The sequence below is a fragment of the Triticum aestivum genome, chromosome 3A (assembly GCF_018294505.1).
Source record: "Triticum aestivum cultivar Chinese Spring chromosome 3A, IWGSC CS RefSeq v2.1, whole genome shotgun sequence".
In the NCBI taxonomy this organism is placed as follows: domain Eukaryota; kingdom Viridiplantae; phylum Streptophyta; class Magnoliopsida; order Poales; family Poaceae; genus Triticum; species Triticum aestivum.
In genome coordinates, this window is record NC_057800.1 from 373,499,992 (window position 1) to 373,572,080 (window position 72,089).

The window sequence follows — 72,089 nt, forward strand, 5'->3', positions numbered from 1 at the left end:
CTATTTTCTGTCGTGGTCGGGTTTTGAGTCTTTACTCAACTTCACACCTTGCAACACAGGCAAGAACTCCTTCTTTGACTGTTCCATTTTGAACTACTTCAAAAACTTTTCAAGGTATGTACTCATTGAAAATTTTTATCAAGCATCTTGTTCTATCTCTATAGATCTTGATGCTCAATATGTAAGCAACTTCACCAAGGTCTTTCTTTGAAAAACTCCTTTCAAACACTCCTTTATGCTTTCTAGAAAATTCTACATTATTTTCGATCAGCAATATGTCATTCACATATACTTATCAGAAATGTTGTAGTGCTCCCACTCACTTCCTTATAAATACAGGCTTCACTCCAAGTCTGTATAGAACTATATGATTTGATCAACTCATCAAAGCGTATATTCCAACCCCGAGATGTTTGCACCAGTCCATAGATGGATCGCTGGAGCTTGCACACTTTGTTAGCACCTTTAGGATTGACAAAACTTTCTTGTTGTATCATATACAACACTTCTTTAAGAAATCCATTAAGCAATGTAAGTTTGACATCCATTTTCCATATTTCATAAAATGTGGCAATTGCTAACATGATTCGGACAGACTTAAGCATCACTACGAGTGAGAAAATCTCGTCGTGGTCAACACCTTGAACTTGTCGAAAACTTTTTGTGGCAATTCGAGCTTTGTAGATAGTAACACTACTATCAGTGTCCGTCTTCCTCTTGAAGATCCATTTATTCTCAATGGCTTGTCGACCAACGGGCAAGTCCACCAAAGTCCACACTTTGTTCTCATACATGGATTCTATCTCAGATTTCATGGCCTCAAGCCATTTTGCGGAATCTGGGATCATCATCGCTTCCTCATAGTCCGTAGGTTCGTCATGGTCAAGTAACATGACCTCAAGAATAGGATTACCATACCACTCTGGTGCGGATCTTACTCTGGTTGACCTATGAGGTTCGGTAGTAACTTGATCAGAAGTTTTCATGATCATCATCATTAGCTTCCTCACTAATTGGTGTAGGAATCACTCAAACTGATTTCTGTGATGAACTACTTTCCAATAAGGGAGCAGGTACAATTACCTCATCAAGTTCTACTTTCCTCCCACTCACTTCTTTCGAGAGAAACTCCTTCTCTAGAAAGGATCCACTCTTAGCAACAAAGATCTTGCCTTCGGATCTGTGATAGAAGGTGTAGCCAACAGTTTCTTTTGGGTATCCTATGAAGACGCACTTCTCCGATTTGGATTTGAGCTTATCAGGTTGAAACTTTTTCACATAATCATCGCAACCCAAAACTTTAAGAAACGACAGCTTAGGTTTCTTGCGAAACCACAGTTCATACGGTGTTGTCTCAACGGATTTTTAGACGGTGCCCTATTTAACGTGAATGCAGTTGTCTCTAATGCATAACCCCAAAACGATAGAGGTAATTTGGTAAGAAACATCATAGATTGCACCATATCTAATAAAGTATGGTTATGATGTTCGGACACACCATTACATTGTGGTGTTCCAGGTGGCGTGAGTTGCGAAACTATTCCACATTGTTTCAAATGAAGACCAAACTCGTAACTCAAATATTTGTTTCCGCGATTAGATCGTAGAAACTTTATTTTCTTGTTACGATGATTTTCCACTTCACTCTGAAATTCTCTAAACTTTTCAAATGTTTCAGACTTATGTTTCATCAAGTAGATATATCCATATCTGCTCAAATCATCTGTGAAGGTCGAAAATAACGATACCCGCCGCGAGCCTCAACACTCATTGGACTGCACACATCAGTATGTATTATTTCCAACAAGTTTGTTGCTCGCTCCATTGTTTCGAAGAACGGAGTCTTAGTCATCTTGCCCATGAGGCATGGTTCGCGAGCATCAAGTGATTCCAAAAGTTCATCAGCATGGAGTTTCTTCATGCGCTTTACACCAATATGACCTAAATGGCAGTGCCACATATAAGTTGCTCTATCATTATTAACTTTGCATCTTTTGGCTTCAATATTATGAATATGTGTATCACTATGATCAAGATTTAATAAACCATTTATATTGAGTGTATAACCATAGAAGGTTTTATTCATGTAAATGGAACAACAATTATTCTTTGACTTAAATGAATAACCGTATTGCAACAAACATGATCCAATCATATTTATGCTCAATGCAAACACCAAATAACATTTATTTTAGGTTCAACACTAATCCCAAAGGTAAAGGGAGTGTGCGATGGTGATCTTATCAACCTTGGAATCACTTCCAACTCACATCATCACCTCGCCCTTAACTAGTCTCTGTTTATTTTGCAACTCTCGTTTTGAGTTACTACTCTTAGCAACTGAACCAGTATCAAATACTGAGGGGTTGCTATAAACACTAGTAAAGTACACATCAATAACATGTATATCAAATATACCTTCGTTCACTTTGCCATCCTTCTTATCCGCCAAGTATCTAGGGTAGTTCCACTTCTAGTGACCATTTCCTTTGCAGTAGAAGCACTCAGTTTCAGATTTGGGTCTAGCTTTGGGCTTCTTCATAGGAGTGGCAACTTGCTTTCAATTCTTTTGAAGTTCCCTTTCTATCCCTTTGCCCTTTTTGAAACTAGTGGTCTTGTCTACCATCAACACTTGATATTTTTTTTCGATTTCTACCTTCATCAATTTCAGCATTACGAAGAGCTTGGGAATCGTTTCCGTTATCCCTTGCATATCATAGTTCATCACGAAGTTCTACTAACTTGGTGATGGTGACTAGAGAATTCTGTCAATCACTATTTTATCTGGAAGATTAACTCCCACTTGATTCAAGCGATTATAGTACCCAGACAATCTGAGCATATGCTCACTAGTTGAGTGATTCTCCTCCATCTTTTAGCTATAGAACTTGTTGGAGACTTCATACCTCTCAACTCGGGTATTTGCTTGAAATATTAACTTCAACTCTTGGAACATCTCATATGGTCCATGACGTTCAAAACGTCTTTGAAGTCCCGATTCTAAGCCGTTAAGCATGGTGCACTAAACTATCAAGTAGTCATCATATTGAGCTAGCCAAACGTTCATAATGTCTGCATCTGCTCCTGCAATAGGCCTGTCACCTAGCGGTGCATCAAGGACATAATTCTTCTGTGCAGCAATGAGGATAAACCTCATATCACGGATCCAATCCGCACCTTTGCTACTAACATTTTTCAACTTAGTTATCTCTAGGAACATATATAAAACATAGGGAAGCAACAACGCGAGCTATTGATCTACAACATAGATATGCTAATACTACCAGGACTAAGTTCATGATAAATTAAAGTTCAACTAATCATATTACTTAAGAACTCCCACTTATATAGACAACCCTCTAATCCTCTAAGTGATCACGTGATCCATATCAACTAAACCATGTCCGATCATCACGTGAGATGGAGTAGTTTCATTGGTGAACATCACTATGTTGATCATATCTACTATATGATTCACGCTCGACCTTTCGGTCTCTGTGTTCCGAGGCCATATCTGTATATGCTTGGCTCGTCAAGTATAACCTGAGTATTCCGCGTGTGCAACTGTTTTGCACCCGTTGTATTTGAACATAGAGCCTATCACACCCGATCATCACGTGGTGTCTCAGCACGAAGAACTTTCGCAACGGTGCATACTCAGGGAGAACACTTCTTGATAATTAGTGAGAGATCATCTTAAAATGCTACCATTAAACTAAGCAAAATAAGATGTATAAAAGATAAACATCATATGCAATCAAAATATGTGACATAATATGGCCATCATCATCTTGCGCCTTTGATTTCCATCTCCAAAGTACTGTCATGATCTCTATCGTCACCGGCATGACACCATGATCTATATCAATGTGTCGTCACGTGGTCGTCTCGCCAACAATTGCTCTTGCAACTATTGCTATCGCATAGTGATAAAGTAAAGCAATTATTGGGCGCTTGCATCTTATGCAATAGAGAGACAACCATAAGGATTTTGCCAGTTGCCGATAACTTCAACAAAACATGATCATCTCATACAACAACTTATATCTCATCACGTCTTGACCATATCACATCACAACAGGCCCTGCAAAAACAAGTTAGACGTCCTCTACTTTGTTTGTTGCAAGTTTTACGTGGCTGCTACGGGCTTAAGCAAGAACCAATCTTACCTACGCATCAAAAACCACAACGATAGTTTGTCAAGTTGGTGCTGTTTTAATCTTCGCAAGGACCGGGCGTAGCCACACTTGGTTCAACTAAAGTTGGAGAAACTGACACCCGCCAGCCACCTGTGTGCAAAGCACGTCGGTAGAACCTGTCTCGTGTAAGCGTACGCGTAATGTCGGTCCGGGCCGCTTCATCCAAGAATACCGCCGAACCAAAGTATGACATGCTGGTAAGCAGTATGACTTATATCACCCACAACTCACTTGTGTTCTACTCGTGCACAACATCAACGCATAAAACCTAGGCTCGGATGCCACTGTTGGGGAACGTAGTAATTTCAAAAAAATTCCTACGCACACGCAAGACCATGGTGATGCATAGCAACGAGAGGGGAGAGTGTGATCTACGTACCCTTGTAGACCGATAGCGGAAGCGTTAGCACAACGCGGTTGATGTAGTCGTACGTCTTCACGGCCCGACCGATCAAGCACCGAAACTACGGCACCTCCGAGTTTTAGCACACGTTCAGCTCGATGACGATCCCCGGACTCCGATCCAGCAAAGTGTCGGGGAAGAGTTCCATCAGCACAACGGCGTGGTGACGATCTTGATGTTCTACCGTCGCAGGGCTTCGCCTAAGCACCGCTACAATATTATCGAGGATTATGGTGGAAGGGGGCACCGCACACGGCTAAGAAAACGATCACGTGGATCAACTTGTGTGTCTAGGGGTGCCCCCTGCCCCCGTATATAAAGGAGCAAGAGGAGAAGGCCGGCCGGCCCTATAGGCGCGCCAAGGAGGAGTCCTCCTCCTAGTAGGAGTAGGACTCCTACTAGGAGGGGGAAGGAAGTGGGGAGGGAGAAGGAAAGGGGGGCGCCCCCCCCCCTCTCCTAGTCCAATTCGGACCAGGGGGGAGGAGGCGCGCGGCCCACCCTGGCCGCCCTTCTCTCTCTCCACTAAGGCCCATATGGCCCATTACTTCTCTCGGGGGGGGGGGGGTCCGGTAACCCTCCGGTACTCCGGTTTTCTCCGAAATCACCCGGAACACTTCCGATGTCCGAATATAGCCGTCCAATATATCAATATTTATGTCTCGACCATTTTGAGACTCCTCGTTACGTCCGTGATCACATCCGGGACTCCGAACTAACTTCGGTACATCAAAACTCATAAACTCATAATATAACTGTCATCCAAACCTTAAGCGTGCGGACCCTACGGGTTCGAGAACAATGTAGACATGACCGAGACATGTCTCCGGTCAATACCCAATAGCGGAACCTAGATGCTCATATTGGCTCCCACATATTCTACGAAGATCTTTATCGGTCAGACCGCATAACAACATACGTTGTTCCCTTTGTCATCGGTATGTTACTTGCCCGAGATTCGATCGTCGGTATCTCAATACCTAGTTCAATCTCGTTACTGGCAAGTCTCTTTACTCGTTCCGTAATACATCATCTCGCAACTAACTCATTAGTTGCAATGCTTGCAAGGTTATGTGATGTGCATTACCGAGAGGGCCCAGAGATACCTCTCCGACAATCGGAGTGACAAATCCTAATCTCGAAATACGCCAACCCAACATGTACCTTTGGAGACACCTGTAGAGCTCCTTTATAATCACTCAGTTACGTTGTGACGTTTGGTAGCACATAAAGTGTTCCTCCGGCAAACGGGAGTTGCATAATCTCATAGTCATAGGGACATGTATAAGTCATGAAGAAAGCAATAGCAACATACTAAACGATCAGGTGCTAAGCTAATGGAATGGGTCATGTCAATCATATCATTCTCCTAATGATGTGATCCCGTTAATCAAATGACAACAAATGTCTATGGTTAGGAAACATAACCATCTTCGATCAACGAGCTAGTCAAGTAGAGGCATACTAGTGATGTTTAGTTTGTCTATGTATTCACACAAGTATTATGTTTCCGGTTAATACAATTCTAGCATGAATAATAAACATTTATCATGAAATAAGGAAATAAATAATAACTTTATTATTGCCTCTAGGGCATATTTCCTTCAAAATCATCATGTGCAATGGTGAAATGCAACCCATCAACATAATCCTTAATGAGAGCAAACTTCTTTGATATAGTGTAGTTTGGAGAATTCAAAACCATAATAGGACTATTATGTGTGGGTGCAATAGCAACAATTTCATGTTTAACATAAGGAACTATAGCAAGTTCATCTCCATAAGCATCATTCATATTGGCATCTTGGCCACAAGCATAGCAAGCATCATCAAAAAGGGATATTTCAAAAGAATCAATGGGATCATAACAATCATCATAGCAATCATCCTTCGGTAAGCACGAAGGGAAATTAAACAATGTATGAGTTGAAAAGTTACTCTCATTAGAAGGTGGGAACGGGTAGCTAATCCGCTCTTCCTCCTTTTGTTCTTCGCTCTTCTTCTCGTCTTTTTCATCCAATGAGGTCACAATTTCATCAATTTCTTCTTCCATAGGCTCCTGTGAAATATAAGTCTCTTCTTGGACAGCGGAGACTCTCTCAATAAAATCATCAATATCGGAATTGAATTCTTAATTATCATAGAAATATTTAAGTATAGAAAAATTTTCAGGTTTGTAAACAACATCATCAAGATTTTCACACTCTTTAAACAAAGATTCAATTTCATAAGCACCCATAAAAGCAACAAATTCTTCTATTTGTTCCACATCATAGTAATCATATATACCATTAGCATAAGAAGCCAAGGTTTTACCATCATTAATTTGCATGAAAAGGGAAGGTGTGGAGCCTTCATCCTAGAGCAACAAGTATAATCATATCTCAAGCATAGTTCCCAAGCATACCAATGCAACATATGAATTTGATCACATAATAGTTTCCCTTCTTGAGTCAAGCGATAATCCCTAAAGTATTCACGTTGATCCAACGTGTCTCCCATTACATAATTGAATGGGGTTTTCTCAGAATTATCAAAGTAGTACATAATTTTTTTCACATAACCAGCATCGAGGGTTTTAGGAGGTTCCCTGTCTCCATGAGTAGCAAGTGCACCAATTGTTTTGGTATTTTGTATTCCATATCCATAACTAAAGATAGAGAACAACTAAGAACAGCAAATAAAAATTACTTAAAGATAAAGCAAACAAGCACACACGAGAATATTCACCCCACGCTATAACTCCCTGGCAACGACGCCAGAAAAAGGTCTTGATAACCCACAAGTATAGGGGGTCAATTGTAGCCTCTTTAGACAAGTAAGAGTGTCGAACCCAACGAGGAGCTAAAGGTAGAACAAACATTCCCTCAAGTTCTATCGACCACCGATACAACTCTACGCACGCTTAACGTTCGCTTTACCTAGAACAAGTATGAAACTATAAGTACTTTGTAGGTGTTGTTGGATAGGTTTGCAAGATAATAAATAGCGCGTAAATAAAAAGTAGGGTCTGTTTAGATAAACACACAACTAAGTTAGTTTTAGTAGAGAGCTTGTTGTCACACAAGAAAGTTATTTGTCCCTAGGCAATCGATAACTAGACCGATAATCGTTATTGCAATTTTATTTTAGGGAGAGGCATAAGATAACATACTTTCTCTACTTGAATCATATGCACTTATGATTGGAACTCTAGCAAGCATCCGCAACTGCTAAAGATCATTAAGGTAAAACCCAACCATAGCCTTATAAGGCATCAAGTCCTCTTTACTCCCATACGCAAACAACCTACTTACTCGGGTCTGTGCTTCTGTCACTCACGTCACCCACCATAAGCAAATCATGAACATATTGCAAACCCTACAACGGGGATCCCTCATGCTTGCGCGACACGGAGAGCACCATAGGACAGCACCAATAATAAAACATGCAACTCAAACCAATAACGATCATCAATTAACCCATAGGACAAAACGGATCTACTCAAACATCATAGGATAGCCATACATCATTGGGAAATAATATATAGCGTTGAGCACCATGTTTAAGTAGATATTACAGTGGGTAAAAGAGGGGTTACACCACTGCATAGAGGGGGGAAGAGTTGGTGATGATGGTGGGAAGTTGTTGGTGTAGATAGCGGTGATGATGATGGCCCCGGCGGCGTTCCGGTGCCATCGGGAGAGAGGGGGAGAGAGCCCCCCTCCTTGTTATTCTTCCTTGACCTTCTTCCTGGATGGGAGAAGGGTTTCCCCTCTAGTCCATGGTCTCCATGGCGTGGGAGGGGCGAGAGCCCCTCCGAGATTGGATCTGTCTCTCTGTCTCTCTCTGTTTCTGTGTTTCCCGATTCTTCCCTTTCACTGTTTCTTAAATTCCCGGAGATCCGTAACTCCGATTGGTCTGAATTTTGGACATGATTTTTATCCAGATATTAGATTTCTTGCGTCGAAAGAAGGGCACCAACCGCCTTACAGGGTGGCCACGAGGTCCCAAGGCGCGCCTGACCCCTTGGCGCGCGCCCCCTGCCTCGTGCCCCCCTCGGGCATCGTCTCGCGTTGATTATTCTTCCCAAAAATCACATATATTCCAAAAAAATCTCCGTCAGTTTTTATCCCATTTTGAATCCGTTTGATATGGATTTTCTATGAAACAAAAACATGCAACATACAGGAACTAACATTGGGCACTGGATAAATATGTTAGTCCCAAAAATAGTATAAAAAGTTGCCAAAAGTATATGAAAGTTGTATAATATTGGCATGGAACAGTAAAAAAGTATAGATACGACGGAGACGTATCACGTCGCGCCTTAGCAATCGCTAAACCAATTCCGAGAGGTTATTGACCACGCTGGAGCACGATCAATCTGACCACGAAGGTCTGTTTCCTGCAGGCAAACGAAGAACAAGCAAGAAACTAAGATTGCAATCTGTATATTGCGATTATAAGAGGAAAACTTTATTGATCAAGGTGGGGTTCGGTGACGTCTTGGTCTGGTCGTTGAACACAAACGAAGTACGTGAAGTTGCAGCTATGTCGAACTTTTAATCTAAACAAAACCCAAAGTCGAAACGACGCCCTAAGGGCGGAAGAGGGGGGAATTTCGTGCCCCTTGGAGGAGGGGTCTGAAACCAACCCTAACTCTTGTTTCCCCACACATACGGACTCTAAAAATAGCCTATACTTGAGTATTTCAAAATTACATGGGCCTCGCCCAATAATAAGGTGACGCAGCACCTAGAATAGCCTCTGGACGAAATTTATGAAGTGGCCTCTTGTATATTTCATCCAAGGCTTCATGCACTCCTTATGGTGTAGCGACCCGACCTCAAACGGTCAAGCCTCTGTGTATCCGTGCCATCCCTGGATCGGTATGCTGGCACACACAGTACATGAATGTATATATCAAAGTGCAATCACATGTATAAATAACGTAAAACTGATATATATACCTCATAAGTCTCAGCGGAAACAAACATAAGGGTGTGGAGTCCATCAACGCCAACGGCAAGTTGAGTGCAGACTGCAACCCTGCAACGTAACTCTTACTCGTCGTAGAAAATTCCTGCAACATAAGACGTTGCAGCCCTGTAGGTCAGTACATTGAATGTACTGGCAAGTCACATCATAAGAATAATGAACCTATTTGTACATGCAATTTGGCTGTTGGAAAGCTCTAAGTTTAGTTTTTGCATAAAGCTAGTTTTTCCCTAGAATAAAAGATGTTATTCTACCACTACTGTATAGCATAGAATGAGTTGGTAAACCCAACTCAATCCATTCCCAAAGTTTCATTTACAACCCAACTGTTTAATTAAGAGTGATGAGATCTCCCAGTATTTCCACTACTAGATGCTCAAGTTGTCCGTAACCGGGGACATGGCTAATCGATTAGGTTTTAATACTCTGCAGAGGTTTGCGCACTTTTCCCCACAAGACCTGATCGCCTCCCTTGAAATTCTCGCACTGTCTGGCATTTGAGAACAGGATGACCGAGACATAGTCTTTCGAAAATGTCCCCCCTTAACCCACGGATAGGCCGGTACACCTACATCATTCTACATCTGCTAGCCCATCCCGGAAGGGGTCACACTAACTACTCAACTAAGCCAGAGCCCATATTGGCTTGTGGCTGCACACGTAAGCTTCTAGACATGAGAATATGATTGATCTCTTTGAGCCTGGGCGGACGGACCACTAGTGGTGCACCACCATGGATTTCCCATGCATGCTCCCACTGTACTTCGCCACCATTCAAACCAAACCTCCGCCCAGGTAGTTCATTAAGTTATCTTGGTTCTACTTACTACTTTGTCACTCATCTCTCACAATGAACACTTCCCAATCCACGTCTACATTGGCGAGGCAAAATTAAACTTACGCGGTGGTGACAAAGGTATATGGTTCAAACCTACCTCAATGAACTACTAGGTAACGGCATAGCCATATAGCAACAATAAATCCTACCATGCAATCCTACCACAAAAGGACTAAGTGCATAACATAAACATATGTAATTTGAAGACTGGTCAAATGTGAACTTGCCTGGTAATAGTTGATGAAGATTATATCGCTCTCAGAATTTTACTTAATAGAGCTATTCGTCACTCTCCGATGAAAATCTATAAGGTCAAACATTGCATTCACATAAGCAATCATTTCGGAGAACCAAATAACATGCAACATGAGAAGACTCGGAAAATCCAAATGAACACACAACACACTTAACTATCAAAAGAAAATACTAAGTGCAAAACAACATAGGGCATGGGTGCCAAAAATTGTGACGTGGACCACAGTGCATACTAGGCATACGAGTAAAACTACTATAGACAGATCCTAATGTGTGAAAAATATCGTGAGATAGGTCCAAGTGATAGGGTTTGGCTACGGTGACACGGTGCGAAAAGAATCATGTCAATCGGAGCTACGGTTTAGGAGATATGGCCAATTGAAGTTTGAATTCAAATCTAAATAAAGTTCAAATTTGAATTTGGAAAAAAGTTTTCAAAGTTGGCTTTCTGGATAAAGCTATTCGAGACGAACATTTTGGCGCTGGTTTCATCGAATTTGGATCAACGGTTAAAAAGATACGGCTATCCGAAGTTCAGGGACTAATCTGTAAAACTCAGGGACTAAACAGAAAAAGAAATAACTACAAACAGGTCCCTAACACGTGGCAAATTCCTAGTGGCCTAAAGGTGTTCGCCGCGTAGCTTATACAGCGGACGCTCGGACTTTAAGCAAAACAGCAGCGGCGACTAACTAAAAAAAACGACATCGGTTTAAAATAAAACCGCACAGTTAAACTAAAACCGCACGGTTAAATAAAAACCACAGTTAACTGAAAAAAACTAAACAGAAACGGGGTTAGCTCACGGTGGCAACGACGACGAACAAGAGATGGTGGCGCAGGCGTCGGGCGGTGGATGGGGCGGCGGCTGCGGTGCTCCTCGGCGACGGGGAAAAGGACGGACGGGACGGGCGCCAGGTGGGCGGTCCGGTGGTGGTGACGGCGCGCGTCGGGGTGTCCGGGACAGCGAGGTAGAGGGCGGCGGCTCCGGCGCTCCGGCGAGGGCACAGGTCATGGGAACCGCGTCTCCTGCGAACCTAGGGGCAAAATAAGATGTCAATTAGGTGCAAAAGAACATGGGGAGTAGTTTGACGGAGTTTGAGGCCTCGGGGTGGCTTACGGTCGTCGAGCTCCTCCGGCGAACGGAGCTCCGACCGGCGAGATCCAAGCGGCAACTGCGGCGGCTGCGGGTGGTTTGAGGGCGAACGAACTGGCAGAATGGAGAGAGGGGGTCGAGGGCTTCTTATAGGCGCGGAGAGAGGGCTCGGGATCGAGGGATAAGCTTATCTGCGAGGGCTTCGCCCGGCGGTTTCGGCGTGCGGGCGCGCTCGCGGCTTGTCCCGTGCGGCGCGGCAGGAGGTTGGGGATGACCTGGGGCTGGGCCCCACTGGTCAGCGAGTGCGGGCGAGAGGCGAGGGCGAGCGTCGCGGCTGCGTACCGCTTGGGCGTGGGGCAGGCCGTGGGCCGAAAGGCGGAGTGGGCCGGCTCGTTTGCCTGTGGGCCGAACAGGGTTTCGGTCCAGGTGGTGCGCCTGTGTTTTTTTCTTTTTTTTACAGAATGAAACAAATTACAACAGACGAAAATAAATAAAATTTACATAGGCATATTATATATCAAAATGCTCAGAAAAATACCAAGAATAAGATGAACTATTTTCCAAGTTCAAATAAATTCCAAAAAAAATCATAAAAGTCAAACAGTGCTACTGTTGCATTTAAAATCAACAAAAATCATTTTTTAAATAGCAAAATGATCTCAAATTTATTTTATCCTAATTTTCCATTGAAGGGAATCATTTTACCCTTATTTCCATTTATTTATTTTTAGGAGAAAAATATTTTGAAAAGAAACTCAAATAACTCCCAATTGAATTTGAATTTGGAATTTCAAACAACTTCAAATGGAAAAATGAGTTTCAAATAACTTCAAAGTGACTTCCAATTTATTTCTTTGAAACTTCCAACTCTCTTTCTTCAAAAATGAAGAAGTCATTTTATCTTCCCTCATGAACTCATTGAGTTGCTTAAAGTTTCTAAATTTAAAATATTTCAAATGAAATTCAAATCATTTTCAAACCCCTTTTCATTTCTTTAAATGGAAGAAGTCATATTATCTTCACTCTAGGGTTTTGTGATGAAATGAATTTGAATTCAGGAGATCAAAATGCAAGATGAAAGTTTTGGGAAAGTCCTTTTATTCCCTCTCATTCAACTTTCAAAAAGTTTCAATTTCCACTCAGTTTCACACAATCAATCACAAAAAAATCAAACAAACAATCACAATTATTTATTTAATATAACATTCCAAAATTTAGAATTTTGGGATGTTACAAACTACCACCCTTAAAATGAATCTCATCCTCGAGATTCGGAGAGGCTAGAAAAGAGGTTAGGTTTGGAGGGTCTCCTTGAAAATCCATTCATCCACACAAGGTATGGGGTGCTACCACCCTTAGAAGCATGGTTACGCTTCCAACAAAACTCATGTACCCATCCATTGGGTTGACGGTGTCAGTCTTCTCATATTCTCTGGGTTAACTCTTTCACTAGTGCTCTTCTGGTAAGGGCATGACCTTTTCCTCAAAGTCTGGAGTCCTTGCATCAAATAAGGTCCTTCTGAATCTGGGTCTTCTTAGCTGTCAGGTTGTCGCCAATGCTAAACAACTATCGAAAATCTCATGGTGGTCAACAATTACTGGTTCCTCCTGCAGGAAACGGGTCTGGGTTGAATCTCACTGCATATCCTACGATTGGCAACAGGTGCCTGTACAGGGTTTCCATCATCCTGCCATTCTAAGGCTTTTGGATTGTCGTGTCGACACTCTTCTAGGGTTTCAAGTCTCTCTGATTTTCCCATCAACATATGATAGCTCATGATAGAGAGTCTTCGGTATGGGGGCCAATCCATCCCGTACTTGAATCATTACCACATACGCAGATAGTGAATCACGTATTCTAACACTTGGGCATCCCCACAAGCATTGCAGAACTTATCTTCTCCACGAACTGGGTTCGGGTAAATCCATTTGTTCTGCAAGCCAAACAAAATCTCTATCGCTTCTTCACAACTCTCGGGTTTACGTAACCTCCTATGGAACGTCTACTGATGAAATCACAGCTTCCTTCAGAATTCTTTTCTTCAACAAGATTGTGCTTATTTCCTTATCAAATCCTGGGTCATGTGGTTTATGGCTCACTTCAACACTTGTATAACTTTAACTCATCCTTGGAGCTACTATTGTTCCATATTCCAACATTACATCTCCTTCAAATCCAATATCACTTCATTCTTGTCTACTCTTGGGGTAAACATCATAACTAAAACAAAACTCCAACTCATTTGTCCAAACTCCAACTTTATATGGAACAACATTTTCCTTTCCATCGGTTAATTGTTCACACAGACAAGTATAACCAAAAATGCACTCGTTCATACATAATTCATATTCTCTTCGTATCAAATCCTTTATTACATCCTTAAACACTACTCAGAACTCAAATTTCAAAAGTACTTTATTACAAAAGCTTCCATCCACATAGTTTGGTATGGTCAAGCATTACTTCCATCTTTATTCATTTACCCTTCTTGAAGATACTTCAGTCCCACTAGAATTGTGCGATGTGATCCTTCAAATCATCGATGTTTTGCTTCATCGTGGTGGCCATGAGCTTCGTCTCCATCATCTTCGCATGGACCTCTCTCAGGTATTCCCGAGTGTGACGAAGTCTTGCTTCAAGTATTTCGCCAATCTGACGTATGGCTTCCATAGCAGCTTCACGAACAGAATCGAAGAATGTTGCTCGTGGTACTCAAGAAATGAAAAAGTATTGCCCCATAGTTTTTGGGAAAACTCCCTTCACATGGTGGAGGTGTACCTCCACATACCAAAGTTCAACTCCATTCTCCATGAAAGGATAACCCTTGTAGACTGCATCTCCTTCAAGATGAATATGCTTCATCATGTCCTTCAGGATTTTTGGGTAATCCTGACCACTAGTCAGGGTCATGATCGTTTCCGGACCCTTGAGAAAAGACTCGTAAAGGGTTGTCATCTGCAGGCATAAGATAGAAGGGGTACTCAGTATAATGTATGTATTTCCTCGGGTGAAATGTGGTTGTTTTTCTGGGAAAAGTTTGGGGTCAGCTTGTCCATGGGTTCAAGGTTTTAGTCTGGGTGAGATAATGAGAGAGGTACTCACAATCAACAAACAACTCATGACACCTCATATGAGATTCCAACCACATCAACTTTTATTGCTTCATGAGCTATTACAATTTCCATTTCATAACTCAACTCAACATCCCCAATGAAAATAAAAGTGTGTTCCAACTTTATTACATGCTTTATCCATATCAAGATCTCAACTACTCTGCTCAAGCTCTCCTCGGGTCTGAACATTCTCCGGCAAAATGTCCTACTCCTTTGCAGCATAAACAAATGACTTCAGACAAATCTAGGGGCTTCCTGGTGGTTATCTTGGCTCCTTGGGTTCTTGGCTTCCTTGTTGGGCATTTGCTAGCGTAATGACCTAAATCCTTGCACCTGTAACAAGTGATTTGACTCGGGTCCTTTTCTGCAGAAATTGGGTTGTTCTGGGGATACATGCTCTTTCTCTTCCTCGACTTCTTCGTTCCGATCAATTCTTCTATCTCATGTGGATCAAACTCCACTTCTTCTATCGGGAAGTCTCCTAGATACTCTTGGTTTTCCTTCATGCAATATTGTGAAAAATGTCCTTCTTCTCCACATGAATAGCAAGCATTGGAGTAAAATCGGTTTAGGCTTTCTCCATCAGGGTCGTCAACATCTTCTTTCATCACCGGTTTTCTTAAACTTTCCCTGAGGGCTTCTTTCCCTGCTTCCATCTACTGCTTGGTAATTTCGTGTACCTTGGGATAAATATGACACTGGGCAGGGGAGTGCGTAGTTCCTTCACACAAGAAACAAGTAACCTGCCTAGTTGGGCATTCTTCAGCTCGGTGATTTGCTTCACAATGAGGGCATCCATCCATGTGTTCTTCATGGGTATGTCCTATATCTCCACATATCTTGCAGGCACAAGGTTCCTTCATCGGTTTATTACCGTGCTTCCGGATAAGATGGGATCCCAACAAAGTCTTCTTCAATTCCTCCTAGGTTTTTGCTCCATTACATCCTTGTATGGCTTGATGCATTTTCCACTAGGTTGCAGCACTTTTTGTGAAGTACTGAAGAGCGTATTGAACCTCATTCTTCCTTGCAACCAAATTGCTCCTGAAGTGATTCTCCATGTTTTGAATCCATAGCTCCGCCTCTAACTGAGTGATCAGTCCAGAGAATACAAGTCCATCTTCACTCATCATCTATTGGGTCTAAGGGTTTTGGGATGAGATACGAGAGAGGGATAGAGAGATACACACGATATAGTTTTGAAAATAAGTTTAATTTATGGCTATCAGGAAAAACATCAAACAATGACAGCTCACAAACATCGCATCTAACGTGAGTATACAACAGGGGTTTGGTCCTCTAAAGTTCATATAAACCTTGGATTATGTCAGTGTCTTCAAATTCTTCAATTCTTTAGAGGATTCGACAGTTGTAGCTTCAGTTCTTCTAGTGTATGGTGAAGTCTGATATCTTGTCGTTCTCGGAGTGGCTTCAGTTCATCCTCCGTGTGGTCCAAAGGGAACGGGGTTTTGTCTAACTAAAAAGGGAATATTTGATAAAACTCAGAAAAGAAGAGAGATAAAGGATCTTTTTGAAAATTAAGTTTTAGAGAAATCATTTCCTGTGGGCTCTCCAGTTTCCAGGGTCACGTCCTATAGTCAACATGTGCTCTGATACCATATCTGTAGCGACCCGACCTCAAATGGTCAAGCATCTGTGTATCCGTGCCATCCCTGGATCGGTATGCTGGCACACACAGTACATCAATGTATATATCAAAGTGCAATCACATGTATAAATAACATAAAACTGATATATATACCTCATAAGTCTCAGCGGAAACAAACATAAGGGTGTGGAGTCCATCAACGCCAACGGCAAGTTGAGTGCAGACTGTAACCCTGCAACGTAACTCTTACTCGTCGTAGAAAATTCCTGCAACATAAGACGTTGCAGCCCTGTAGGTCAGTACATTGAATGTACTGGCAAGTCACATCATAAGAATAATGAACCTATTTGTACATGCAATTTGGTTGGTGGAAATCTCTAAGTTTAGTTTTTGCATAAATCTAGTTTTTCCCTAGAATAAAAGATATTATTCTACCACTACTGTATAGCATAGGATGAGTTGGTAAACCCAACTCAATCCATTCCCAAAGTTTCATTTAAAACCCAACTGTTTAATTAAGAGTGATGAGATCTCCCAGCATTTCCACTACTAGATGCTCAAGTTGTCCGTAACCGGGGACACGGCTAATCGATTAGGTTTTAACACTCTGCAGAGGTTTGCGCACTTTTCCCCACAAGACTCGATCGCCTCCCTTGAAGTTCTCGCACTGCCTGGCGTTTGAGAACAGGATGACCGAGACATAGTCTTTCGAAAATGTTCCCCCTTAACCCACGGATAGGCCGGTACACCTACATCATTCTACATCTGCTAGCCCATCCCGGAAGGGGTCACACTAACTACTCAACTAAGCCAGAGCCCATATTGGCTTGTGGCTGCACACGTAAGCTTCTAGACATGAGAATACGATTGATCTCTTTGAGCCTGGGCGGACGGACCACTAGTGGTGCACCACCATGGATTTCCCATGCATGCTCCCACTGTACTTCGCCACCATTCAAACCAAACCTCCGCCCAGGTAGTTCATTAAGTTATCTTGGTTCTACTTACTACTTTGTCACTCATCTCTCACAATGAACACTTCCCAATCCACGTCTACATTGGCGAGGCAAAATTAAACTTACGCGGTGGTGACAAAGGTATATGGTTCAAACCTACCTCAATGAACTACTAGGTAACGGCATAGCCATCTGGCAACAATAAATCCTACCATGCAATCCTACCACAAAAGGACTAAGTGCATAATATAAAACATAGGTAATTGGAAGAATGGTCAAATGTGAACTTGCCTGGTAATAGTTGATGAAGATTATATCACTCTCAGAAATTTACTTAATAGAACTATTCGTCACTCTCCGATGAAAATCTATAAAGTCAAACATTGCATTCACATAAGCAATCATTTCAGAGAACCAAATAACATGCAACATGAAAAGACTCGGAAAATCCAAATGAACACACAACACACTTAACTATCAAAAGAAAATACTAAGTGCAAAACAACATAGGGCATGGGTGCCAAAAATTGTGACGTGGACCATAGTGCATACTAGGCATACGAGTAAAACTACTATAGATAGATCCTAATGTGTGAAAAATATCGTGAGATAGGTCCAAGTGATAGGGTTTGGCTACGGTGACACGGTGCAAAAAGAATCACGTCAATCGGAGCTACGGTTTAGGAGATATGGCCAATTGAAGTTTGAATTCAAATCTGAATAAAGTTCAAATTTGATTTAGCCAAAAGTTTTCAAAGTTGGATTTCTGGATAAAGCTATTCGAGACGAACATTTTGGCGCTGGTTTCATCGAATTTGGATCAACGGTTAAAAAGATACGGCTATCCAAAGTTCAGGGACTAATCTGTAAAACTCAGGGACTAAACAGAAAAAGAAATAACTACAAACAGGTCCCTAACACGTGGCAAATTCCTAGTGGCCAAAAGGTGTTCGCCGCGTAGCTTGTACAGCGGACGCTCGGACTTGAAGCAAAACAACAGCGGTGGCTAACTAAAAAAACGACATCGGTTTAAAATAAAACCGCACGGTTAAACTAAAACCGCATGGTTAAATAAAAACCGCGATTAACCAAAAAAACTAAACAGAAACGGGGTTAGCTCACGATGGCAACAACGACGAACAGGAGACGGTGGCGCAGGCGTCGGGCGGTGGACGGGGCGGCGGCTGCGGTGCTCCTCGGCGGCGGGGAAAAGGACGGGCGGGACGGGCGCGAGGTGGGCAGTCCGGTGGTGGTGACCGGCGCGCGTCGGGGTGTCCGGGACAACGAGGTAGAGGGCGGTGGCTCCGGCGCTCCGGCGAGGGCACAGGTCGTGGGAACAGCATCTCCGGCGAACCTAGGGGCAAAATAAGATGTCAATTAGGTGCGGAAGAACATGGGGAGTAGTTTGACGGAGTTTGAGGCCTCGGGGTGGCTTACGGTCGTCGAGCTCCTCCGGCGAACGGAGCTCCGGCTGGCGTGATCCAAGCGGCAACTGCGGCGGCTGCGGGTGGTTTGAGGGTGAACGAACTGGCAGAACGGAGAGAGAGGGTCGAGGGCTTCTTATAGGCGCGGAGAGAGGGCTCGGGATCGAGGGATAAGCTTATCCGCGAGGGCTTCGCCCGGCGGTTTCGGCGTGCGGGCGCGCTCGCGGCTTGTCCCGTGCGGCGCGGCGGGAGGTTGGGGACGACCTGGGGGCTGGGCCCACTGGTCAGCGAGTGGCGGGCGACGAGCGAGGGCGAGCGGTCGCGGCCGTGAGGCGCTTGGGCGCGGGGCAAGCCATGGGCCGAAAGGCAGAGCGGGCCAGCTCGTTTGCCTCTGGGCCGAATAGGGTTTCGGTCCAGGTGGTGCGCCTGTGTTTTTTTCTTTTTTTACAGAATGAAAACAAATTACAACAGACGAAAATAAATAAAATTTACATAGGCATATTATATATCAAAATGCTCAGAAAATACCAAGAATAAGATGAACTATTTTCCAAGTTCAAATAAATTCCAAAAAAATTCATAAAAGTCAAACAGTGCTACTGTTGCATTTAAAATCAACAAAAATCATTTTTTAAATAGCAAAATGATTTCAAATTTATTTTATCCTAATTTTCCATTGAAGGGAATCATTTTACCCTTATTTCCATTTATTTATTTTTAGGAGAAAAATATTTTGAAAAGAAACTCAAATAACTCCCAATTGAATTTGAATTTGGAATTTCAAACAACTTCAAATGGAAAAATGAGTTTCAAATAACTTCAAAGTGACTTCCAATTTATTTCTTTGAAACTTCCAACTCTCTTTCTTCAAATATGAAGAAGTCATTTTATCTTCCCTCATGAACTCATTGAGTTGCTTAAAGTTTCTAAATTTAAAATATTTCAAATGAAATTCAAATCATTTTCAAACCGCTTTTCATTTCCACTAATGGAAGAAGTCATATTATCTTCACTCTAGGGTTTTGTAATGAAATGAGTTTTGAACTCACGGAGATCAAAATGCAAGATGAAAGTTTTGGGAAAGTCCTTTTATTCCCTCTCATTCAACGTTCAAAAAGTTTTCAATTTCCACTCAGTTTCACACAATCAATCACACAAAAATCAAACAAACAATCACAATTATTTATTTAATATAACATTCCAAAATTTAGAATTTTGGGATGTTACATATGGTGGCTTCAAAGTCCTGAAATCATCACTTGCAACTCCGTTCTTGTTCCCCTTGCGCATGCCATCATCTCCATGAAGGAAATATGCCCTAGAGGCAATAATAAAGTTATTATTTATTTCCTTATATCATGATAAATGTTTATTATTCATGCTAGAATTGTATTAACCGGAAACATAATACATGTGTGAATACATAGACAAACAGAGTGTCACTAGTATGCCTCTACTTGACTAGCTCGTTGATCAAAGATGGTTATGTTTCCTAACCATAGACATGAGTTGTCATTTGATTAACGGGATCACATCATTAGGAGAATGATGTGATTGACTTGACCCATTCCGTTAGCTTAGCACTTGATCGTTTAGTTTGTTGCTATTGCTTTCTTCATAACTTATACATGTTCCTATGATTATGAGATTATGCAACTCCCGTTTACCGGAGGAACACTTTGTGTGCTACCAAACGTCACAACGTAACTGGGTGATTATAAAGGTGCTCTATAGGTGTCTCCGAAGGTACTTGTTGGGTTGGCGTATTTCGAGATTAGGATTTGTCACTCCGATTGTCGGAGAGGTATCTCTGGGCCCTCTCGGTAATGCACATCACTCAAGCCTTGCAAGCATTGCAACTAATAAGTTAGTTGCGGGATGATGTATTATGTAACGAGTAAAGAGACTTGCCGGTAATGAGATTGAACTAGGTATTGAGATACCGACGATCAAATCTCGGGCAAGTAACATACCGATGACAAAGGGAACAACATATGTTGTTATGCGGTCTGGCTGATAAAGATCTTCGTAGAATATGTAGGAGCCAATATGAGCATCCAAGTTCCGCTATTGGTTATTGACCGGAGACGTGTCTCGGTCATGTCTATATAGTTCTCGAACCCGTAGGGTCCGCACGCTTAAAGTTCGGTGACGATCGTAATTAGGGTTTTTGTGTTTTGATGTACCGAAGGTTGTTCGGAGTCCCGGATGTGATCACGGACATGATGAGGAGTTTCAAAATGGTCGAGACATAAAGATTGATATATTGGAAGCCTATATTTGGATATCGGAAATGTTCTGGGTGAAATCGGGATTTTACCAGAGTACCGGGGGGTTACCGGAACCCCCCCGGGGGTTATTGGGCCAACATGGGCCATCAGGGAGAAGAGGAGGGACGGCCAGGGCAGGCCGCGCGCCCCCTCCCCCCTAATCTAAATAGGACAAGGAAGGGGGGCGGCGCCCCCCTTTCCTCTTTCTCTCTTCCTCCTTCCTTTTCCAACAAGGCAACAGGGGGAGTCCTTCTCCCGATTGGAGTAGGACTCCTCCAGGCGCACCCCTAGGGCCGGCCGCACCTCCCCCTCTCCCTCCTTTATATACTGAGGCAAAGGGGCACCCCATGACACACAAGTTGATCCTCGTGATCGTTCCTTAGCCGTGTGTGGTGCCCCCTTGCACCATATTCCACCTCGGTCATATCGTAGCGGTGCTTAGGCGAAGCCCTGCGTCGGTAGAACATCATCACCGTCATCACGCCGTCGTGCTGACGAAACTCTCCCTCAACATTTTGCTGGATCGGAGCTCGAGGGATGTCACCGAGTTGAACGTGTGCAGAACTCGGAGGTGCCGTATGTTCGGTACTTGGATCGGTCGGATCGGGAAGACGTACGACTACTTCCTCTACGTTGTGTCAACGCTTCCGTTGCCGGTCTACGAGGGTACGTAGACAACACTCTCCCCTCTCGTTGATATGCATCACCATGATCTTGCGTGTGCGTAGGAAAATTTTGAAATTACTACGTTCCCCAACACTCCATGCCTGGCCTTGCTCCATTGTTCATCCCTCTTATCCATGCCAAGCCGTTCATTTGTAAGGAAAACAAATGTATCCAATTTAGGCAGCATCATATTCTCATGAACATTAGAATCATTACTAAGAAACGAAACTACCTGATAATTTAATTGGCATGCGCGAGCTCTAGTAATTGGTCTGGTATATGTAGCAGTATGGGATGTGCGTGTGACAATGGTATTGATGTCCTCATCATCCTCCCCTTCTTGAAATGAAGTCGACCTCGACGGAAGCTCATCTTCCTCGCCCAAATAAGGCTTCAAATCTGCAATGTTAAAAGTGGGACTAACCCCAAAATCTGCAAGCAGCTCAAGTTTATATGCATTATCATTTATTTTCTCCAACACCTTAAAAGGACCATCAGCACGTGGCATTAGCTTTGATTTGCGCAAATTAGGAAATCTATCATTACGCAAATGTAACCAAACAAGATCTCCAGGTGCAAACACAACATGTTTTCTACCCTTATCTCTAGCAAGTTTATATTTAGCATTCATACACTCAATGTTTTCCTTAGTTAACTCATGCATTTTCAAAATCAATTCAGCACGTCCTTTAGCATCAAAATTAACCTTCTCCGAAGATGGAAGAGGCAACAAATCAATAGGTGCACGAGGGAGGAAACCATACACAATTTCAAAAGGGCACATCTTAGTAGTAGAATGCAACGAATGATTATAAGCAAATTCAATATGAGGAAAGCATTCTTCCCATATTTTCTTATTATTCTTCAAAACAACCCTAAGCATAGTAGACAATGTTCTATTGACTACTTCAGTTTGTCCATCAGTTTGGGGGTGACAAGTAGTTCTAAAAAGCAGTTTAGTCCCCAATTTAGCCCATAAACATCTCCAAAAGTGGCTAAGAAATTTAGTATCACGATCTGAAACAATAGTATTTGGCACACCATGCAAGCGAATAATTTCACTAAAGAACAAATCAACAACATTAACATCATCATCGCTTTTATGACATGGTATGAAGTGTGCCATTTTCGAGAATCTATCCACGACAACAAATATGCTATCCCTCCCCTTCTTTGTTCGAGGTAAACCTAAAACAAAGTCCATAGATATGTCCTCCCAAGGAACACTAGGTACAGGCAAAGGCATATATAAACAATAAGGATGAGTCGTGACTTAGCTTTTTGACATGTAGTGCAGCGAGCAACAAAACGCTCAACATCCCGTCTCATATTTGGCCAAAAGAAATGTGTAGCAAGTCTGTCCTCCGTCTTCTTCACGCCAAGTGTCCCATTAATCCTCCTCCATGCGCCTCCTGCAGCAACAAAAGACGAACGGAGCTAGCTGGAATGCATAGCTTGTTAGCACGGAACACAAATCCATCATTAACGACAAACTTGTTCCATGTTCTTCCTTCTTTACAATTCTGCATTACATCTTTAAAATCGGCATCATGCACATATTGATCTTTGATGGTCTCCAAACCAAATATTTTGAATTCAAGTTGTGAAAGCATAGTATAGCGATGAGACAATGCATCAACAATAACATTTTCTTTACCCTTCTTGTGTTTAATGACATAAGGGAAAGTCTCAATGTATTCAACCCATTTAGCATGTCAACGATTCAGTTTAGCTTGACTTTGAATATGTTTCAACGATTCATGATCAGAATGTATAACAAATTCTTTGGGCCATAAATAATGTTGCCATGTTTCTAAAGTCCGAACAAGAGCATATAATTCTTTATTATAAGTAGAATAATTTAGACTAGGCCCACTCAATTTTTTAGAAAAGTATGCAACAGGTTTGCCATCTTGTAATAACACACCTCCTAATCCAATTCCACTAGCATCACATTCAAGCTCAAAAGTCTTATTAAAATCAGGAAGTTGGAGTAAAGGAACATGTGTCAACTTATCTTTCAATACCGTGAAGGCTTCTTCCTGTGCGGTACCCCAAACAAAAGGTACATCCTTCTTTGTAAGCTCATTGAGAGGTGCAGCAATGGTGCTGAAATCTCTCACAAAACGCCTATAGAATCCAGCGAGGCCAAGAAAACTCCTCACTTGTGTGACCGTTTTGGGTTGCGGCCAACTCTCAATAGCTTCAATCTTGGCTTTATCAACTTCAATTACCTGTGGAGTAACAACATAGCCAAGAAAAGATACTCGGTCAGTGCAGAAGATGCACTTCCCAAGGTTACCAAACAAACATGCATCACGTAGAGCAATAAAAATAGCACGTAAATGTTCCAAAATGTTCCTCCAAAGATCTGCTATAAATCAGTATATCATCAAAATAGACTACCACAAATCGTCCAATGAAAGCACGTAAAACTTCGTTCATTAATCTCATGAAAGTACTAGGTGCATTAGTTAACCCAAAAGGCATAACTAACCACTCATATAATCCAAACTTAGTTCTAAATGTTGTTTTTCATTCATCTCCCAATTTCATACGAATTTGATGGTATCCACTACGCAAATCAACTTTGGAGAATATTGTAGAGCCACTCAATTCATCAAGCATGTCGTCTAGCCTAGGAATAGGATGACGATAACGAATAGTAATATTATTAATGCCTCTACAATCAACACACATACGTGATGTACTATCCTTTTTCGGCACTAAAATGATAGGAACAACACAAGGACTAAGGGATTCGCGTATATAACCTTTGTCGAGAAGCTCCTGTACTTGACGCATAATCTCCTTCGTCTCCTCTGGATTGGTACGGTACGGCGCACGGTTGGGTAATGATGCACCGGGAATTAAGTCAATTTTATGCTCAATCCCTCGAATAGGTGGTAATCCCGGTGGCACGTCTTGTGGAAAGACGTCAGCGAAGTCCTGCAAAATGTTAGTGACAGCAGGAGGCAAAGAGGAAGGCATGTCCTCGAATGAAAATAATGCCTCTTTGCACACAAAAGCATAGCAAACAGATTTGCTAAAATCTAGATCTTCAATATCAGATTTGGTGGCAAGTAAACATGCACTTTTTAATTGAATTTCAGAAGCAACACTAGATGGTTTATTATTAGGCTTCAGTTGTTGCTCAAACTCTTTTGCCACAATCTGATTTTCGCTCTTATTTTGCTCCTATTTTGCTTTATTAGCTCTATTAATATCATCTTTCAAAATGGAATCATGAGTCATAAGAAGCAAAGTAATATTTTTGTCCTTATGAACAAGAGTATACTGATTGTTTCTACCATGGTGTACAGAATTTTTATCAAATTGCCATGATCTACCAAGTAATAAGGAACCTGCTTGCATAGGTACCACATCACAATCAACGTAATCAACATATGTAGAGATACTAAAATGCACATGAACGGTACGTGTTACCTTAACCTTTCCGCTGTTGTTGAACCATTGGATGTAGTAAGGATCTGGATGCGGTCTTGTGGTGATAGAGAGCTTCTCCACCATCTCCATGCTAGCCAAGTTGTTGTAGCTCCCTCCATCTATGATGACGCGAATAGAATGTTCCTTCATAACTCCGTTTGTATGGAACAAATTATGCCTCTGATTTTGCTCAGCTTGTGTAACCTGCACACTCAAAACACGTTGGGCAACTAAACATTCATACCTGTCAGCATATTCAGCAGCCATGTATTGCGTCTCATGATCAGAATCATCTCCACCGTGTTCTTCATGTGTAATAAGAGCCAAAATCTCCTGATGATAGTCACTAGCGGACTCATACCCACCATCCTCAGTAGCAATCATCACATACTGAGATTTGCATTCTCTCGCAAAATGTCCTCTTCTCTTACAACGACGACAAATAATATCACTTGTGTGCCCTGTGGATGCCATGGAAGAAGAAGAGCTATGTGCAGGCCCGACATGTGTGCTCTTGGCAGATAGTGGTGGTTGTGCCTGCTTTCTTGTATCACGGCTGGAGGTGGCACCTGATGGAGGTACTGGTGTAGTGGAAGTAGAGGATGCACGTGGTGTCCATGATGAAGATCGACCTGCAGAAAAGTTAGTTCGCGCCAATGCCTGTCGATCCCGCACTTCACGTTCAGCTTTACAAGCAAGATGGAATAAACGAGTGATATTATTATACTCCTTACACTCTAGAATGGTCTGAATCTCTCTATTTAATCCACCCATAAAACATGCAAGCATAACTTGATTCTCCTCAACAATACCACATCTAATCATGCCAGTTTGTAATTCCTGATAATACTCTTCTGCAGAATTTTTTCCTTGTCTTCAACGCTGCAATTTTTGAATTAATTCACGTTGATAATATGATGGAACCCAACGAGTACGCATAGCAGTTTTCAAAGCAGCCCAAGTAGCTGGAATATGATATAATCTACAATGTTCAGACCACCAAACACATGCAAAACTAGTGAAAGCACAAACAGCAGCAGGAACACGTCTCTCCTCGGGATATTGTAAACATGTAAAACGTTGTTCAGTTTCTAACTCCCAAGTAAGGTATATATCAGGAATGTATCTACCCTCAAATGGTGGAATATTCAATTTTAGTTTAGGGAGATGGTCATGATCTCGCACCTGAAGGGGAGCCCTACCATTGCCATTATTTGCATGTGGATGACCTAGTGATTGTGGTGCTGGTGGTTGCACGTAGTTCTAATTTCGATGAACCTCATCCTCGTAACCTCCTGCATAATCATCCTCCTCCTCCGCATCAGCAGCAGGAGCCATAGAAGTATCAACAGCAGCACCAACAGTTTGGACAGGCACAAGAGGGACACGGCTCGCTCGGTGGAGGGCTGTTTCGCGACATGGAGGTAGTCGTCGTCGTCGTTGTTGTTGTTGTTGTTGTTGTTGTTGTTGTAGAGGTGCGTTAGGTGCAGCCGGTGGTGGAAGACGCGCGAGCAATTCATTAAACTTGTTATCGAGCTTTGTTTTGAACATCTTCTCCATGCCATCTATCTTCTTCATGGCCTCTTCAAATCTGTTTAGCACATCTTGCACCTGTCCACTCATCATTTGCTGAAATTTATCATGCAACTCCTTATTCGCCATGTTCTCCCAGTCAGTCTTGTCGGCTTGTGATCCTGCCATGGTTAGCACCAATAGAAACACACAAGAATATGATCCTACAGACTACTAACAAGAGGTGGTGGTGGGTGTCACAAACTCGTCAAGCAAATCTCAAATTCTTACCAGTTCTTACCCAGCAGCAGGCGGTGATCGACAGCCGTCGTAGTCAAAACTCTCAAAGCTTGGACAGAGCGATTACCAGGGAGAGTCAAACGCATGACGTAGATGTATGTGGAGCTGGGAAGGCTTATAATATGGTAGCAAGAAGGGTCAGCAATAAACAATTCAGATATGCAAAGTTGAATAAACGCTCAACGACTGTATTGTGCTGGTCCTAGGCTAGACCTTGCTAGAGACGCGAGACTAGAACACTAACAAAATCACGACGTTGCACGTAAACAAGGGAGGAGCACACTCTGATTTTTCTTCTTCTTCTTTTTCACTTTCTTTTGCACTTTTTTTGCTTCGCAACAATTTTGAGTATGGAACTATTTTTCTACTGCGGGTAGCACAGAAGTTGGGGAGTCCAACGTGGTCACGACTCGTAGTATCGCGTGATCTGGAACTCGAAAATAAAGGAACAACTACTAGACTCAGACTAGGACTGGCGCGGAGATGAATCTGGTGGAACTCGGACTGGTGGCGACGATGAATCTGGTGGAACCCGGACTGGTGGCAGATATATGTTGCAGGTGGACTCGGACTGGTGAATATGTGGTGGTGGTATATGGTAGCGGTGATGAAGTTGGTGCGGTGGTGGTATATGGCAGCAGCGATGATGATGATGCGGTGGAGATATATGACAGGGGCGATGATGATGGTGCGGCGGCGGCGTGACAACTTATGACCGAAACTCGAAACTCTAAAAGACTAGTCTCTAAGACCAGCAACTAGACACGAGATGCAACTGTAAATTCAACAAAGCAAAATACTGAAAAGACTATGCAAAGGCTCAGACTGGTTCGGATATGATGAACTAACCCTAATTTTTTGGCTTTTTTCGTGGACTGTAGGTATGAAGAACCGACTCGATCTAAAGTACAAAAAACTGTAAAATCTCACCGAGCAACCTGGAAATCTGATACCACTTGATAGAGTCAAACGTGTCCCGTCTTTCAATGAGATGGTGGCTATCGTTTGGAGGAAGTCGACTTTGATGATCCGACTATGAACGTGCGAGGACGTCGCGCCTTAGCAATCGCTAAACCAACTCCGAGAGGTTATTGACCACGCCGGAGCACGATCAACCTGACCACAAAGGTCTGTTTCCTGCAGGCAAACGAACAACAAGCAAGAAATTAAGATTGCAATCTGGATATTGTGAATATAAGAGGAAAGCTTTATTGATCAAGGTGGAGTTCTGTGACGTCTTGGTCTGGTCGTTGAACACAAACGAAGTACGAGAAGTTGCAGCTATGGCGAACTTTTAATCTAAACAAAACCCAAAGTCTAAACGACGCCATAAGGGTTGTATATATGGAGGAAGAGGGGGGATTTCGTGGCCCTTGGAGGAGGAGTCCGAAACCAACCCTAACTCTTGTTTCCCCACACATACGGACTCTAAAAACAATCTATACTTGAGTATTTCGAAATTACATGGGCCTGGCCCAATAATAAGGTGACGCAGGACCTAGAATAGTCTCTGGACAAAATTTATGAAGTGGCCTCTTGTATATTTCTTCCAAGGCTTCATGCACTCCTTATGGTGGCTTCAAAGTCCTGAAATCATCACTTGCAACTCCGTTCTTGTTCCCCTTGCGCATGCCATCATCTCCATGCTTGGCCTTGCTCCAGTGTTCATCCCTCTTATCCATGCCAGGCCCTTCATTTGTAAGAAAAACAAATGTATCGAATTTAGGCAGCATCATATTCTCATGAACATTAGAATCATTACCAAGAAATGAAAGTACCTGATAATTTAATTGGCGTGCGCGAGCTCTAGTAATTGGTCCAGTATATGTAGCAGTAGGGGATGTGGGTGTGACAATGGTATTGATATCCTCATCATAGATCCAGCTGAGGCCGAGAGAGAGTTTCGTCGGCATGATGGCGTGTTGACAGTGATGATGAAGTTACCGACGCAGGGCTTCGCCTAAGCACTATGACAAATATGACCGAGGTGGAAATCTGTGAAGGGGGGCACCGCACACGGCTAAGAAATCAACTTGTGTGTCTATGGGGTGCCCCCCTCCCTTGTATATAGAGGAGTGGAGGAGGGAGGGCCGGCCCTCTCTATGGCACGCCCCAAGGGGGATTTCTACTCCTAGTAGGAGTAGCTTTCCCCCTTTCCTAGTCCAAGTAGCAGAGAAAGGAAGGAGAGGAAGAAGAGAAGGAAAGGGGGTCGGCCCCCCTAGTCCAATTCGGTTTGGGCTAGGGGGGCGCGCGCCCCACCTTGGCCTACCTCATCTCTTCCACTACTAGGCCCATGAAGGCCCAATACTTCCCCCGACGAATTCTCTTAACTCTCCGGTACTCCGAAAAATACCCGAACCACTTAGAACCTTTCCGATGTCCGAATATAGCCTTCCAATATATCGATCTTTACGTCTCGACCATTTCGAGACTCCTCGTCATGTCCGTGATCTCATCTGGGACTCCGAATAAACTTCGGTCATCAAATCACATAACTCATAATACAAATCGTCATCGAACGTTAAGCGTGCAGACCCTACGGGTTCGAGAACTATGTAGACATGACCGAGACACATCTCTGGTTAATAACCAATAGCGGAACCTGGATGCTCATATTGGCTCCTACATATTCTACGAAGATCTTTATCGGTCAAACCGCATAACAACATACGTTGTTCCCTTTGTCAATGGTATGTTACTTGCCCGAGATTCGATCGTCGGTATCACCATACCTAGTTCAATCTCGGTACTGGCAAGTCTCTTTACTCGTTCCGTAATGCATTATCCTGCAACTAACTCATTAGTCACACTTCTTGCAAGGCTTATAGTGATGTGCATTACCGAGAGGGCCCAGAGATACCTCTCCGACAATTGGAGTGACAAAATCCTAATCTCGATCTATGCCAACTCAACAAACACCATCGGAGACACCTTTAGAGCATTTTTATAACCACCTAGTTACGTTGTGACGTTTGATAGCACACTAAGTGTTCCTCCGGTATTCAGGAGTTGCATAATCTCAGTCATAGGAACATGTATAAGTCATGAAGAAAGCAATAGCAATAAACTAAACGATTATAGTGCTAAGCTAACTGATGGGTCTTGTCCATCACATCATTCTCTAATGATGTGATCCCGTTCATCAAATGACAACACATGTCTATGGCTAGGAAACTTAACCATCTTTGATTAACGAGCTAGTCTAGTAGAGGCATACAAGGGACACTCTGTTTGTCTATGTATTCACACATGTACTAAGTTTCCGGTTTAATGCAATTCTATCATGAATAATAAACATTTATCATGATATAAGGAAATATGAATAACAACTTTATTATTGCCTTTAGGGCATATTTCCTTCAACATGATGTAGAGGGATAGATCTAATCAATATTGTAAACCCCCCATCTTTTTATCCTTAATGGCAACAATACAATAAATGCCTCGCTACCCCTACTGTGACTGGGTGAGGACACCGCAAGATTGAGACCAAAACAAAGCACCTCTCCAATTGCAAGATAGATCAATCTAGTTGGCCAAACCAAATCAATAGATCGGAGAGAAATACAAAGCTATCTAAATCATGCATAAAAGAGTTCTGAGAAGACTCAAATAACATTCATAGATAATTTGATCATAAATCCATAATTCATTGGATCTCAACAAGCACACCACAAAAGAATATTAGATCGAATAGATCTCCAAGAAAATCGAGGAGAACATTGTATTGAAGATCAAAGAGAGAGAAGAAGCAATCTAGCTACTAGTTATGGACCCTTATGTCCGTGGTAAAACTACTCACACATCATCGGAAGGGCAGCAAGGTTGGTGTAGAGGCCCTTCATGATCAAACACCCCCTCCGGCAGAGTGCCGGAAAAGGGCCCAAGATGGGATCTCATGAGAACAGAAGCTTGCGGCGGCGAAAAAGTTTTTTGGTGTGCCCTTTGGTATACGGGGAATATTTGGGTATTTATAGAGCTAGAATTAGGGTTAGGGGAGTCCCGAGGGGCCCACAAGCTTGGGGGTGCCCCCTGGGCGCGCCTTGTGATCTTGTGGCCCACTCGTGGCTCCTCTGGATGTTGGAAATATTCCCTAGAGGCTATAATAAATTAGTTATTATTATATTTCCTTGTTCATGATAATCGTTTATTATCCATGCTAGAATTGTATTGATAGGAAACTCAGATACATGTGTGGATACATAGACAACACCATGTCCCTAGTAAGCCTCTAGTTGACTAGCTCGTTGATCAATAGATGGTTACGGTTTCCTGACCATGGACATTGGATGTCATTGATAACGGGATCACATCATTAGGAGAATGATGTGATGGACAAGACCCAATCCTAAGCCTAGCATAAGACCATGTAGTTCGTATGCTAAAGCTTTTCTAATGTCAAGTATCATTTCCTTAGACCATGAGATTGTGCAACTCCTGGATACCATAGGAGTGCTGGGTGTGCCAAACGTCACAACGTAACTGGGTGGCTATAAAGGTACATTACAGGTATCTCCGAAAGTGTCTGTTGGGTTGGCACGAATCGAGACTGGGATTTGTCACTCCGTGTAAACGGAGAGGTATCTCTGGGCCCACTCGGTAGGACATCATCATAATGTGCACAATGTGATCAAGGAGTTGATCACGGGATGATGTGTTACGAAACGAGTAAAGAGACTTGCCGGTAACGAGATTGAACAAGGTATCGGGATACCGACGATCGAATCTCGGGCAAGTATCGTACCGCTAGACAAAGAGAATTGTATACGTGATTGATTAAGTCCTTGACATCGTGGTTCATTCGATGAGATCATCGTGGAACATGTGGGAGCCAACATGGGTATCCAGATCCCGTTGTTGGTTATTGACCGGAGAGCCATCCCGGTCATGTCTGCATGTCTCCCGAACCCGTAGGGTCTACACACTTAAGGTTCGGTGATGCTAGGGTTATAGAGATATTAGTATGCGGTAACCCGAAAGTTGTTCGGAGCCCCGGATGAGATCCCGGATGTCACGAGGAGTTCCGGAATGGTCCGGAGGTAAAGAATTATATATATGAAGTCCTATTTCAGCTATCGAGACAAGTTTCGGGGTCACCGGTATTGTACCGGGACCACCGGAAGGGTCCCGGGGGTCCACCAGGTGGGGCCACCTGCCCCGGGGGGGCACATGGGCTGTAGGGGGTGCGCCTTGGCCTGTATGGGCCAAGGGCACCAGCCCCAAGAGGCCCATGCGCCAAGAGATAAGGGGAGGAAGAGTCCTAAAAGGGGAAGGCACCTCCGAGGTGCCTTGGGGAGGATGGACTCCTCCCTGGCCGCACCCTTCCTTGGAGGAAGGGCCAAGGCTGCGCCCCCCCCCCCCTCTCCCTTGGCCCTATATATAGTGAGGGGAAGGGAGGGCAACAACACCTAAGCCCTGGCGCCTCCCTCTCCCTCCCATAACACATCTTCCTCCTCCCGCAGCGCTTAGCGAAGCCCTGTTGGAATCCCGCTACTTCCACCACCACGCCGTCGTGCTGCTGGATCTCCATCAACCTCTCCTTCCCCTTGCTGGATCAAGAAGGAGGAGACGTCGCTGCTCCGTACGTGTGTTGAAGACGGAGGTGTCGTCCGTTCGGCGCTAGGATCATCGGTGATTTGGATCACGATGAGTACGACTCCATCAACCCCGTTCTCTTGAACGCTTCCGTGCGCGATCTACAAGGGTATGTAGATCCACTCCTCCCTCGTTGCTAGATGACTCCATAGATAGATCTTGGTGACACGTAGGAAAATTTTGATTTATTGCTACGTTCCCCAACAGTGGCATCATGAGCTAGGTCTATTGCGTAGATTCTATGCACGAGTAGAACACAAAGTAGTTGTGGGCGTTGATTTTGTTCAATATGCTTACCGTTACTAGTCCAATCTTGATTCGGTGGCATTGTGGGATGAAGCGGCCCGGACCGACCTTACACGTACTCTTATGTGAGACTGGTTCCACCGACTGACATGCACTAGTTGCATAAGGTGGCTAGTGGGTGTCTGTCTCTCCCACTTTAGTCGGATCGGATTCGATGAAAAGGGTCCTTATGAAGGGTAAATAGCAATTGGCATATCACGTTGTGGTCTTTGCGTAGGTAAGAAACGTTCTTGCTAGATACCCATAGCAGCCACGTAAAACATGCAAACAACAATTAGAGGACGTCTAACTTGTTTTTGCAGGGTATGCTATGTGATGTGATATGGCCAAAGGATGTGATGAATGATATATGTGATGTATGATATGATCATGTTCTTGTAATAGGAATCATGACTTGCATGTCGATGAGTATGACAACCGGCAGGAGCCATAGGAGTTGTCTTTATTTATTTATGACCTGCGTGTCAACATAAACGTCATGTAATTACTTTACTTTATTGCTAACCATTAGCTGTAGTAGTAGAAGTAATAGTTGACGAGACAACTTCATGAAGACACGATGATGGAGATCATGATGATGGAGATCATGGTGTCATGCCGGTGACGATGATGATCATGGAGCCCCGAAGATGGAGATCAAGAAGAGCAAAGTGATGATGGCCATATCATGTCACTATTTGATTGCATGTGATGTTTATCATGTTTATGCATCTTGTTTACTTAGAACGACGGTAGTAAATAAGATGATCCCTCATAATAATTTCAAGAAAGTGTTCTCCCTAACTATGCACCGTTGCGACAGTTCGTTGTTTCGAAGCACCACGTGATGATCGGGTGTTAGATTCTAACATTCACATACAACGGGTGTAAGACAGATTTACACACGCGAAACACTTAGGTTGACTTGACGAGCCTAGCATGTACAGACATGGCCTCAGAACACAGAGACCGAAAGGTCGAGCATGAGTCGTATGGTAGATACGATCAACATGAAGATGTTCACCGATGATGACTAGTCCGTCTCACGTGATGATCGGACACGGCCTAGTTGACTCGGATCATGTAATCACTTAGATGACTAGAGGGATGTCTATCTGAGTGGGAGTTCACAAGATGAACTTAATTATCCTGAACATAGTCAAAAGGTCTTCACAAATTATGTCATAGCTCGCGCTTTAGTTCTACTATTTAGATATGTTCCTAGAGAAAATTTAGTTGAAAGTTGATAGTAGCAATTATGCGGACTAGGTCCGTAAACTGAGGATTGTCCTCATTGCTTCATAGAAGGCTTATGTCCTTAATGCACCGCTCAGTGTGCTGAACCTCGAACGTTGTCTGTGGATGTTGCGAACATCTGACATACACATTTTGATAACTACGTGATAGTTCAGTTAAACGGCTTAGAGTTGAGGCACCGAAGACGTTTTTGAAATGTCGCGAAACATATGAGATGTTTCGAGGGCTGAAATTGGGATTTCAGGCTCGTGCCCACGTCAAGAGGTATAAGACCTCCGACGATTTTCTTAGCCCACAAACTAAGGGAGAAAATCTCAATTGTTGAGCTTGTGCTCAGATTGTCTGAGTACAACAATCATTTGAATCGAGTGGGAGTTGATCTTCCAGATGAGATAGTGATGTTCCTCGGAAGACATTACCACCAAGCTGCTAGAGCTTCGTGATGAACTATAATATATCAAGGACATATATGATGATCCTTAAGATATTCGTGATGTTTGACACCACAAAAGTAGAAATCAAGAAGGAGCATCAATTGTTGATGGTTGGTGAAACCACTAGTTTCAAGAAGAGCAAGGGCAAGAAGGGATACTTCATGAAACGGCAAATCAGTTGCTGCTCTAGTGAAGAAACCCAAGGTTGAACCCAAACCTGAGACTAAGTGCTTCTGTAATAAGGGGAACAGCCACTGGAGCAGAATTACCCTAGATACTTGGTAGATGAGAAGGCTGGCAAGGTCGATAGAAGTATATTGGATATACATTGTGTTGATGTGTACTTTACTAGTACTCCTAGTAGCACCATGGTATTAGATACCGGTTCGGTTGCTAAATGTTAGTAAACTCGAAATAAAAGGCTGCGGAGTAAACGGAGACTAGCTAAAGGTGAGCTGGCAATATGTGTTGGAAGTTTTTCCAAGCTCGATGTGATCAAACATCGCACGCTCCCTCTACCATCGAGATTGGTGTTTGCGTTGAGCATAGACATGATTGGATTATGTCTATCGCAATACTATTATTCATTTAAGGAGAATAATGGTTACTCTGTTTATTTGAATAATACCTTCAATGGTCTTACACCTAAAATGAATGGTTTGTTGAATCTCGATCGTAGTGATACACATGTTCATGCCAAAAGATATAAGATAGTAATGATAGTACCACCTACTTGTGGCACTGCCACGTAAGTCATATCGGTATAAAACGCATGAAGAAGCTCCATGTTGATGGATCTTTGGGCTCACTCGTTTTTGAAAGGATTGAGACATGCGAACCATGTTTGTTGGTAGATATGCATGAAGAAACTCTATACAAATGGATCGTTTGGACTCACTTGATTTTGAATCACTTGAGACATGCAAATCATACCACATGGGCAAGATGACTGAAAGCCTCGTTTTCAGTAAAATGGAACTAGAAAGCAACTTGTTGGAAGTAATACATTTTGATGTATGCAGTCCAATGAGTGCTGAGGCATGTAGTAGATATCGTTATGTTCTTACTTCACAGATGATTTGAGTAGATGTTGAGTATATTTACTCGATGAATCATGAGTCTGAATTATTGAAAGGTTCAAGTAATTTTAGGGTGAAGTTGAAAGATCGTCGTGACAAGAGGATAAAAGATCTATGATATGATCATAGAGATGAATATCTGAATTACGAGTTTGGCATAGAATTAAGACATTGTGGAAATTGTTTCACAACTAATACAGCCTGGAACACCATAGTGTGATGGTGTGTCCGAACATCATAACTGCACCCTATTGGATATGATGCATACCATGATGTCTCTTATCGAATTACCACGATAGTTTATGGGTTAGGCATTAGAGACAAACCGCATTCACTTTAAATAGGGCACCATGTAATTCCGATGAGATGACACTGTATGAACTATGGTTTAGAGAAACCTAAGCTGTCATTTCTTAAAAGTTTGGGGCTGCGACGCTTATGCGAAAAAGTTTCACGCTGATAAGCTCGAACCCAAAGCGGATAAATGCATCTTCATAGGACATCCAAAACAGTTGGGTATACCTCCTGTCTCAGATCCGAAAGCAATAAGGGATTGTTTCTAGGATCGGGTCCTTTCTCGAGGAAAAGTTTCTCTCGAAAGAATTGAGTGGGAGGATGGTGGAGACTTGATGAGGTTATTGAACCGTCTCTTCAACTAGTGTGTGACAAGGCACAGGGAGTTGTTCCTGTGGCACCTACACCAATTGAAGTGGAAGCTTATGATAGTGATCATGAAACTTCAGATCAAGTCACTACCAAACCTCGTGGGATGACAAGGATGCGTACTACTTCAGAGTGGTACGTAATCCTGTCTTGGAAGTCATGTTGCTAGACAACAATGAACCTACGAGCTATGGAGAAGCGATGGTGGGCCTGGATTCCGATAAATGGCTCGAGGCCATAAAATCTGAGAGAGGATCCATGTATGGAAACAAAGTGTAGACTTTGACAGAACAGCTCGATGGTCATGAGGCTGTTGAGTACAGATGGATTTTAAAAGGAAGACGGACAATGATGGTAAATATCACCATTAAGAAAGCTCGACTTGTCGTTAAGATGTTTTTCGACAAGTTCAAGGAGTTGACTACGATGAGACTTTCTCACTCGTAGCGATGCTAAGAGTCTGTTGGAATTATATTAGCGATTACTGCATTTTTATGAAATCTTGCAGATAGGATGTCAAAACATTGTTTCCTCGACGATTTTCTTGAGGAAAGGTTGTATGTGATACAACCGGAAGGTTTTGTCAATCCTGAAAGATGCTAATAAGTATGCAAAGCTCCAGCAATCCTTCTAGGGACTGGAGTAAGCATCTCGGAGTTGGAATGTACGCTTTGATGAGATGATCAAAGATTTTGGGTTTATACAAAGTTTATGAGAAACTTGTATTTCCAAAGAAGTGAGTGGGAGCACTATAGAATTTCTGATGAATATATGTTGTTGACATATTGTTGATCAGAAATGACGTAGAATTTCTGGAAAGCATATAGGGTTATTTGAAAAGTGTTTTTCAATGGAAAGCCTGGATTAAGCTACTTGAACATTGAGCATCAAGATCTATAAGGATAGATCAAAACGCTTAATGGTACTTTCAAATGAGCACATACCTTGACATGATCTTGAAGGTGTTCAAGATGGATCAGTCAAAGAAGGAGTTCTTGCCTGAGTTGTAAGGTATGAAGTTAAGACTTAAAGCTCGACCACGGCAGAATAGAGAGAAAGGACGAAGGTCGTCCCCTATGCTTAAGACATAGGCCCTACAATATGCTATGCTGTGTACCGCACCTGAAATGTGCCCTGCCATGAGTCAGTCAAGGGGTACAAGAGTGATCCAAGAATGGATCACAAGACAACGGTCAAAGTTATCCTTAGTAACTAGTGGACTAAGGAATTTTCTCGATTATGGAGGTGGTAAAAGAGTTCGTCGTAAAGGGCTACGCCGATGCAAACTTTGACACCAATCCAGATTATTCTGAGTAGTAAACTGGATTCGTATAGTAGAACAGTTATTTGGAATAGCTCCAAATGTGGCGTAGTAGTTGCATCTAGAAGATGACATAGAGATTTGCGAAGTACATACGGATCTGAAAGATTCAGACCCGTTGACTATAACATCTCTCACAAGCATAACATGTTCAAACCAAGAACTCATTGAGTGTTAATCACATGGTAATGTGAACTAGATTATTGACTCTAGTAAACTCTTTGGGTATTAGTCACATGGGGATGTGACCTTGAGTGTTAATCACATATCGATGTGAACTGGATTATTGACTCTAGTGCAAGTGGGAGACTGTTGGAAATATGCCCTAGAGGCAATAATAAATTAGTTATTATTATATTTCCTTGTTCATGATAAATAATCGTTTATTATCCATGCTAGAATTGTATTGATAGGAAACTCAGATACATGTGTGGATACATAGACAACACCATGTCCCTAGTAAGCCTCTAGTTGACTAGCTCGTTGATCAATAGATGGTTACGGTTTCCTGACCATGGACATTGGATGTCATTGATAACGGGATCACATCATTAGGAGAATGATGTGATGGACAAGACCCAATCCTAAGCCTAGCACAAGACCATGTAGTTCGTATGCTAAAGCTTTTCTAATGTCAAGTATCATTTCCTTAGACCATGAGATTGTGCAACTCCCGGATACCGTAGGAGTGCTTTGGGTGTGCCAAACGTCACAACGTAACTGGGTGGCTATAAAGGTACATTACAGGTATCTCCGAAAGTGTCTGTTGGGTTGGCACGAATCGAGACTGGGATTTGTCACTCCGTGTAAACGGAGAGGTATCTCTGGGCCCACTCGGTAGGACATCATCATAATGTGCACAATGTGATCAAGGAGTTGATCACGGGATGATGTGTTACGAAATGAGTAAAGAGACTTGCCGGTAACGAGATTGAACAAGGTATCGGGATACCGACGATCAAATCTCGGGCAAGTATCGTACTGCTAGACAAAGGGAATTGTATACGCGATTGATTAAGTCCTTGACATCGTGGTTCATCCGATGAGATCATCGTGGAACATGTGGGAGCCAACATGGGTATCCATATCCCGCTGTTGGTTATTGACCGGAGAGTCATCCCGGTCATGTCTACATGTCTCCCGAACCCGTAGGGTCTACACACTTAAGGTTCGGTGATGCTAGGGTTATAGAGATATTAGTATGCGGTTACCCGAAAGTTGTTCGGAGTCCCGGATGAGATCCTGGACGTCACGAGGAGTTCCAGAATGGTCCGAAGGTAAAGAATTATATATAGGAAGTGCTATTTCGGCTATCGGGACAAGTTTCGGGGTCACCGGTATTATACCGGGACCACCGGAAGGGTCCCGGGGGTCCACCGGGTGGGGCCACCTGCCTCGGGGGGCCACATGGGCTGTATGGGGTGCGCCTTGGCCTGTATGGGCCAAGGGCACCAGCCCCAAGAGGCCCATGCGCCAAGAGATAAGGGGAGGAAGAGTCCTAAAAGGGGAAGGCACCTCCGAGGTGCCTTGGGAAGGATGGACTCCTCCCTGGCCGCACCCTTCCTTGGAGGAAGGGCCAAGGCTGCGCCCCCCCCCCCTCTCCCTTGGCCCTATATATAGTGAGGGGAAGGGAGGGCAGCAACACCTAAGCCCTGGCGCCTCCCTCTCCCTCCCATAACACATCTCCCTCCTCCCGCAGCGCTTGGCGAAGCCTTGTTGGAATCCCGCTACTTCCACCACCATGCCGTCGTGCTGCTGGATCTCCATCAACCTCTCCTTCCCCTTGCTGGATCAAGAAGGAGGAGACGTCGCTGCTCCGTACATGTGTTGAACGCGGAGGTGTCGTCCGTTCGGCGCTAGGATCATCGGTGATTTGGATCACGACGAGTACGACTCCATCAACCCCGTTCTCTTGAACGATTCCGCGCGCGATCTACAAGGGTATGTAGATCCACTCCTCCCTCGTTGCTAGATGACTCCATAGATAGATCTTGGTGACACGTAGGAAAATTTTGATTTATTGCTACATTCCCCAACACTGGACTCCTCCCGTAGCTTCGTGGTTGTCTTCTGGTCCAAGAAAAATCCTCAAAAAGTTTCGTTCCATTTGGACTCCGTTTGGTATTGATTTTCTATAAAAGACAAAAACAAGAAAAAGACAACAACTGCACTGGCACTAGGTTAATAGGTTAGTCCCAAAAAATGATATAAATAGCATATCAGTGCATATAAAACATCCAAGATGGATAATATAATAGCATGAGACAATAAAAAATTATAATATGTTGAAGACGTATCAGTGCACAGTTCTTAATTTGGGCAGAAGCACCACAATATTTGTTAATAATGGCATACCACCCATGAGTGAGGGAGCTCTCATGCCACAATTCTCGTCACATCAAACAGTGTGTAGTTCTTCATTCCGTGAGAACTCGTACACCTTCCTCCAAAAGGTCGCCCTCCTTTACTCGTCGCCTTGAAATGGATCAACACTTGAGCCCAACCATGCCAAGCACAATAACTCGCCATCCTTCATCATATTTGCGACTCCTCTCTTCGCTTTCCTTGTTTTTTCATCGGGCTTCAGCGAGTATTAAGCTTCCACTGCTCTGGATAATTGCCTTTTGTTGATCATCGACATCAGCATCTCTTTCGGCGTCGATCTTGGGAGGTGGGGAATTTTGTCGAATAGGTTGCAGTCGTCTGCCGAGATGACATCTTTCGGTGTGTCCACAACAGGATGAGCTATAATGACTCGGTGAAGTTGTAGTCGGAGTTGAGATCGGCGGTGAATGGATCCGAATCAGACTAGGATGAGGCGGCGAACTGCGGTATTGTGAGGCTAGGGCGGATGGGGAGGCCTGTGTGTAGGCGGATTCGATACGGCAGCGTAGCGGGTAGGAGGAGCTTTCACTCACGCATCTGCACCAGCCTCTAGGGCCTTGGCGTTGGTGCGTTGCTATTGTGTTTGGTGCTCTCCTGATTTTGCCTAGCGACCACTACATTTCGAAGATGTTGGACATGAATGCGTCGTGGGGTTGGAGAGATCCATTACTGTGGTGATATTCGTTCAGGGTGTTCCGAGGTTGCTGTGACGGTGTGTCGGGGTCTAGATGTGGGAAGATAGTGGGGTGTGGGACGTGAAGGGTTTATGTGTAGTTGTTCATTGTGATAGTTGTCTGGAGAAACATGCGCACCAAAACAGTGTTATATTTCCGGGAAACCCTTCCATTTTTTCGAGCAATGCATGGTGCGTGCATTTATGTGTAGGTGGGAATCTTGAAAAGAGCAAATAGGCTACATGGGTCTACAGTGCACAGACAATAGGGATATCCTATTTATTTCAGTTATTATCTCTCTTGGCCAGGCTAATATTTTCTTAGACTTAGTTGTTGAGCTGTTTTTGTTAGTACCTTACCCATCCTTATCCTATGAGCTTCTTCTTTGTTAGAACATCTAAAATCATATATCTAGAAAAGACTACATATTAGGTAGGCTGCAACAAAATAACACCAGTTTTTTTCATGGCGGAGAATAACGCCGGTTTCATTAAAAAAAACTTCCACGAACCATGGAATTGCATCTTTTTCGCCTTTGCCCGTATAAGAGGGTTGCTGATGTTCACAAGAAAAATGGAACTTCTTGACTTTTGGAGAATTTTTGATTTCACATGATGTGTTTTCCCATTTTATTGAAGTGTTTAACCAAATACGTATTTGTTTATGTGTGTGACAATGTTAGAAAAAAATGTGCCTTCATCCGCAAAATTAAATTATAGTACACGCCTCGATTTTCATGAGGGGTTCATACAAGTATATATTTGAGGTACAAGTACTCCCTCCAATGATAGGCTTTTGATGGTATATAACACATATTTTGTTAGTGAAATTAATGACCAAAAATCAAAACCAACCATATTAATCCGGACCAGAGGGCGCAGTCGTAAATATCTCTACGAAATTACTATGCACACGACAATGTGCTGGACGATTCTCAGACAACCTGGTGATCAATGGCTGCGGCCGACATGAACTTAACTGATCGATGGCTGCTATAGCTTGTCGTCCATAAATCGGGCACAATCCATCGTGTGTGTAGCAGTCCTCATATCTCTATTACAGGTATATGTGCCAAGTAAATAAACGCTGAACACGACCGAACATTTGTCAAAAACAAAATAAAAGTACATGGCAATCGAACTTGTCACATCACATCGGATACTTTGATGTTTGATTCCCCCTAACCACTGAAAAGAAATAAAAGCGGAAAAAAATATGATAGCCAAGACAAAAACGCGTATAGAAATACTACCACCATCACCACTGGACAGCAGTACGTGTACGTAAGCCAGGTATATAAGCAGCAGCAGGCCTACGTTGCTCCCGACCCCTATTATATAAACAAAACAAAGATTGGGTCGGAGCCAGAGCGAAAAATGTTAACTAATTGCGCGATCATTAAATATAGTGTTTAACCACTCAGGCAAACTGGATTAGATTATGAGGTGATGAGAACAGGTCGCAGCTTTTTGGATCCATCGTGTCGCCGGCTGCATCTACCCGTCGTGCAGGATGGCCTGTGGGCCCGTACGTGTCCGCGTCGAGGCAAGTTAATCGAGGGTGGTACTACATGGCTATTGGTTTCGTTTGGTGTTGTCATTTGCCACACAATTTGCTATGATTATCCCTACAAATGCATACGTGCACATTTAAAAATAAAATAAATTCATAAAAATGTGAATATCATGTCAAGATTAGAACTTAAACTCTGATGAGCTAGTTCCGCCACAATCACCCTGACTATCTGAGCTATGATGGTATAATATTCCTGCCCTCAATATCCATGGTACAACATTGACAAACAGTTTGATGGATAAAATGTGAATTATACAGCACAAATACCACTAGTACCATTTGAAACCTGTTTCAATAACAAGCATCAAACTAAGATGGAGGGGAGAAGATGGTTGTACTTTCTCCGCGCGTCATGGACAAGACGAATAGTAGTACAAGAAATTAAGAGAGTTGTGGTAATCAATTCTCGAAAGGAAACAGCATATTAATCATATCATAGGAGTGAGGAGAGTATACTTGGGTACAGTAGAGTAGGGTAGGTCGCTGTCTGATGCCGCGGATGTACTCTATTTTATTCCGCTGATGGCATGCAGACAAGGGTCAACAGAGACATGACATGTGCCATCTCACCCCTGCCTGCTTCCGCTTAAACATTTCCTTCCTTCCTTGTGATCGCAGCAGCAGCAGCAGCTAGCGGAGGCATGCAACGTGCCTAAACTGCTACACGCACCTGGCTAACTTATGGGCTCGCCCGGTTGACGAGAAAGCAATCCGATGGCTCACGCGGTCACCGGTCCAGCGCTCGGGCCGGTCGACCGCCGCCAGAGTATAGACCTTATTAAATTATATAATATTATGAATTGCTTTGAACGTTAGTGTTACATGGAGTATCATGTGTTCGGTTGTTTTCATCTTCTGTACTCACTACGTACTACTACAAAGCACTCATCCACACATGACCTCTGGTTCTTTGGTCCGCCTTTTACAGCACACCATCATTCAGATAGTAGCAAAGCTGCAATTCCTTTTAGCATCCAACTTTCCCAGCAGATGCCCCAAAAGAGAAGACCCATGAAAACCAGTGAACCAATGATTAGAAGATAATTAGCACAGTGTAGTTGGGCTAGCTTTTGCTGAATCAAGTCAACCAAAACAGCGAGGCTAGATTTTTTCTTGCAAGATGAGCAATCCGAAACATTGTGCAATCGGTCATGAACACAATCAAAGATCTCCAGACAATAGTAAAAAGAAAACCCCCCTTGCCTGCCTACCCATGTCAGTATCAATCTGCTAGAATTATGGTCATGTATGATTTTTAAAAAGCGATCAAGGCGCGAATTATGAGCCCGAATATAAGCATGTCCGCATCAAGAAAAGGACAGGCCCCTCATGCAAATTGCAGGCTCAGTTGAATCTGGTAGCAACAAGAATTACTGCACTAGTTTGGAGAAGAAAACTCATGATTCAGTAACAGGAGCCATGAAAGCCGGATCTCCGGATCCACAGGGCAATTGCACGCTCGCGTGACCAATGAAACCATGTGTATTTTTATCGTCATCGAAAGAGAAGAGAACAAACTGTAGTTCTTGGCTGAACTGTGTGATGATATGCGGTGAGCATGAGAACATGGCAGTAGCCAGGATTCACGGAGTGTCATTGTCATGAGGAATGTAATGGCCAACAGCTACATTATAGGCAAAACTGTCATAAGAAAATTGCGGTTCAAGAAATATTGTGTGTAGAGTAGAATATGAGGGAGATGACACTGACAATGGCCATTCACCGGAGGTATTGAAACCCATAATTGCCTAACCCTCCTGGCTTATTATCTCTGAAATGGCGACCAATCGAAGTAATCAGCTGTACATAATTTCCTGAAAAATTCATAATAACCTGAGCGCAATCCAGACACGAATGGGTCAAGGCTTTGATTTTGGACATGTTAATTAAAAGGTACAGTTGAGCACTCCATGATTTAAACATGTAAATAAATACCTCGAGTTCAAGTACATAGACCTCCTATTTACCATCAGACAAGGATGGACGGCCGGGCAGAACAGACACGAACGAAGCCTCAAGATTTTCCAACCGTGTCCGTGGATTCCACCTCATCATTCTTCCTGTTGGCATTGACTCAGTCCATTACTGAGATAATTCAAGAACAGTGAATTGCAGAATACATACAGGAATGGTCCTATTAGCAGTTCAACAGAGGGTGTGCCGGCTGAGTTCGGAGGCCTTGGTCTCTGGACATTAACTGAACGGATGCAGGAGTTCCCTGTTTGCTGAGGGAGGCTGCCAGTTTGATGAATCAGATCACTCCAGAGGTGTTGTTTTTGTCAGCCAGCCTGAGTACTCCCTGTGCACGATTTATGTATGTGACCGTGCTAAAGTGAGAAAGACAAGCAGCAAAGCTGTGTCAAACAGCGACTCCGGTCGACAACTCAATGTCAGATTTGGCATCATTGAAAAAAAAAGCTAGCATATGGCAGTCTGCTGAACAATTTGGTCCTATGAAACAAAAGCAGCTCAATGAAACGATATTGCCATCATCAGCAATGAAGAAGAGATCAAGGCAAGAAGATGTTAAGAGTCCATGTCAAATGTAATAAGGTAAAAGAAAAAAAGGAGGTATCATTCCTGTCAAATGACATAAATCATTTGTCAGTGCGTCGTTGACAAAAGTCAGCAACAGGCTGTAGCCTTAACAATCAGATCAAGAGTTCACCACTACAAGATAATGACCGTCCTTGAAACAAGAGCCCTGAGAAAATCCAAGGATGCTTACTTTCAGCCACAAAATGTTTTGCATTTCGTCAGTTTTCATGTATAATTCAGCAAAACTGTATGCTGATTGGCGACATGATTACTCTGAATAGCGAAATTTATGTGGACTTTGCAATAGAGCATGGCATGCCTGACTACATATAGAAGTAGAGGATTATGGCCGGAAAATGCTGGCAAAAGAACAAACGAAGTTTCCTGTGGATTGTCATTGCCCATGTTAGAGATGGTTGCGAACCAGGGAACATAGCTTGACAGCGATTAGTCGACAAACGAGAAGTTGTACAATGTACATGAAGCCGGAGGAGAATCACACGATTAGTGAGCAGTATTGGTTATTTTAATTATCTAATTATTTTCAAAAGTCATGCAAACTCCTGCTGTTTCAAAATACAAGACATGTTTTGATTTATTAAGAAGCAACAATTACTTTACAATATGTGGTTTATGTAACATATTTTTATATTATTAGGTTTGCATCCAACAATACTCAAATATGATTGTGACTCGTATCACAAAAGAAGACGTAACCTACATTTTGGAAAAGGATGGAGTAGTTGCTTGTTTTTTTTGCTATTCCAGATGACGTGCACAAAAAACGCTGGGTACAAAAGGTTACGGTCAACCGTATTTCACCATATCCCCTTACTCCACACTTAGGCCGCGCTTGGAATCAATGTAATTTTATACAGAGCTGTTCAACTTACAGGTGTATCTCACCAGCCACTGAGCAATTCCCGGCCGGAAACAAAACGACGGGTTGAGACCTGTATTTTTTACAGGGGTATTCAAAAGGAAAACAATAATCCAAACAGGGCCTTTAGGTGTAGATGGCAACAAATCCTCCATGAATGGAGGTATAAAGGGCCCTGAAGTACGGGCGTAAATATGCATTTCGTTTTCCAACTATAAGGGAGAGTATTTATCGTAGGAGGAAAGCAACAAAGTGGCTACCTATCAGTCCATCACATCCAGGGAGGGGGGCTTTCACCAAGTTCACACGTTATCCAGTCTCCATGACAGGCAACACATACAGGTTCAGGTGTACAAGCCACTCAAAACCTTTGAATCTTTTGCTTTCACGAGTGCGATAGAGCTATTCGAGTACCAAGATAACAAATTGCACCTCGGGCACAAGCCACTCAAAGCTGGCATGATCACATGAGCAGCATGATGAATTAACACGGTTTAAAGGGCATCATCATCATTGTAGAAAAAACTGAGTAATGAGATAGCCAGTTAAGAGTCACCCAGGAGCGTAAACTCAGATGTCTGCGACAAATCTGCGGGTGATAAAACACCATGTGAGCCTCCTCAGTGATCATGTGAATGTAATTCTGAATTGATGCGACAACAGCTGTGAGTTTGACAGCGAATAGGCACGGGGCAGGTCGGGGGGAAGCTTGAAATGAAGCAAAAACAATCATACGCAGTCCAGCTCATACCTGGGATACCTTTGATTCTGCCTGCCCCTGTGTCCCACAGTCTCCAGAGTAGTTCCACAAGTACTCCCTCCGTTCCAAAATAGATGACTCAGCTTTATACTAACTTTAGTACAAAGTTGGGTCATCTATTTTGGAACGGAGGGAGTAATTCTGAACCAAGATATAATCCCGGGTACGGCATGCATGCATGCAAGTTCAAACCATCCAATGCACCAGGCCAACATCTTTAGCTACCATTATCACGGGGGCAACAAAGTAATGCTCTCTTTGCCTGGAGAATCCGGAGGGCCTGAAAGCAGAAATATAAAGTATACATTATTTTTCTTTTCTCCACTTCTGATAAGCACATTGGATACTTGATACTGGTAGAAGAGCAGCTAGAAATCATTTAGTGCACGGTGCGGCATCTTTCTACAGACAGCCCAACAGAAAGAAATGTGTATGTACTGAATCGACCCAAGGTGCCTCAGAAAGCAGCCTTTGTTAGGAACTGAATAATGACACCTCAAATCTCCACTGCTTCGCCTTGTGAACCAAAACAACATCAGATCACATGCCGACACTGCAGATAATTTAGCACTCAATCAATAGTCAAGGGAAAGAATTAACGAGATCTGGTTCAAGATTTCCACAAGGCTCTGCAGATAAATATTTCTCCACACAAAAAATCTTGGATGAAAGCTAATGCTTTGTTTGACAAGGAACCACAAAGAGTTATATTGTACTGGTAACATCCCACTGACCCAGTCTCAAAATTCAGTTGCCAGAACCGGTTACAAATGGAGTAGAAAGCTAATACCGTACTTGTGAACTGGTCTGAGAGTGGAACATGTTGCCATGGGAAGAATGCACTCAAACATTGGTTTTTAATCTTTGGATTTATTTCACAAGTCATAAGTGAACAAGTAGATTGGTCAGAAAATGAAACTACTTTAACAATCTCACAATTTTTATACCATGAACATATATTGTCGCAAGCAAAACTCTTCATGAAATTAGGCAGCCTGTAGAAATAGCGAAAACCGGTACCAAAGACTGCTCCTGTCCAGTTAGTGTAAAATACCAATAAAATTTGCATTTAACTTAGTGCTGAGCTAGAATTCAAACCTCCACTACAAATGCTCTCCGAGGACCCAAGAAACCAGGTGGCAGAACGCTTCAGTGCTTCCAGAGAAAGAACTACAACTTATATCAGTGGTCTACTATGTCATACAAATGAAAACTGAATTAATTATTAGATAAATATTTAAACACAACATCATTGAACTGTTTTTTTATACTATTTCAACGATCGGTTGCACCAGCAAACCAGCCGCTTGACCAATCACTTGCCCAACGGTTTCAAATAATTACGATACAACTCATGGTCAAAATTATACTTGGGTGGCAGTGAGCAATGCCAAGTCAAAAAAACATAATCTAAGAGCATCTACAACCGGACTTCCCATGCCCGCCCCAAACGCCTGGATGGAAAAATGCCACCCAACTGGCCTCCCCATAGCCGGCCCAAACACCCGGACTGACCGGCACTCCCCATGTCCGTCCCAAATCTGGGGCGGATATGGGGACGCCCGGACGCGCCCACCACGTCGGACCGACCGCTAGGGCCCACGCCAATTCGCTCATATCCGCCTCCCCTCTCCTTGCCCGAGAAGCCCTCTCCTCTTCTCTATTCGCCCTCCTCCACACAGCCGCCACCGGACTTCCGCCGCTATCGGTGCTCCGCCGCCATCCCCAACTCAGGGCTTCACCACCGAACGCCCCAGCGCACACCGCCGCCGACCAGGCCGCCACCAGACAAAGAGGACGCCACAGGACGCCACCCCGGTACGTCAAACTCCACCATACTTTCACCCCGTGCTCTACGTGTTCGATGAAACGTCCAAGCCGGTTTTTTATTCTTTTGGTCATTACTTCTAGATCACCAATGGAATCGTCGTGGGATGGTGGCTATGGAAACGATGATCTTGACAAATTCATACCGAAATGATGATGATGATGAACATCCAGTGCATATGCAACTTCTGGATGATCTTGTCGAGCAAATGTGGACACACACTGGAAATCAGTAAACTTGTCTTTTATTTTATCAGTTGTGCACTATGAACAATATTTATGTTTGAACTATATTTGGATTAGGTACTATTAAGTATGAACTATGTGTATTTGTGTGCACTAAGCTATGTTTGTCCAAAATGGTGGGCGTGCATGTGTTTGCATGGATTTGATGTTTTGAAAATAGGGGACCGTCATTGCAAATGCCAAGTTTTGATGCCCGTCCGGTCACTGTCCGCGGGCGCGTCCACGGGCGTATAGGGGCTCGGATTAGCTATCCATGGTTGTAGATGCTCTAATACTATTACCAGAGATGTACAATTCATCACTAAATTAGTGGTATCAACTATCAAGATTCAACAAAATGTACTAAAAATTACTACTCCCTCCGTTCACTTTTATAAGTCGTTTCAGACAACTGAAAATGAGCTACTTTGCACCTTGTCTGAAACGTCTTCAAGGTCTTATAGAAGTGAACAGAGGGAGTAACACCTCAACTATGACAAGGTAACATTTAAAAATCTGCATACTCATCAAACTCGGAGCAACTTCCAAAGCGTGGTTAAAATGAATCATATGTGAGAGATGACTCATCAAAGCACCGATTCAGGAAGGCATTTATCATACCAGTAAGCTTAGATCCAATGCTACAAATGATTAGCTAAATGAAAGTACCATATGCAGTTGGAAGTGAGTTGACTGGATAATAACAAATCTTCATGTACCCACGGTGGCACTTAGCCTAATTCTGCAAAATAAGTTTGTGAACTTTCTTGGTGACCAAAAACTATACGCATCACTGCAATATTATACTTCTGTTGATCTACCAAAAATAGCAGTTGCAATATGCAATTACAAAATGGAAGCTGAGCCAAAAGTACCAAAACAAGCCGCACACTCATAGCATGAACTCATACTGCAGATGTAAAAAGAACTAGTACTATGTGTAGTCTACAGGTATCAAAGGCAGAGTAGTGTATTCATACTTTCCTCTAACCGCCAGCACCAAATAAGAATTCCTGCAAAATTCTTGAAGCCTCTGAAACTTCGTGCTGAGTGCTGAGTGATCCAAGCACTGTAGTAGAGCCAGTAGGCAAACTAGTTCTCTTTGGGTCTGAACTTGGATGTGAACTAGCTTCTTTTAATGAGTTCTTTTCATCGAACAGTGGATGTGATCTCTGTTTATTTGGAATGGCATTTTTATCCCCTTCTGCAGCCTGCGGTCCATCAAAATTCTGATGTTTACTGCCATTTGTATACATATGCTTCTCGATAGGTAGAGCATCCTGATGCAGCATGCTAGAATTTGATCTGTCTTTACTGGAAGGACGAAACTGTACACCCTTTGGTGTACCGGTTGATGCTTTTAGAGCATTTACTGAGATGCCGGCAAGGTTTTTAAGAATGGAGTAATGTTTGGTAGGAGCAGAAGTTATGTGTTCGCCATCATGGTCCGCCGATGCTTTCTGGCTACTTGTTTGCTCTCTGCCAGGTTTTTCAGATACCAATGACGCATCAGATTTCTTTGCATCTGGTTTGGGAGGACCATCTGCAGTTGGCACCTGATAAACAACACAGTTTTCTCAATTCACAGGGTGGAACTATACCAGGCTATTTCACTTCTAAATAAACAATAGGAAATGATTTTGCAAATCACGTACCACATGAGAAAATTTGCATTTATCACCTCTGAAGCACATTCCATTTTCCACAAAGTTGTGGCAAGGGTACTTTGACAACTCATGATCATAGGGACAATCATCTCCTTTCAAACAAGAACCACGCGCAAAATGTGTGCAGGGCTGTAAAATTAAGAAAAGAAATAAGCGGACACCAAAACATGTCATACGTCAAAACAAACAGAAAGGAATGTAAGAAAATATAAAGAAATGAAGTTAGCTGCCACTTGGATTAAGATATATTGGTGTACAGTTTTATACTTCAGCCTTGTACACATGATCTATTCATATCATGTGAACTCAACAGTTAACACCCACCATTTCGTGCATGCCTGTCCAAACCATCTATTTCAAGCACCATCGATAGTTCTTGAAAGATGGTTTATATAGGTATGCACAAAATGTGCAGGTGGAACAAATGGATGCAGCCATACATACATGGACATGCACTAATATCACAGTAATGCATAACGAATATTGCAGGCAGACCTAAAAACTTCTATAAAGCACATACCTTAGATTTTGTCAAAGGTGTAGTATCATGTGAGAACTTGCAAGCATTGCCCTGCAAAGAGAAAAGAAGAGAATTAGGTTTGTAAAATAACTATTGACAACAAATTCATTATCCAGTGTTTGTACAGAAACTTTGTTGATTTATCAAAATAAAACGTCTACTAATAAAATGGATGGCTTTGCAAGAAGCAATTCAACATACATTACATCATTCGCTATAATACAGCTCCTCGCAATACTACTATAGAAACAAAACAAGAAATGTTCCTAGAAACCAGGACTTTTGTGATCATTACTCCATCACCTTTCGAGGCAAAAACCTCTATATGTAAAAACACATAAATTATTGGCCTAAAAAGATAGAAATGTAATTGAGAATCAGCAATACATGACTATCTGTTCCAAGTGAACAATAAGTTGGTGGCCAAAGAAAAGCTTACCTGCTGGCACTTCCCATGCATGTAGAAGTGGCATAACTTCACTGGTTTCGGCTTTATAACTGGTGCAAGTTTCAGTCTTTTCACACCATCCGCTATCCGCTGCTGTGCTCTTTTAACCCGTTTGTTTTTCTATACGCCAAAAACATCGTGAAGGAAGATTAATATTCCAGAAGGAAAAATACAATTAGAATGCACAGTTGAATAAAGTATATGTTGAACTCAAATGGTAGTGAAACCAGAACACACCGTCTTCTTAGCCTTTCTTTCCTCTGTCAAATGCCGTTTTCTCTTCCCTGGTTTGGGAGCCTGCAAAGTTTGTCATGGGCGTATTTAATGTCAGTGCTTCTTTTTTTACTGTAATGTCAGTACTTCTGTTGTCAAGAAGAGAATAACTTATTGGATATTGGTGAGTTTTGTACTCTTCTAAAAGTGCATGTGATGGAATTTGAGCAAGAAATCGATAATAATGTGTTAAAAAAAGGTTCTGAATCAGTTATGCGGTATCACATGATAACTTGCATCTCACAAGCTATATTTTCATCCAAACACAAAATTAAACAAGAAGAAGCAACATGTGAAGAAACATCTAATAACCAGTACTGGTTAATAAAAAATGGTATATTCAGTACCTCAGTATCAGGCAGTGGTGTCTCATTCCATTCCACAATTTCATCATAACTGACAACATGTGCCCTGGTAACATGCTTTAGTGCATCATCCTTGATATAACCTTCCTTGTTCAGTACAAGATCACTGGTTCCTTTAATTTTAGGCGTTGAAAGGCCAGATGATTCATTCTCCCCCAACACTCTGTTAGCAAAATCCTCTCCCAATTCCTCATCATCTGCATCTTCGATCTCCGAATCATCAGATTCATCTACATCCAGAGCCTGCATGTCACCCTCAATCTCTCCTTCCTCAACCACGCCACCATCAACTGAGTGCTGATCTGAATCACCCACAGGTCTGTCTTCTTCAGTTCCAGCTCCCAATTCTTTCACCCCCTCAGCTATGTTGCCATCATTGTGTGGTTCACCTCCAGAAACCCCATAGTTCAGCATTGATGCTTTGCCGCCACTGGCATCAGCAATCAACCCTGAGAAGTTGGTCATCATCGTATCAAGCAGCAGATGTTCATCATCATTGACCACCATTACATCTGGCTCTGCCAATTCGTCAACCTCCCCCTCCAAACAATCCTTCATCGACCTCAAAACATCCTCTGCCCCCAACTCCTCCACTAACGCAACAGTCTCACGGCAGAGGTTCCCCCCAACAACCATATCTGTTACGCCCTCCGCCCGCTGAACTCCGGCCACTTGATGCTCCATGTATCTCTGTGGTGCCACAGCCGGGTCTGCAATAGGGTTACCGGTGGCTGCATCGACTGCCGCGGGTGAGGGGTTCTCGATGACAGAAGTCCTTACCGCAGTCTCCTCTTCTCCTAAGTCCTTTCCCCGTTCAGACTCGGCGTCTTCAGGCGGTACCGAGCACCCCTGTGGTGACTCGTCGCAGATAGGGTTCGCAGCGGCGGGCTCGACTTCCAGGGGCGCCGGGGCAGCGAGCTGCGAGGGGCGGTGGTGGAGGCAGTGGGAGAAGAGCCGGGAGAGCGTGCGGTAGGAGGCGCTGTCGAGATGTGATCGCCGGCGAGTGAGGAAAAGGGTGGTTGGGGCAGGAGGCACCGGCGGCACGAGGGAATCCTCCATGGCGAGGGATTAGGTTGCCTTTGAATTAGGGTCTACGCGCGGGAGTTGGCTGGGTTGGAGTTAGGATATCGAGCAGTGGTCAGCCTCGCCGTGGCGGTGCGAGCTCGGCGGCGCCGACGGAACTGTCCGATGAGGAGAGGAAACCCCATTGTCATGGAAGGCAGAGGCGGGCCAGAGTGTAATGTAATACCGTTAGCTATAAGATACTTCGGCCTTAACGATGCCAAATTGGCCCATAAATTAGGGCGAGCAGGCTAAAATACACGTTTGATGCTGGTGACCTGGTGTATCAAGATCCAGAGAAACCGCAGTTGTTGTTTGCCGTGACCATCACGGGGATAATTTGGGAAGCGAATCAACCTGTGGTTGGATGGTTAAAGGGATAGTGGTATTCTCAGTTCATTAGAGTTCAAGTACCAAACGTACCGCAACTCTGCGATCAACACATGTTCAGCTCGATGATGTCCCTCAAACTCTTGATCCAGTTAAGGCCGAGGGAGAGTTCCGTCAGCACGACAGCGTGGCGACGATGATGATGAAGTTACCGGCGCAGGGCTTCGCCTAAACACTACTATGATATGACCGAGGTGTGTAACTGTGGAGGAGGGCACCGCACACGGTTAAGAGAAACTTGTGTGCCTTTAAGGTGCCCCTGCCCACATATATAAAGGAAGGAGGGAGAGAGGCCGGCCCTCCTAGTGGCGCGTCAAGTGTAAGGAGTCCTACTAGGACTCCCAAGTCCTAGTAGGATTCTCTTTCCTTTTCGGAATAGGAAAGAAGGAAATGAGGGAGAGGGAGAAGGAAAGGGGGGCCCACCCCTTGTCCAATTCGGTTTGGGCAGGGGGAGGCGCGCGCCACCTCGTGGCCCTTCTTCCCTCTCTCCACTGAAGCCCAATAAGACCCATTAACTTCTCCCAACGAATTCCCATAACTCTCAGGTATTTCGAAAAATACCCGAATCACTCGGAACCATTCCGGTGTCCGAATATAGCCTTCCAATATATCGATCTTTACCTCTCGATCATTTCGAGACTCCTCGTCATGTCCGTGATCTCATCCGGAACTCCGAAAAAACTTCGGTTCATCAAATCACATAACTCATAATACAAATCGTCATCGAACGTTAAGCATGCGGACCCTACAGGTTCGAGAACTATGTAGACATGACCGAGACACATCTCTGGTCAATAACCAATAGTGGAACCTGGATGCTCATATTGGCTCCTACATATTCTACGAAGATCTTTATTGGTCAAACCGCATAACAACATACGTCATCCCCTTTCTCATTGGTATGTTACTTGCCCGAGATTCGATCGTCGGTATCATCATACCTAGTTCAATCTCGTTACCGGCAAGTCTCTTTACTCATACCGTAATGCATCATTCCGCAACTAACTCATTAGTCACATTGCTTGCAAGGCTTATAGTGATGTGCATTACCGAGAGGGCCCAGAGATACCTCTCCGATACACGGAGTGACAAATCCTAATCTCGATCTATGTCAACCCAACAAACACCTTCGAAGACACCTATAGAGCATCTTTATAATCACCCAATTACGTTGTGATGTTTGATAGCACACAAGGTGTTCCTCCGGTATTCGGGAATTGCATAATCTCATAGTCAGAGGAACATGTATAAGTCATGAAAAAAGCAATAGCAATAAAACTTAACGATCATAATGATAAGCTAACGGATAGGTCGTGTCCATCACATCATTCTCTAATGATGTGGTTCCGTTCATCAAATGATAACACATGTCTATGGTCAGGAAACATAACCATCTTTGATTAACGAGCTAGTCAAGTAGAGGCATACTAGGGACACTCTGTTTTGTCTATGTATTCACACATGCACTAAGTTTCCGGTTAATATAATTCTAGCATGAATAATAAACATTTATCATGATATAAGGAAATATAAATAACAACTTTATTATTGCCTCTAGGGCATATTTCCTTCAGTCTCCCACTTGCACTAGAGTCAATAATATAGTTCACATCGCCATGTGATTTAACACCAATAGTTCACATCACAATGTGATTAGTTCACATCGCCATGTGACTAATACCCAAAGGGTTTTACTAGAGTCAATAATCTAGTTCACACCGCTATGTGATTAACACCCAAAGAGTACTAAGGTGTGATCATGTTTTGCTTGTGAGAGAAGTTTAGTCAACGGGTCTGCCACATTCAGAGCCGTATGTATTTTGCAAAAAATTTATGTCTACAATGCTCTACACGGAGCTACTCTAGCTAATTGCTCCCACTTTCAATATGTATCCAGATTGAGACTTAGAGTCATCTAGATCAGTGTCAAAGCTTGCATCGACGTAACCCTTTACGACGAACTTTTTGTTACCTCCATAACCGAGAAACATGTGTTGGGGAACGTTGCAGAAAATTAAAATTTTTCCTACGGTTTCACCAAGATCCATCTATGAGTTCATCTAAGCAACGAGTCAAGGGAGAGAGTTTGCATCTACATACCACTTGTAGATCGCGTGCGGAAGCTTGCAAGGTGATGATGTAGTCGTACTCGACGTGATCCAAATCACCGATGACCAGCGCCGAACGGACGGCACCTCCGCGTTCAACACACGTACGGGACGGGAGACGTCTCCTCCTTCTTGATCCAGCAAGGGGGAAGGAGAGGTTGATGAAGATCCAGTAGCACGACGGCGTGGTGGTGGATGCAGGGCGTCACAGCAGCAGGGCTTCGCCGAGACTACGAGGGAGAGACGTAACGGGGGGAGATGGAGGCGCCAGGGGCTGGTGTATCAAGTCCCTCCTCTCCCCCACTATATATAGGGGTGCCAGGGGGGCACCGGCCCTAGTAGATGAGATCTACTAGGGGGGGGGCGGCCTAGGGGAGGTTTCCCTCCCCCCCAAGGCACCTAGGGGTGCCTTCCACCACTAGGACTCCTCCTAGGGGGAAACCCTAGGCGCATGGGCCTATAGGGGCTGGTGCCCTTGGCCCATGAAGGCCAAGGCGCACCCCCTACAGCCCATGTGGCCCCCCGGGACAGGTGGCCCCACCCGGTGGACCCCCGGGACCCTTCCGGTGGTCCCGGTACAATACCGATAACCCCGAAACTTGTCCCGATGCCCGAAATAGCACTTCCTATATATAATTCTTTACCTCCGGACCATTCCGGAACTCCTTGTGACGTCCGGGATCTCATCCAGGACTCCGAACAACATTCGGGTTTCTGCATATACATATCTTCATAACCCTAGCGTCACCGAACCTTAAGTGTGTAGACCCTACGGGTTCGGGAGACATGCAGACATGACCGAGACGCTCTCAGTCAATAACCATCAGCGGGATCTGGATACCCATGATGGCTCCCACATGCTCCTCGATGTTGTCATCGGATGAACCACGATGTCGAGGATTCGATCAAACCCTGTATGCAATTCCCTTTATCAATCGGTACGTTACTTGCCCGAGACTCGATCGTCGGTATCCCAATACCTTGTTCAGTCTCGTTACCGGCAAGTCACTTTACTCGTACCGTAATGCATGATCCCGTGTCCAACACCTTGGTCACATTGAGCTCATTATGATGATGCATTACCGAGTGGGCCCAGAGATACCTCTCCGTCATACGGAGTGACAAATCCCAGTCTCGATCCGTGTCAACCCAACAGATACTTTCGGAGATACCTGTAATGCACCTTTATAGTCACCCAGTTACGTTGTGACGTTTGATACACCCAAGGCACTCCTACGGTATCCGGGAGTTACACGATCTCATGGTCTAAGGAAGAGATATTCGACATTGGCAAAGCTCTAGCAAAACGAACTACACGATCTTTTATGCTATGCTTAGGATTGGGTCTTGTCCATCACATCATTCTCCTAATGATGTGATCCCGTTATCAACGACATCCAATGTCCATAGTCAGGAAACCATGACTATCTGTTGATCACAACGAGCTGGTCAACTAGAGGCTTACCAGGGACATATTGTGGTCTAAGTATTCACACGTGTATTACGATTTCCGGATAATACAGTTATAGCATGAATAAAAGACAATTATCATGAACAATGAAATATAATAATACTTTTATTATTGCCTCTAGGGCATATTTCCAACAGTCTCCCACTTGCACTAGAGTCACCAATCTAGTTACATTGTGATGAATCGAACACCCATAGAGTTCTGGTGTTGATCATGTTTTGCACGCGAGAGAGGTTTAGTCAGCGGATCTGCGACATTCAGATCCGTGTGCACTTTGCAAATCTCTATGTCTCCATCTTGAACATTTTCACGGATGGAGTTGAAACGACGCTTGATGTGCCTGGTCTTCTTGTGAAACCTGGGCTCCTTGGCGAGGGCAATAGCTCCAGTGTTGTCACAGAAGAGTTTGATCAGCCCCGACGCATTGGGTATGACTCCTAGGTCGGTGATGAACTCCTTCACCCAAATCGCTTCATGTGCTGCCTCCGAGGCTGCCATGTACTCCGCTTCACACGTAGATCCCGCCACGACGCTCTGCTTGCAGCTGCACCAGCTTACTGCTCCACCATTCAACATATACACGTATCCGGTTTGTGACTTAGAGTCATCCAGATCCGAGTCGAAGCTAGCGTCGACGTAACCCTTTACGACGAGCTCTTCGTCTCCTCCATAAACGAGAAACATGTCCTTCGTCCTTTTCAGGTACTTCAGGATATTCTTGACCGCTGTCCAGTGTTCCTTGCCGGGATTACTTTGGTATCTTGCTACCAAACTTACGGCAAGGTTTACATCGGGTCTGGTACACAGCATGGCATACATAATAGATCCTATGGCTGAAGCATAGGGGATGACACTCATCTCTTCTTTATCTTTTGCCGTGGTCGGTGACTGAGCTGAGCTCAGTCTCATACCTTGTAACATAGGCAAGAACCCCTTCTTGGACTGATCCATTCTGAATCTCTTCAAAATCTTATCAAGGTATGTGCTTTGTGAAAGACCTATGAGGCGTCTCGATCTATCTCTATAGATCTTGATGCCTAATATATAAGCAGCTTCTCCAAGGTCCTTCATTGAAAAACACTTATTCAAGTAGGCCTTAATGCTGTCCAGAAATTCTATATTATTTCCCATCAGGAGTATGTCATCTACATATAATATGAGAAATGCTACAGAGCTCCCACTCACTTTCTTGTAAACGCAGGCTTCTCCATAAGTCTGCATAAACCCAAACGCTTTGATCATCTCATCAAAGCGAATGTTCCAACTCCGAGATGCTTGCACCAGTCCATAAATGGATCGCTGGAGCTTGCATACTTTGTTAGCGTTCCGAGGATCGACAAAACCTTCCGGCTGCATCATATACAGTTCTTCCTTAAGATGCCCGTTAAGGAATGCTGTTTTGACGTCCATCTGCCATATCTCATAATCATAGTATGCGGCAATTGCTAACATGATTCGGACGGACTTTAGCTTCGCTACGGGAGAGAATGTCTCGTCGTAGTCAATCCCTTGAACCTGTCGATAACCCTTAGCGACAAGTCGAGCTTTATAGATGGTAATATTACCATCCGCGTCCGTCTTCTTCTTAAAGATCCATTTGTTTTCTATCGCTCGCCGATCATCGGGCAAGTCTGTCAAAGTCCATACTTTGTTTTCATACATGGATTCTATCTCGGATTTCATGGCTTCAAGCCATTTGTTGGAATCCGGGCCCGCCATTGCTTCTTCATAGTTCGAAGGTTCATTGTTGTCTAACAACATGATTTCCAGGACAGGGTTGCCGTACCACTCTGGTGCGGAACGTGTCCTTGTGGACCTACGAAGTTCAGCAGTAACTTGATCCGAAGTACCTTGATCATTATCATTGTTTTCCTCTTCAGTTGGTGTGGGCATCACAGGAACGGTTTCCTGCGCTGCGCCACTTTCCCGCTCAAGAGGTAGTACTTCATCGAGTTCTACTTTCCTCCCACTTACTTCTTTCGAGAGAAACTCTTTTTCCAGAAAGCATCCGTTCTTGGCAACAAAGATCTTGCCTTCGGATCTTAAGTAGAAGGTGTACCCGACAGTTTCCTTAGGGTATCCTATGAATACGCATTTTTCCGACTTGGGTTCGAGCTTTTCAGGTTGAAGTTTCTTGACATAAGCATCGCATCCCCAAACTTTTAGAAACGACAGCTTAGGTTTCTTTCCAAACCATAATTCATACGGTGTCGTCTCAACGGATTTAGACGGTGCCCTATTTAAAGTGAATGTAGCTGTCTCTAGAGCGTATCCCCAAAATGATAGCGGTAAATCGGTAAGGGACATCATAGACCGCACCATATCCAATAGGGTGCGATTACGACGTTCGGACACACCGTTTCGCTAAGGTGTTCCAGGCGGCGTGAGCTGTGAAACGATTCCACATTTCCTTAAGTGTGTACCAAATTCGTGACTTAAGTATTCTCCTCCACGATCTGATCGTAAGAATTTTATCTTTCGGTCACGTTGATTCTCTACCTCATTCTGAAATTCCTTGAACTTTTCAAAGGTCTCAGACTTGTGTTTCATTAAGTAGACATACCCATATCTACTCAAGTCATTTGTGAGAGTGAGAACATAACGATATCCTCCGCGAGCCTCAACGCTCATTGGACCGCACATCGGTATGTATGATTTCCAACAAGTTGGTTGCTCGCTCCATTGTTCCGGAGAACGGAGTCTTGGTCATTTTGCCCAAGAGGCATGGTTCGCACGTGTCAAACGATTCATAATCAAGAGACTCTAAAAGTCCATCGGCATGGAGCTTCTTCATGCGCTTGACACCAATGTGACCAAGGCGGCAGTGCCACAAGTATGTGGGACTATCGTTATCAACTTTAAATCTTTTGGCATCTACACTATGAACATGTGTAATATTACGCTCGAGATTCATTAAGAATAAACCATTGACCATCGGAGCATGACCATAAAACATATCTCTCATATAAATCGAACAACCATTATTCTCAGACTTAAATGAGTAGCCATCTCGTATTAAACGAGATCCTGATACAATGTTCATGCTCAAACTTGGCACTAAATAACAATTATTAAGGTTCAAAACTAATCCCGTAGGTAAATGTAGAGGCAGCGTGCCGACGGCGATCACATCGACTCTGGAACCATTCCCGACGCGCATCGTCACCTCGTCCTTTGCCAGTCTCCGTTTATTCCGCAGCTCCTGCTGTGAGTTACAAATATGAGCAACGGCACCGGTATCAAATACCCAGGAGTTACTACGAGTACTGGTAAGGTACACATCAATCACATGTATATCAAATATACCTTTGGTGTTGCCGGCCTTCTTATCCGCTAAGTATTTGGGGCAGTTCCGCTTCCAGTGACCCTTCCCCTTGCAATAAAAGCACTCAGTCTCAGGCTTAGGTCCATTCTTTGACTTCTTCCCGGTAACTGGCTTACCAGGCGCGGCAACATCTTTGCCGTCCTTCTTGAAGTTCTTCTTACCCTTGCCCTTCTTGAACTTAGTGGTCTTATTGACCATCAACACTTGATGTTCTTTCTTGATTTCAGCCTCTGCTGACTTCAGCATCGAGAACACTTCAGGAATGGTCTTTTCCATCCCCTGCATGTTGTAGTTCATCACAAAGCTCTTGTAGCTTGGTGGGAGCGACTGGAGGATTCTGTCAATGACCGCCTCATCTGGGAGGTTAATGTTCAGCTGGGTCATACGGTTGTGCAACCCAGACATCTTCAGGATGTGCTCACTGACAGAACTGTTTTCCTCCATCTTACAACTGTAGAACTTGTCGGAGACATCATATCTCTCGACCCGGGCATGAGCTTGGAAAACTAGTTTCAGCTCTTCGAACATCTCATATGCTCCGTGATGCTCAAAACGCTTTTGGAGCCCCGGTTCTAAGCTGTAAAGCATGCCGCACTGAACGAGGGAGTAATCATCAGCGCGAGACTGCCAAGCATTCATAATGTCTTGGTTCTCTGGGACGGGAGCGTCACCTAGCGGTCCTTCTAGGACATATTGTTTCCTGGCAGCTATGAGGATGATCCTCAGGTTTCGGACCCAGTCCGTATAGTTGCTGCCATCATCTTTCAGCTTGGTTTTCTCTAGGAACGCGTTGAAGTTCATGTTGACATTAGCGTTGGCCATTGATCTACAAGACATATTTGCAAAGGTTTTAGACTAAGTTCATGATAATAAAGTTCTAATCAAATTATGAACTCCCACTTAGATTAGACATCCCTCTAGTCATCTAAGTGTTACACGATCCGAGTCGACTAGGCCGTGTCCGATCATCACGTGAGACGGACTAGTCATCGTCGGTGAACATTTTCATGTTGATCGTATCTTCCATACGACTCGTGTTCGACCTTTCGGTCTCCGTGTTCCGAGGCCATGTCTGCACATGCTAGGCTCGTCAAGTTAACCCTAAGTGTTTTCGCTGTGTAAAACTGTCTTACACCCGTTGTATGTGAACGTAAGAATCCATCACACCCGATCATCACGTGGTGCTTAGAAGCGACGAACTGTAGCAACGGTGCACAGTTAGGGGAGAACACTTCTTGAAATTTTATAAGGGATCATCTTATTTACTACCGTCGTCCTAAGTAAACAAGATGCATAATACATAATAAACATCACATGCAATTATATAGTTGTGACATGATATGGCCAATATCATATAGCTCCATTGATCTTCATCTTCGGGGCTCCATGATCATCTTGTCACCGGCTTGACACCATGATCTCCATCATCGTGTCTTCATGAAGTTGTCACGCCAACGACTACTTCTACTTCTATGACTAACGTTTAGCAATAAAGTAAAGTAGTTTACATGACGTTATTCAATGACACGCAGGTCATACAAAAAATAATGACAACTCCTATGGCTCCTGCCGGTTGTCATACTCATCGACATGCAAGTCGTGAATCCTATTACAAAGAACATGATCTCATACATCACAATTCATCATTCATCACAACTTCTGGCCATATCACATCACATGATCAATCGCTGCAAAAACAAGTTAGACGTCCTCTAATTGTTGTTGCATCTTTTACGTGGCTGCAATTGGGTTCTAGCAAGAACGTTTTCTTACCTACGAATCACCACAACGTGATTTTGTCAACTTCTATTTACCCTTCATAAGGGCCCTGTTCATCGATTCCGCTCCAACTAAGGTGGGAGAGACAGACACCCGCCAGCCACCTTATGCAACTAGTGCATGTCAGTCGGTGGAACCGGTCTCACGTAAGCGTACGTGTAAGGTTGGTCCGGGCCGCTTCATCCCACAATACCGTTGAGCAAGAAAAGACTAGTAGAGGCAAGTAAGATGACAAAATCCACGCCCACAACAAAATTGTGTTCTACTCGTGCAAAGAGAACTACGCATAGACCTAGCTCATGATGCCACTGTTGGGGAACGTTGCAGAAAATTAAAATTTTTCCTACGGTTTCACCAAGATCCATCTATGAGTTCATCTAAGCAACGAGTCAAGGGAGAGAGTTTGCATCTACATACCACTTGTAGATCGCGTGCGGAAGCTTGCAAGGTGATGATGTAGTCGTACTCGACGTGATCCAAATCACCGATGACCAGCGCCGAACGGACGGCACCTCCGCGTTCAACACACGTACGGGACGGGAGACGTCTCCTCCTTCTTGATCCAGCAAGGGGGAAGGAGAGGTTGATGAAGATCCAGCAGCACGACGGCGTGGTGGTGGATGCAGGGCGTCACAGCAGCAGGGCTTCGCCGAGACTACGAGGGAGAGACGTAACGGGGGGAGATGGAGGCGCCAGGGGCTGGTGTATCAAGTCCCTCCTCTCCCCCACTATATATAGGGGTGCCAGGGGGGGCGCCGGCCCTAGTAGATGAGATCTACTAGGGGGGCGGCGGCCTAGGGGAGGTTTCCCTCCCCCCAAGGCACCTAGGGGTGCCTTCCACCACTAGGACTCCTCCTAGGGGGAAACCCTAGGCGCATGGGCCTATAGGGGCTGGTGCCCTTGGCCCATGAAGGCCAAGGCGCACCCCCTACAGCCCATGTGTCCCCCCGGGACAGGTGGCCCCACCCGGTGGACCCCCGGGACCCTTCCGGTGGTCCCGGTACAATACCGATAACCCCGAAACTTGTCCCGATGCCCGAAATAGCACTTCCTATATATAATTCTTTACCTCCGGACCATTCCGGAACTCCTTGTGACGTCCAGGGATCTCATCCGGGACTCCGAACAACATTCGGGTTTCTGCATATACATATCTTCATAACCCTAGCGTCACCGAACCTTAAGTGTGTAGACCCTACGGGTTCGGGAGACATGCAGACATGACCGAGACGCTCTCAGTCAATAACCATCAGCGGGATCTGGATACCCATGATGGCTCCCACATGCTCCTCGATGTTGTCATCGGATGAACCACGATGTCGAGGATTCGATCAAACCCTGTATGCAATTCCCTTTGTCAATCGGTACGTTACTTGCCCGAGACTCGATCGTCGGTATCCCAATACCTTGTTCAGTCTCGTTACCGGCAAGTCACTTTACTCGTACCGTAATGCATGATCCCGTGTCCAACACCTTGGTCACATTGAGCTCATTATGATGATGCATTACCGAGTGGGCCCAGAGATACCTCTCCGTCATACGGAGTGACAAATCCCAGTCTCGATCCGTGTCAACCCAACAGCTACTTTCGGAGATACCTGTAATGCACCTTTATAGTCACCCAGTTACGTTGTGACGTTTGATACACCCAAGGCACTCCTACGGTATCCGGGAGTTACACGATCTCATGGTCTAAGGAAGAGATATTCGACATTGGCAAAGCTCTAGCAAAACGAACTACACGATCTTTTATGCTATGCTTAGGATTGGGTCTTGTCCATCACATCATTCTCCTAATGATGTGATCCCGTTATCAATGACATCCAATGTCCATAGTCAGGAAACCATGACTATCTGTTGATCACAACGAGCTGGTCAACTAGAGGCTTACCAGGGACATATTGTGGTCTAAGTATTCACACGTGTATTACGATTTCCGGATAATACAGTTATAGCATGAATAAAAGACAATTATCATGAACAATGAAATATAATAATACTTTTATTATTGCCTCTAGGGCATATTTCCAACAACATGTCCTTATTCTACTAAGGATAATTTTGACCGCTGTCCAGTGATCCACTCCTGAATCACTATTGTACCCTTTTGCCAAACTCATGTGAGGTACACAATAGGTCTGGTACACAATATAGCATACTTTATAGACCTATGACTGAGGCATAGGGAATGACTTTTCATTCTATTTCTTTTTTCTGACGTGGTCGGGTTTTGAGTCTTTACTCAACTTCACACCTTACAATACAGGCAAGAACTCCTTCTTTGACTGTTCCATTTTGAACTACTTCAAAAATCTTGTCAAGGTATGTACTCATTGAAAAATCTTATCAAGCGTCTTGATCTATCTCTATAGATCTTGATGCCCAAAATGTTAGCAGCTTCACTGAGGTCTTTCTTTGAAAAAACTCCTTTCAAACACTCTTTTATGCTTTCCAGAAAATTCTACATCATTTGCGATCACCAATATGTCATTCACATATACTTATCAGAAAGGTTGTAGTGCTCCCACTCACTTTCTTATAAATACAGGCTTCACCGCAAGTCTGTATAAAACTATATGCTTTGATCAACTTATCAAAGTGTATATTCCAACTCTGAGATGCTTGCACTAGTCCATAGATGGATCGCTGGAGTTTGCACATTTTTTAGCACCTTTAGGATTGACAAAACCTTCTGGTTGTATCATATACAACTCTTCTTTAATAAATCCATTAAGGAATGCAGTTTTGATATCCATTTGTCAGATTTCATAAAATGTGGCAATTGCTAACATGATTTGGACAGACTTTAAGCATCGATACGAGTGAGAAAATCTCATCGTAGTCAACATCTTGAATTTGTCAGAAACCCTTTTCGACAAGTCAAGCTTTGTAGATAGTAACACTACTATCAGCGTCCGTCTTCCTCTTGAAGATCCATTTATTCTCAATGGCTTGCTGATCATTGGGCAAGTCCATTAAAGCCCACACTTTGTTCTCATACATGGATTCTATCTCAGATTTCATGGCCTCAAGCCATCTATCGGAATCTGGGCTCATCATCGCTTCCTCATAGTTTGCAGGTTCATCATGGTCTAGCAACATGACTTCCAAGTCACTCTGGTGCGAACTATACTCTGGTTGACCTACAAGGTTCGGTAGTAACTTGATCTGAAGTTTCATGATCATCATCATTAACTTCCTCACTAATTGGTGTAGGCATCACTGGAACTGATTTCAGTGATGAGCTACTTTCCAATTCGAGAGAAGGTACAATTACCTCATCAAGGTCTACTTTTCTCCCACTCCTTTCAAGAGAAACTCCTTCTCTAGAAAGGATCCACTCTTAGCAACAAAGATCTTGCCTTCAGATCTGTGATAGAAGGTGTACCCAACAGTTTCTTTTGGGTATCCTATGAAGACGCACTTCTCCGATTTGGGTTTGAGCTTATCAGGCTGAAACTTTTTCATGTAAGCATCGCAATCCCAAACTTTAAGAAACAACAGCTTAGATTTCTTGCTAAACCATAGTTCATACAGTGTCGTCTCAATGGATTTTTAGACGGTGCCCTATTTAACGTGAATGCAGCTATCTCTAATGCGTAACCCCAAAACGATAGTGGTAAATCGGTAAGAGACATCATAGATCGCACCATATCTAATAAAGTACGGTTACGACGTTTGGACACACCATTATGATGTGGTGTTATAGTGGCGTGAGTTGTGAAACTATTCCACATTGTTTCAAATGAAGGCCAAACTCGTAACTCAAATATTCACCTCCGCGATCAGATCATAGAAACTTTATTTTTTGTTACGATGATTCTCAACTTCACTCTAAAATTCTTTGAACTTTTCAAATGTTTCAGACTTGTGTTTCATTAAGTAGATATACCCATATCCGCTCAAATCATCTATGAAGGTCGGAAAATAACGATACCTGCCGCGAGCCTCAACACTCATCGGACCGCATACATCGGCATGTATTATTTCTAATAAGTCAGTGGCTCGCTCCATTGTTCCGGAGAACGGAGTCTTAGTCATCCTGCCCATGAGACATGGTTTGCAAGCATCAAGTGATTCATAATCAAGTGGCTCCAAAAGTCCATCAGCATGGAGTTTCTTCATGTTCTTTACACCAATATGACCTAAACGATAGTGTCGGAGTAAACAACCGCGGGTAGCCTCATCTGCTCCCCATGGTGATTCAAGGCATCGGGTCCGGCTGCGCCCCTCAAGCCCCAGGGACGTAGAGCCACCTTCTCAGGGCCGGCTGGTCCAAGCGGCCAGCTGCGAGAGGGCGGCGGACCTCAGAAGAAAGCCATGAGACGGGCCGGGAGTCGGCCTCCACAAAGGCCGGCTCCCTGTAGGCGGCCCCTCACACCCTCAAAGTTTGCACCACATTATGGCAACAAGACGGGCGTGGCTACAGTATCACCTCACACCCCCGAATCCAGGGCAGAGCGTGGCTACAGTGCAGCGTACCGGGCGAACGTCCCCGTCCGGCGTGACACTATTACCACACAGCCCATGACATCACTTATGGCAGAGAAGGCCATGCTCCCACTATAGGCTGTCGGTACGGCCCGCAAGCGGCGGGTCCTACCTGTCTATGAGAAGCCAGAAGGCGGCGGGTTCCTACCAGTCGGCATAAGGGGAGGCTAGCTCCCAGCAGGCGGCCCTCCCCTTCCCTCAAAGTCGATGCGCCATTAATCAGAAGAGACGGGGAGTGGCTACAGTAAACGCCAACTAGGCGGCAGCACTGAAAGTGCGTTATATCGACTAGAGGGGGGGTGAATAGGCGATTTTTATGAAAGTCTTCAAAACATAAAAGTTTCGAAGACAAACGATAGAAATAAACCTATTACCATGCAGCGGAAGGTAGACTACACTAGGCAAATCATAGTCATGTATTCAATGAAGTGAAAGCACAATGACTAATAGCAGCTAGGTAGTAAGGATCAGGTAGGAAGATATTATGAAGCCAAACAGAACACACAATCACTCAGTGAAGACAAAAGATAGTGCAATCATACAATGACTTCACAAGGATCAACAGTAAGTAAAGAGAAGGGAAGGATGAAACCAGTGACTCGTTGAAGACAATGATTTGTTGGACCAGTTCCAGTTGCTGTGACAACTGTACGTCTGGTTAGGGCGGCTAGGTATTTAAACCTGAGGACACACAGTCCCGGACACCCAGTCCTGAACACGCAGCTCAGGACACCCAGTCCTTACTGTATTCCCCTTGAGCTAAGGTCACACAGACCTCGCCCAATCACTCTGGTAAGTCTTCAAGGTAGACTCCCAAACCTTCACAGACTTCGTTCATCGGCGATCCACAATGTCTCTTGGATGCTCAGAACGCGACGCCTAACCGGCTGGAGGATTCACAGTCCTCAAGTGTAATAAGTCTTCAGATCACACAGACAAGAAGACTTAAGTGACGCCTAACTCTCTTTGGCTCTGGGTGGTTAGGGCTTTATCCTCGCAAGGAATTCTCTCTCAAAGGCTTCGAGGTGGGTTGCTCTCAAACGACAAAAGCCGTACACTAACTCTGAGCAGCTAACCGTTTATGGTTGTAGGGGGTGGGCTATTTATAGACACTAGGCAACCCGACCTGATTTGTCCGAAATGACCCTGGGTCACTAAGGAACTGACACGTGTTCCAACGGTCAGATTTCAAACTCACACGGCAACTTTACTTGGGCTACAACCAAAGCTGACTTATCCAACTCTGGACAAGATTCGCTCTCATAGTCTTCACTCGAAGACATAGGTTTTGGTTAAGCATCACTTCAGTCATTCTGACTGGTTCTCTTGGACCCCAGTTAACAGTACGGTGGTTCCTATGACTCAACAAAGAAGAAAAAGAACTACGAAAGATCTAAGTCTTCGAGCTCCATAGGCTTCATGCGATGTCTTCTCTTGTCATAGTCTTCAATGTGAATATCTTCATATACCACCTTTGACATCAATGTCTTCATACATTTTTAGGGGTCATCTCTGGTAGGAAAACCGAATCAATGAGGGACTTCTACCTGTGTTATCCTGCAATTCTCACAAACACATTAGTCCCTCAAATAGGTTTGTCGTCAATACTCCAAAACCAACTAGGGGTGGCACTAGATGCACTTACAATCTCCCCCTTTTTGGTGATTGATGACAAACTAGTTGAAGTTTTCAACGGGGAATATAATATGTGAAATTGTAAAGGATAAGGAATTGTCTTCATAAGTTGCAAGGGCTCCCCCTGAAGATGTGCATATAAGTAATTTGCTTTTGGAATGCAAATGCACATGGCAGGTTGTGCTTGTGGAGATCCTCTTCAACTTATGATGACAATCCACTATGCATGTGAAGGTAGGTGAAGATAATGACATGCATAATGGAAAATGGACGTCTGCAAAATGATCTAAGTGCGGAATTTATCGTCGCACATGCGGAATTTATCATCGCATCACAAAGTGGCAAATAAGTAGCAGACGACCATCGAGTTTAAGTGTTACAACTCAAAGAACCAAATGTATCAAAACGGGAGTTGTAAACACGAAGCAAAATATAAAGCACCCGCCCATATGGACCCGCTTGAAGACTATCAAACTCATATGCTTCTCCCCCTTTTGTCAGTAAGGACCAAAAGGTTTGAAGACATAGAGCATCTACTCGTTCCCATGAAGAGTAGGTGAAGCAGCAGGGTCGTTGGTGATGTTCGGCGGTGCAGAAGAACTTGGAGCAGTGTCGAAGCATGCTGAAGGAGGTGGCGGTGAAGTAGCATCGTCTTCATCCTCGATCACTCTGGCATTCACAGTTGTAGCAGAGGAAGAGAACTCAGAGTCTTCAAGAGATGGAGTTCGTCGCAGCACTGCTCTTCGAGGAGGTGTGGAGTCAAACTTGAAGCGTTTAGAGAAGCCATGTGACGCCCCAAGACCGGAGCTTCAGATGCCTTCCATGTTTCCGAGTGTTGTCGGGTGATTCGTTCTGGTTCGTTGCATCATGTGCATTGCATCATGTCATCATATCATCATGTCATAAGTCTTTTTGCATCTCAAGTAAATAAATTGTGTGGATCTTTGATCCATTTAAATCGAGGGATATTCACAATGGTGATTTCTCTTTACAACATATTCAAAGTCTCCAATATTATTAAGGAGCTATAATAAAATATTCCATTAATGGGAGTGCACCATTACACACTTATATTTTAATTTCATGCCTTCCCTACCCTCACTTCTTATTCAAATCATTTGATTTTAAATCAAATGAGTTTGAATTTAAATCTTTCAATCATGCCTTTTTCTATTTTCTTGGAATAAGCACATTTTTGTGAGTCCGGGAAAATTATCCGCGTGTCCAACTTCTTCCCCTAACCCCCTCTTTCTTTTTCTTTCTCTTTATTTGTTTTCTGCTAAAGAAAATAGGAGAAGGGAGGAGAGAGGAGCCAGCCCAGTCAGCCTCCAAGCCGGCCCATCCCCGCGGCCCACCTAAGCCCTACCAGCGCCCCTCCTAAACCCTAGCACGATTCCCCGATCCACTCCCTCTCCCTCTCGTCCTCCCCCGCCGCCACACACACATCTCATAGGAGAGGAGCGCCCGCGCCCGAGACCTTCTGCGCCCGATCCCCTCGGCCTCCACCTCGCCATCCCGTCGCCGCGTCAGGTCGCCGCCGGTGACCACAACCCGCGCCGCGCCCTCGTCCCGTTCCCCTCTGCCTCCTCCCGAGCACCCCTCCTTCCAGCAAGCGCGCTTGCCGGCGTCGACCACCACCAACAGGAGCTCCGCCGCCCCTCTGCTCCTGTTTCCTCTCCTACGCCTCCGCCGGCGTGGAGCCGCGCTAAGACGCCGCCGCTGCTCTGCTTCTTGACGAGCAGAGGACGAGGCGCCCACTCGCCCGCGTCTCACGTTGACCGCGGCCGTCGCCCCGCATCGCCCCGCATCGCCAGCAGCAAGCCGCCGCCGTTGCCTCTGTTTCGAGCCCTTGTGCTGCTGCTGTCGCGCCCTGCTTCGTCTGAAGCTCCAGCGCCAAGTCCCTCGCCAAGCCGCCGCCGTTTGCCCTGCCGCCGGCCTGCCTCCTTGTTCGGATCCGGCCGAGCTCTCCCCGTCGCCGGTTGCCTCGCCGACCCGCTGCTTCTCGCGCCTGCCATCCCGTCCCTTGCCTTGCTGCTGCAGCCGCCTCCTTGCCATGGCCATCGCCGAGTTCCCCCAGGACCCGTGGAGCATGTGCGGGAGAACCAAGTCCGAAGACTACCGTGGCTGCGATCTCGCACAGTAACACTATGGTTCGTCAAGACCGTCTCAGATTTTCGCCAAGTTCCACTACCGTCGCCCCTCAAAACGCAAAGTACCCCCCAACGGACTCGACAAGACCCACATGCATGATTACGCCCGACGATGCGACAAGTACATCTACTGATGACCCTCGAACGCGTCAAGTACCAGTACCGTCAAGTACCTCTTCGCAAGACCAAGTCCCTCTACAAAAATGTTGTATGACTACTTCCATGGCCGAAGGCCCATGTACAACTACCGTCACTGTGGACGACTACTTCCTCTACGAACCCGAACCGCTCCGAGAATGCACCTGGAAGGTATAACCACCGAGACGATGACCCATGGACGAAAGCATGTGTTGTATGAGATGCTCACGTTCGAACCGTGTCCGAGTTGTCATTGAACATTCCTCCTCAGTTGCCATGCCGTCGACCCATGGGAAACCCGGTTACCGGGATCACCCCACCATCTTGCACGACACGCTCCCGCATACTTCCCCTTTGCATCGGTATCTCAATCGAGTTACCGGAAACCGATATGTTGCCGTGGCATCACTTTCGGATTCGTTGTCGTGGCACCCCTTTCGTTTCCGTCATGATGACAAATGCCTTATATCTTATCATGTCAACATTTTCATAAATATTGCATGAACTTAAACATGTCATTCGCATCATGATAATAACATTTAAATGTTAAAATTGTTGTTGCACCAAATTGATAATTGCGTATGGGGATTTACCGGATTTGTTGTTTGTTATATTCGGCCCCATTTAAATTGTTTAGTTGGTATAGTTTTGTTATGCTTCACCTCTTGCCATGTTAACCAACATTTAATATTGTTGAGTACCTAAACGGGAGAGAACTAAATAATCGACGTGGTGTTTCGTCAATATAAAACTCGTTGCATATTGAGTTCCACTTAATTTGTAGGGTTGCTTGTGCACTTTACCATGCCATGCCTCTTTAAACCGGACATGCATCATACTTGTTTGCGCATCGTGCCATGCTTATGTGATGTTTGTTCACCATGATTGTTTGCTTCTTTTCGGTGTTGCTTCTTCGGGTTGGTTCCGATAACGTCATGTTTGTGAGGATTCGTTCGACTACGTCCGTTTGTCTTCTTCATGGACTCGTTCTTCTTCTTTGCGGGATCTCAGGCAAGATGATCATACCCTCGAAATCACTACTATCTTTGCTTTGCTAGATGCTCGCTCTTTTGCTATGCCTATGCTGCGATACCTACCACTTGCTTCTCATGCCTCCTATATTGTTGAACCAAGCCTCTAACCCACCTTGTCCTACCAAACCGTTGATTGGCTATGTTACTGCTTCGCTCAGCCCCTCTTATAGCGTTCTTAGTTGCAGGTAAAGATTGAAGTTCGTCCCTTGTTGGAACATGGAGATGTTGTTCCTTGTTGGAACATGTTTACTTGTTGGGATATCACAATATCTCTTATTTAATAAATGCATCTATATATTTGGTAAAGGGTGGAAGGCTCGGCCTTATGCCTGGTGTTTTGTTCCACTCTTGCCGCCCTAGTTTCTGTCATATCAGTGTTATGTTCCCGGATTTTGCGTTCCTTACGCGGTTGGGTAATAATGGGAACCCCTTGACAATTCGCCTTAAGTAAAGCTCTTCCAGCAATGCCCAACATTGGTTTTACCATTCCCCACCTAGCCTCTTTTTCCCTTGGGTTTTGCGGACTCAAGGGTCATCTTTATTTTAACCCCCCCGGGCCAGTGCTCCTCTGAGTGTTGGTCCGAACTGAGCTGCCTGCGGGGCCACCTCGGGGAAACTTGAGGGTTGGTTTTACTCGTAGCTAGTCTCATCTGAGTGTGCCCTGAGAAC

At 44.0% G+C, this 72,089-nt stretch overlaps 1 protein-coding gene across 4 annotated transcripts; it reads right to left on the minus strand.

Moving 5' to 3' along the window:
* Window positions 1-43,557: 43,557 nt before the first annotated feature.
* Window positions 43,558-53,095, minus strand: LOC123061326 (zinc finger CCCH domain-containing protein 7). 4 transcript variants are annotated; one of them, XR_006428905.1, is made up of 11 exons: window positions 51,820-53,095; window positions 51,437-51,496; window positions 51,191-51,319; window positions 50,752-50,802; window positions 50,220-50,360; window positions 49,545-50,120; window positions 47,611-47,682; window positions 46,504-46,792; window positions 44,270-46,341; window positions 44,045-44,167; window positions 43,558-43,958 (listed from the first exon to the last, which is right to left on the minus strand). XR_006428905.1 is itself a non-coding variant. In XM_044484386.1 (7 exons), the coding sequence occupies exons 1-6, from the start codon at window positions 52,894-52,896 to the stop codon at window positions 49,551-49,553; spliced, it is 2,028 nt and encodes a 675-aa protein (XP_044340321.1). In that variant the 5' UTR covers window positions 52,897-53,095; the 3' UTR covers window positions 48,583-49,306; window positions 49,545-49,550. The 4 variants fall into 4 exon arrangements, 2 of the variants coding, with proteins under 2 accessions (XP_044340321.1, XP_044340320.1); XR_006428903.1 differs by lacking the exon at window positions 47,611-47,682 and having other exon boundaries at window positions 43,559-43,958; XM_044484386.1 differs by lacking the exons at window positions 43,558-43,958; window positions 44,045-44,167; window positions 44,270-46,341; window positions 46,504-46,792; window positions 47,611-47,682 and adding an exon at window positions 48,583-49,306.
* Window positions 53,096-72,089: the final 18,994 nt, after the last annotated feature.

What these genes read in the sequence shown, in the direction of transcription:
- LOC123061326 (XM_044484386.1), bottom strand. Translation starts at nt 52,896, where the DNA reads ATGGAGGATTCCCTCGTGCCGCCGGTGCCTCCTGCCCCAACCACCCTT. An exon ending in CACCACTGCCTGATACTGAG is followed by an intron (nt 51,497 to 51,819) that starts GTACTGAATATA and finishes CAAACTTTGCAG; the next exon opens with GCTCCCAAACCAGGGAAGAG. An exon ending in CACCTTTGACAAAATCTAAG is followed by an intron (nt 50,361 to 50,751) that starts GTATGTGCTTTA and finishes TTAATTTTACAG; the next exon opens with CCCTGCACACATTTTGCGCG.